This window comes from Bombina bombina, chromosome 1 (assembly GCF_027579735.1).
Source record: "Bombina bombina isolate aBomBom1 chromosome 1, aBomBom1.pri, whole genome shotgun sequence".
NCBI classification, from domain to species: domain Eukaryota; kingdom Metazoa; phylum Chordata; class Amphibia; order Anura; family Bombinatoridae; genus Bombina; species Bombina bombina.
In genome coordinates, this window is record NC_069499.1 from 163,378,982 (window position 1) to 163,451,070 (window position 72,089).

The window sequence follows — 72,089 nt, forward strand, 5'->3', positions numbered from 1 at the left end:
ATAAAAATATATATGCCTGTCTTAAAAAACAGGGCGGGCCGTGGACTCGATACATCACAAGAGAAATAAATTTATCAGGTAAGCATAAATTATGTTTTCTCTTGTAAGATGTATCGAGTCCACGGATTCATCCTTACTTTTGGGATACCAATACCAAAGCTTTAGGACATGGATGAAGGGAGGGTCAAGACAGGGACCTTAAACGGAAGGCACCACTGCTTGTAGAAACTTTCTCCCAAAAATAGCCTCCGAAGAAGCAAAAGTATCGAATTTGTAAAGTTTGGAAAAAGTATGAAGCGAAGACCAAATCGCCGCCTTACAAATCTGTTCAACAGAAGCCTCATTTTTAAAAGCCCATGTGGAAGCCACAGTTCTAGTAGAATGAGCAGTAATCCTTTCAGGAAACTGCCGTCCAGCAGTCTCATAGGCCAAACGGATGATGCTTTTCAGCCAAAAGGAAAGAGAGGTAGCCGTAGCCCTTTGACCTCTCCGTTTACCAGAATAAACAGCAAACAAAGAAGATGTTTGACGGAAATCTTTAGTTGCTTGTAAGTAGAATTTTAAAGCACGAACCACATCAAGATTGTGTAACAGACGTTCCTTCTTAGATGAAGGATTAGGACACAAAGAAGGAACCACAATCTCTTGATTGATATTCTTATTAGAAACAACCTTAGGAAGAAACCCAGGTTTGGTACGTAAAACCACCTTATCTGCATGGAAAACAAAGTAAGGGGAATCACATTGTAAAGCAGATAGCTCAGAAACTCTTCGAGCCGAAGAGATAGCTACTAAAAACAAAACTTTCCAAGATAGAAGCTTAATATCTATGGAATGCATAGGTTCAAATGGAACCCCTTGAAGAACTTTAAGAACTAAGTTTAGGCTCCATGGCGGAGCAACAGGTTTAAATACAGGCTTGATTCTGACCAAAGCCTGACTAAATGCTTTAACGTCTGGGACATCTGCCAGACGTTTGTGAAGTAGAATAGACAAAGCAGATATTTGTCCTTTTAGGGAACTAGCAGATAATCCCTTCCCCAAACCTTCTTGGAGAAAAGAAAATATTCTAGGAATCCTAATCTTACTCCACGAGTAACCTTTGGATTCACACCAATAAAGATATTTGGGCCAAATCTTATGATAAATCTTCCTGGTGACAGGCTTTCTAGCCTGAATCAGGGTATCAATGACCGATTCAGAGGAACCACGCTTTGATAAAATCATGCGTTCAATCTCCAAGCAGTCAGACGCAGAGAAATTAGATTTGGATGCGTGAACGGGCCTTGGATTAGAAGGTCCCGCCTCATTGGCAGAGTCCACGGTGGAACCTAGGACATGTCCACTAGGTCTGCATACCAAGTCCTGCGTGACCACGCAGGAGCTATCAGAATTACCGAAGCTCTCTCCTGCTTGATTCTGGCAACCAGACGTGGGAGGAGAGGAAACGGTGGAAATACATAGGCCAGATTGAAGGACCAAGGCACTGCTAGAGCATCTATCAGTACCACCTTGGGATCCCGGGACCTGGACCCATAACGAGAAAGTTTGACATTCTGACGAGATGCCATCAGATCCAATTCTGGTGTGCCCCATAGCTGAATCAGCTGGGTGAATACCTCCGGATGGAGTTCCCACTCCCCGGGATGAAGAGTCTGACGACTTAGAAAATCCGCCTCCCAGTTCTCTACTCCTGGGATGTGGATTGCTGAGAGATGGCAAGAGTGATCCTCTGCCCACCGGATTATTTTGGTTACCTCCATCATCGCTAGAGAACTTCTTGTTCCTCCCTGATGATTGATATAAGCTACAGTCGTGATGTGGTCAGACTGAAACCTGATGAATTTGGCCGCAGCAAGCTGAGGCCACGCCTGAAGTGCATTAAAAATCACTCTCAGTTCTCAGTTCAGAAGGGACCCTAGCACTTTTGTGAAAATTCTGGGAGCCGTGGCCAACCCGAAGGGAAGGGCCACAAACTGGTAATGCCTGTTTAGAAAGGCGAATCTGAGGAATTGATGATGATCTCTGTGAATAGGGATGTGTAGATACGCATCCTTTAAGTCCACTGTAGTCATATATTGACCCTCCTGGATCGGAGGTAGAATAGTCAGAATAGTCTCCATCTTGAATGATGGAACTTGTTTAGAATTTTGAGATCCAAGATTGGTCTGAAAGTTCCCTCTTTCTTGGGAACCACAAACAGGTTTGAATAAAACCCTAGCCCCTGTTCCTCCTTTGGGACTGGGCGAATCACCCCCATGGCATGTAGGTCTTCTACACAGGGTAAGAACGCCTCTCTCTTTGTCTAGTTTACAGACAATCGAGAAATGTGAAATCTCCCCCTTGGAAGGGAGCCCTTGAATTCCAGAAGATATCCGTGGGACACAATTTCTAAAGCCCAGGGATCCTGAACATCTCTTGCCCAAGCCTGAGCGAAGAGAGAGAGTCTGCCCCCTACTAGATCCGGTCCCGGATCGAGGGCTACCCCTTCATGCTGTCTTAGAGGCAGCTGCAGGCTTCTTGGCCTTTTTACCCTTGTTCCAAGCCTGGTTAGGTCTCCAGACTGACTTGGATTGGGCAAAATTCCCCTCTTGCTTTGTAGCAGAGGAAGCTGAAGCGGGACCACTCTTAAAGTTCCGAAAGGAACGAAAATTATTTTGTTTAGCCCTCATCTTATTTGATCTATCCTGAGAGAGGGCATGACCTTTCCCTCCAGTGATGTCTGAAATAATCTCCTTCAGTTTAGGCCCGAATAGGGTCTTACCTTTGAAAGGAATGTTCAAAAGTTTAGATTTAGATGACACATCAGCAGACCAGGACTTAAGCCATAACGCCCTGCGTGCTAAAATGGCAAAACCTGAATTCTTTGCCGCTAATTTAGCCAGTTGAAAAGCGGCATCTGTAATAAAAGAATTAGCCAACTTAAGTGCCTTAATTCTGTCCATAATTTCCTCTAATGGAGTCTCCATTTGAAGAACCTCTTCTAGAGCCTCAAACCAGAAAGCAGCTACAGGAACAATGCACGCAATAGGTTGGAGAGAAAAACCTTGATGAACAAAAATTTTCTTCAGGAGACCCTCTAATTTTTTATCCATAGGATCTTTGAAAGCACAACTGTCCTCGATAGGTATAGTTGTACGCTTAGACAGAGTAGAAATAGCTCCCTCCACCTTAGGAACTGTCTGCCACAAGTCCCTTATGGTATCAGATATGGGAAACATTTTCTTAAAAACAGGAGGGGGAGTGAACGGAATACCTGGTCTATCCCACTCCTTAGCAATAATATTCACAATCCTCTTAGGGACTGGAAAAACATCAGTGTAAACAGGAACCTCTAAGTATCTATCCATTTTACACAATTTCTCTGGGACCACTATAGGGTCACAAACATCTAGAGTTGCTAATACCTCCCTAAGCAATAAGCGGAGGTGTTCTAGCTTAAATCAGAAATTTCTCCCTCAGATAACAAATCCCTTGCCCCTTCAGAGCATTGTGAGGGCATATCAGATACGGCTACTAAAGCGTTAGATGGCTCAGCATTTTTCCTTTACCCAGAGCTGTCCCGCTTTCCTTGTAAACCAGGCAGTTTGGATAAAACCTCAGTGAGGGTTGTATTCATAACTGTGGCCATGTCTTGTAAAGTAAATGAATGTGACGCACTAGAGTTACTTGGCGTCACTTGTGCGGGCGTTACTGGTTGTTACCCTTGGGGAGATCTAGATGGCGAACCCTCATTTACTTCTGACTGAGAATCATCTATTGCTCTATTTTTAAGTGCTAATATATGTTCTTTATAATTTATAGACATATCAGTACATTTGGGACACATTCTAAGAGGGGGTTCCACAATGGCTTCCAAACATATTGAACAAGGATTTTCCTTGGTATCAGACATGTTAAACAGGCTAGTAATGTAACAAGCAAGCTTGGAAAACACTGTAATCAAAGTAAATAACACTTAGAAATAAAACGGTGCTGTGCCTTTAAGAGAAAAAAAGCTGCACAAGTTCTGCAAAACAGTGTAAAAAAGCAGTAAACTTAACGAAATTTTTACAGTAGTATCTTACAGCCTTAGTAACTTTGCACAACTATGCAAATAAACAATTAACCCCTTAATGGCAAAACTGGATTGAAAAAACGTCAAAACCGGTAAAAAGACTTTCAGCACCTTGCCACAGCTCTGCTGTGGCGCCTACCTGCCCTTCAGAACGATTTGTGGGGGAAAAAAACCTCCTTTACAGCCCTCAAACACAGCAGGAACCTCTAGAGAAGCAGTTGGATGACTCTAAGGAAAAGAAACTGCGCAACTGAGGCGCGAAAATAGACCCCTCCCACCTCACTCGATGTTTTGAGGCCTATTAGAAAAACACCTGAGTGTCTCTTAATTAACCATGTGGGTTAAAAAACCCTAACACAAGCCACAATGACCCCATTAGTCCCTTCAAAAAAAGTTATAATTGCATCATTTACTGAACAAACAAAAACGTTTTTTCCTAACAGTGTCACCAGTAACAAATGAGCCCTTCAAGCAAGCTGAAATTCCTATCCAAGTGTCTGAATACAGCTTACCCGTTCCCCATGGGGATATTGCCAGCCTTTTCTAGAATAAACACAGTCTGTCTAGAAAAAATATAGACTGAACATACCTCATATGCAGCTTAGCATGCAAACCGTTCCCCTAACTGAAGTTTTCCTGTACTCTTCAGCCCTTGTGAGAACAGCAGTGGATCTTAGTTACAAAGTGCTAAGATCATAATCCTCCTTGCAGAAATCTTCATCTCTTTTCTGCCAAAGAGTAAATAGTACACACCGGCATCATTTAAAATAACAAACTTTTGGTTGAGAAATAAAAAACTAAAATTTTTGTCACCACACTCGCTCTGCACTTCCTAGTTACTTAGAGTAGGCAAAGAGAATGACTGGGGGGCTAAGGGGGGAGCTATATAGGCAGCTCTGCTATGGGTGCTGCCACAAGTCCCTTATGGTATCAGATATGGGAAACATTTTCTTAAAAACAGGAGGGGGAGTGAACGGAATACCTGGTCTATCCCACTCCTTAGCAATAATATTCACAATCCTCTTAGGAACTGGAAAAACATCAGTGTAAACAGGAACCTCTAAGTATCTATCCATTTTACACAATTTCTCTGGGACCACTATAGGGTCACAAACATCTAGAGTTGCTAATACCACCCTAAGCAATAAGCGGAGGTGTTCTAGCTTAAATTTAAAGGCCGTCATATCAGAATCTGTCTGAGGAAGCGTCTTTCCTGAATCAGAAATTTCTCCCTCAGATAACAAATCCCTTGCCCCTTCAGAGCATTGTGAGGGCATATCAGATACGGCTACTAAAGCGTGAGATGGCTCAGCATTTTTCCTTTACCCAGAGCTGTCCCGCTTTCCTTGTAAACCAGGCAGTTTGGATAAAACCTCAGTGAGGGTTGTATTCATAACTGTGGCCATGTCTTGTAAAGTAAATGAATGTGACGCACTAGAGGTACTTGGCGTCACTTGTGCGGGCGTTACTGGTTGTTACCCTTGGGGAGATCTAGATGGCGAACCCTAATATATGTTCTTTATAATTTATAGACATATCAGTACATTTGGGACACATTCTAAGAGGGGGTTCCACAATGGCTTCCAAACATATTGAACAAGGATTTTCCTTGGTATCAGACATGTTAAACAGGCTAGTAATGTAACAAGCAAGCTTGGAAAACACTGTAATCAAAGTAAATAACACTTAGAAATAAAACGGTACTGTGCCTTTAAGAGAAAAAAAGCTGCACAAGTTCTGCAAAACAGTGTAAAAAAGCAGTAAACTTAACAAAATTTTTACAGTAGTATCTTACAGCCTTAGTAACTTTGCACAACTATGCAAATAAACAATTAACCCCTTAATGGCAAAACTGGATTGAAAAAAACGTCAAAACCGGTAAAAAGACTTTCAGCACCTTGCCACAGCTCTGCTGTGGTGCCTACCTGCCCTTCAGAACGATTTGTGGGGGAAAAAAACCTCCTTTACAGCCCTCAAACACAGCAGGAACCTCTAGAGAAGCAGTTGGATGACTCTAAGGAAAAGAAACTGCGCAACTGAGGCGCGAAAATAGGCCCCTGCCACCTCACTCGATGTTTTGAGGCCTATTAGAAAAAAACCTGAGTGTCTCCTAATTAACCATGTGGGTTAAAAAACCCTAACACAAGCCACAATGACCCCTTTAGTCCCTTCAAAAAAAGTTATAATTGCATCATTTACTGTTATAATTGCATCAAATGAGCCCTTCAAGCAAGCTGAAATTCCTATCCAAGTGTCTGAATACAGCTTACCCGTTCCCCATGGGGATATTGCCAGCCTTTTCTAGAATAAACACAGTCTGTCTAGAAAAAATATAGACTGAACATACCTCATATGCAGCTTAGCATGCAAACCGTTCCCCTAACTGAAGTTTTCCTGTACTCTTCAGCCCTTGTGAGAACAGCAGTGGATCTTAGTTACAAAGTGCTAAGATCATAATCCTCCTTGCAGAAATCTTCATCTCTTTTCTGCCAAAGAGTAAATAGTACACACCGGCACCATTTAAAATAACAAACTTTTGGTTGAGAAATAAAAAACTAAAATTTTTGTCACCACACTCGCTCTGCACTTCCTAGTTACTTAGAGTAGGCAAAGAGAATGACTGGGGGACTAAGGGGGGAGCTATATAGGCAGCTCTGCTATGGGTGCTCTCTTTGCCACTTCCTGTAGGGGAGGAGAATATCCCACAAGTAAGGATGAATCCGTGGACTCGATACATCTTACAAGAGAAAAATACGTAAAAGTTAAAAACCATCCATACAGCAATAGAAAAATGGTGCACAGTCTGTCCATTCTGACAACATAAAAGATGCATTTGAATGGTTTAGCAGTGGTGCAGATGGAAACAGATTACAAAAGGTAACTATGAAAGTTGTGATTAAGCAATCTCCTTTAAAAACCTGATTTTAATAATGTCAGTACTGTTAGTGCTAATCATGACGATTGCGAGTAAGATTTTAAATTAAATATTAAAAATAAAAACACGCCATTTGTAGATGTTGGTGTCCTGAAGTGACTGTAGAAGTATGTCTATCATGCCAAGATAAATATGGCATTCATATGTTTAATGAGTCTTGAGGATGAATTCTGTAATTAGCTGTTCAGGATATCATGTAGTTAACACTATACATATGTATATATAATCTATACATATGTAAAGGTGTGCGCTGTTCACTGTATACAGTTCTCCAATAGGGATGAATAAAGCTTTAATGGATCATGTATTGCATGTCTTCAAGAGCAAGATAATAGGTTGTTTCCAAATAGCCATAAAATAGCATAAAAGAGGTTCAAAATGCCCTTTTGAGGACTTATCATATGTGTTGCAGTTGAAAACTCAAAACTAGGCTTGAAAAAGTTTTGAAAAGTTACTTGAAAATTGATTGTGATCGATGAGAACTTTTCGCCCCACAGTAGAAATAGAGCTTTTTTTTTTTTTTTAATTGTAATTTTTATTGAAGGGAAAAAGAAATAACATATACATATAATGAACAGAATGTATAATCTGCCTCAAGCAGTACAGAAAAAGAAATAAGACAGGCATAGCAAAATCCATATAAAAGAAACAACACCAAAATCAAATTTATTCTAATAACTAATATATTACCACCCTAATTTTATCTGGGATAAATTCGGTTTTTATCAGACATAAATATGTTACCTGTCCAAGCATTTATCTATGGGGATTCAACCCCAGACCATACCTCCTTTTGATAAAATATACTTTAGACATTCTTCTACCGGATAACATTTTAATAGTACATTTATTATCCTGTCTCTATCTGATTTAAGTAATGAACTACCTACAGGGGGGGGGGGGAGGGAGAGAAAAAAAATAATAGAAATAGAGCTTTTATCAAGAATCCGAAAACCCATTTGCGAGTGCAGGAATCACTCACAGTCAAAAAGTAGCCTTTTCGGCCTGAAAAAGCCGAAGCTAAAAAAAAAGGCGCTTCTGATAGATTGTAATTGACCCCTATATTAGTTGTTTAAAGTGATGGTAAATCCGAGCGTTTAAAAAATTCTAGGATTTACCATCACTTAAAATAAAGTGGACTTTCAGTGATGAGTTTCTAAAAAAAGGTTGCTAAACTCAATATTTCTTTAAAATAACAACTTTACCACTTTATCATTTCATAAAATCTGCATATCGGTTAAAAGAAATATGATATTAGACCACAAGGATATATAAAATTATTTAGAATTAGAATACCTGTTGCCTCTAAACTTCTTTCACTTACATCCTCCTTCGATCTCTCACAATCCACCCTATTCCCTACTCACCGTGATGGATACTCCATCGACCTGGTATTTTCCTACCTCATCTCTATATCTGACCTCACCTGTCGCCCGTTTCCTATTTCAGACCATCACCTGGTCACCTATAATATTAATGCAACTGCTAAACCCACTTCTCTATCCTGCCCCCACACCTGTAGAAATCTACACGCCGTGGATCCGCTCCAATTTTCAAAAATCAGTAAAGATCTCCTCCCTCACACTTCCACTATAACCTGCCCTGATCTCGCTACAGCCCCCTATAACAAAACTCTCTCCTCTGCACTAGACACACTTGCCCCTCCCCGAATGCGCAAAACATCACGCCATCAGTTACAGCCCTGGCACTCTCAGCAAACACGCTATTTGCGAAAATGCTCCCGTACTGCTGAGAGTATCACTCACTCTGAACCTGATTTAATACACTATAAGTTTATTCTTCGTTCATACACTTCTGCCCTTCACTTAGCCAAGCAAACTTAATTCTCTTCTCTCATATCTACTCTTTCCTCACACCCTAAACAACTCTTCTCCACCTTTAACCCTCTCCTTTAGCCACCTGCTCCACCACCCCCATCTGTCTTTAGTGCTCAAGACCTGGCAGACTACTTTTTAAACAAAACACGTACTATCCAAAGCAACATCCCATCACCAACCTGCAATATTCCAACAACAGGCCCAGTTACTCCCTCTGCATCTTCCAGACAGTCACTGAGAATTAAGTTTCTTCCACCCTCACTCCTGCTCTTACTCACATCTTCAACCTCTCTCTCTCTACTGGTTCATTCCCATCTTCTTTCAAACACGCAAACGTCACTCCCATTCTCAAAAAACCCTCTCTCAACCCTAATTCTCCTGAAAGCTACTGCCCCATATCACTGCTTCCACAAACATCAAAACTCCTTGAAAAAATAGTTTACAATTGCCTAACCCACTTCCGGTCCATCAACTCCTTGCTTGACCCCCTGCAATCTGGATTCCGCCCCAAACACTCAACTGAGACTGCCCTTACCAAGGTTACTAACGATCTTCTCTCTGCTAAAAGTATTGACCACTACTCTATACTTATCTTACTTGTCCTCTCAGCTGCCTTCAACACAGTTGACCACCCCCTCCTCCTACAGACCCTTAGCTCTTTTAGCCTCTTTGACCCTGCTCTTTCTTGGATTCACTCCTATCTTTCTCACGGGTCTTTCTCTGTGTCATTTGGCGGCGACTCCTCCTCTCCAATGCCTCTGTCTGTTGGGAGTACCTCAAGCATCTGTTCTGGGTCCTCTACTCTTCTTTATTTATACTTCTTCACTGGGTAAACTTATCAACAGTTATGGCTTCAAATATCACCTCTATGCAGATGACACCCAGATCTACTTCTCCACCCCTGCTCTCTCTCCCTTTGTCCTTTCTCATGTCAGTGACTGCTTATCTGGTATCTCTTCCTGGATGGCCTCTCACCACCTAAAGATTAACATGTCCAAGACTGATCTCCCTTTAATCACCCCTCAAGCTCTACGCTGACTCCTGACTTCTCTATCCCTGTCGACAGCATCACCTTTTCCCCATTGTCCCAAGTCCGCTGCCTCGGAGTTACACTTGACTCAAATCTATCCTTTGTCCCCCACATCCAATCACTTGCTACATCCTGCCGCAACCACCTACGCAATATTTCCAAGATTAGCCCTTTTCTGAGCGCTAACACCAAGCAAATAATCTACTCCCTTGTTATTTCCCGACTTGACTACTGCAATAACCTACTTACTGATCTTCCTTTTTTCCGCCTCTCCCCCCTTCAATCCATCCTAAATGCCTCTTCCAGGCTAATCCACCTTTCCTGTCGCTCTGTTCTGATCTGTTGCACCTCTCTGCGAGTCCCTTCATTGGCTCCCCATTTAAAGCAGAATTAAATTCAAAATTCTCACCCTTACATACAAAGCTCTCACCAACATCGCTCCCCACTACCTTTCCTCTCTAATAAACAAGTATACTCCAGTCTACCCACTAAGATCCAACAATGACCTGTTCTTCAACTATCACCTCTTCCCATGCTAGACTGTAGGACTTTTGACCCTCCTGAACTCTCTTCCTCGTGCTGTCAGGCTTTGTCCTAATCTTTCTTCCTTTAAATGCTCCCTGAAGACTTTTTTGTTCACAGAAGCCTACCACCAAACTCAATAATAAATTAATTTAACTTTCCTCATTTAACTCTGCATTAACATCTTTCTCAATCTTCCAGTCCTCATCTCCTGTTTCTCAACCTTCTAGATTGTAAGTTCCCACAGGAATGGGGCCCTTAATTCCTGATGTATGTGTTTGTAAATTTTGTCCTGTCTCTTATATAATAATAAATAATAATAATAATACTTGGAAATGAGTAGCAAATGTAGATTTTACAACCTTGAAACAAAAAGTTTTAATACATGTTTTTCAACTTAAAGAAAATATTGTGAGTATTTGAAGCAGTGCAGAAAGTTTTACTGTGTTTTTGGAAAATATATAAAACTTTTTAATGTGGGAAACAGCCTTTTTAAATAGATAATGTAATTAAATGCATTGGTGTCAAGTGTTTTCAAAAAAGTAGCAAATTTAAAAAAGAAACCACTATTGCATAAAACATTAATAACACAAGTGTAACAGAGCTCCGACACCAGAGGCCCTGCAACAGCTCCTATCATCAATTTAGCAGCCGCGAAACAGCTCCTAGGACTGGATTCTATGAGGTGAACTCATCCTTCATCGACAGATCAATCTCCTAGCTCAAAGTCGATAGCAGACACAGTTGCATAAGACCGCAACACACAGGCCACAACAAATCAAAGATGGCGACCACAAAGGAGACATACACGCAGCAGAAAATATAAATGGATTTCACACAGCATGAACCTCTGTTACAGCCTCACCCTCTGATAGCTGATATAACACATCTTCTAATGCACATATAATGGCACCACGCTGCTGGATTATGTCCACAGACAAACAAAATACCACTGCATTATGAAACAACTCTATTTCTTCACTGCTGAGAACAAGATGTATTAAACATCAGGCTCTATATTACCTTAGCACAGGCTTACACAGAGCTTACTCATAATGAAGATGCACTAACAGCTAGAACCTTGCAATATCGCCTAGCCAAGAGTTAGATGTAATAAATTAAAACAAGATATTCTGTCCTAAATTCAAGAACAAATCTCAAATCCTTAATACGTAATATTCCTTTCATTAGAAAGAGCGACAAAAATACCTCAGATACTCTACTCTCTCTGAACCTGCATCTGCACAAATACATAACATTCCCTACTATACACAGGGTAACTCATGTCTTTCCGAAAAAACAACAAAAGGGATAAACTTACAAGACCTGTGATGAACACGCCAATACCTGTTAATAACTTTTTCAAGCCTCTCGAACAAACAGCTCATAACGACATGCCAGATTCTATGACCTTAACAGAACAAACAGCTCACACAGCAGAAGCACCAGTTATGGAACAACCTACATAACTCCAAAAAGCAGACCTGGCAGGTCTTCCTACCAAGTCCTACATGGATGAGATGGTACAAACCATAACTAAATGTGTCAAAGACGAAGTGGCTTCTCTTAGATTTGACTTAAACGAAATCGGCTTCAGAGTGGAAGCTCTGGAAGACAAAAAACAAATCTTCCCAACTGATCTTGAAAAAGTGTCCCATGACGCAGCAATAGAGGAATTATATGACAAAATCGAGGATCTAGAAAATGGTAGTCTGAGGAATAACCTCCACATCAGAGGTATTCCGGAAGACATCATGGCTGACAACCTAGAGATATATTTAATGGACCTCTTCAAAACGTTAAGTGATGAAGATTCATCATACCTCGATAATATGTACATAGAAAAGGCTCACAGAACATTATGGCCTAAACCTAATAACTGTTACACAAGTATTTGGAAAGGAGGGTGGCTTGAGTGCGGGGTAGATGTGTAAACCCTATATGAAAATGCAGGAAGTGTGCTGCAATGTTTTAAAGTGCAGGAAGTGTGCTGCAATGTTTTAAAGTGCAGGAAGTGTGCTGCAATGTTTTAAAGTGCAGGAAGTGTACTGCAATGTTTTAAAAAGTGCAATTAGTGTGCTGCAAAGTTTTAAAGTGCAAGAAGTGTGCTGCAATGTTTTAAAAAAGTGCAATTTAAAAAAAATATAGTGTGCTAGTTGTGTATATCAACATAAGCTGTATCATAAAAATGAGATACAGTGGATCAGAAATGCGATCAAAAATGTGATAAAAAAAAAAAACTGTAACATTTTAAATTGCAGTTTAAAGGGACACTGAACCCAAATTTTTTCATTCGTGATTCAGATAGAGCATGCAATTTTAAGCAACTTTCTAATTTACTCCTATTATCAAATTTTCTTCATTCTCTTGGTATCTTTATTTGAAATGCAAAAATGTAAGTTTAGATGCCGGCTCATTTTTGGTGAACAAACTGGGTTGTTCTTGCTGATTGGTGGATAAATTCATCCACCAATAAAAAAGTGCTGTCCAAAGTTCTAAACCAAAAAAAGCTTAGATGCCTTCTTTTTCAAATAAAGATAGCAAGAGAATGAATAAAAAATTATAATAGGAGTAAATTAGAAAGTTTCTTAAAATTGCATGCTCTATCTGAATCACAAAAGAAAAATTTTGGGTTCAGTGTCCCTTTAAGTAACAAATCTCTCTGTGTGAAAAAAAATCACATAAAGTTACATAAAGAAAGGGGTTACAAAGTTTCAATCAAGGATACTATTACAAATCAGTAAAAGTAAATGAGAACATTAAATTAGGAGATAGGAATAATAACTAAGTTGTATAAAGTGCTTAAAGTGTGTGGAATGTTGTTTCACATAGGAATTGAAGTGTAACTTTAAATCATATCTAATACCGGATACACATGGTTTATGCGTCCCAGGTGATATTCAATAAGTTCAGGTAGCAAGGCTTACTGTTGAGTATTATCTGGTAATACTATTTTAATTTACAAATACAGAGCAACAAAACATTACAAATATAAAAATGAGTATATGTATCTCATAAATACATATTAAAACATATTGAAACACAGTGTTACATTTGCATATGTTGGAGTTGGTAATTGCTGCAGCAATAGGAACGTATTAACAGCTAAAAAAAAAAATTTATCAAAATACATATAATGATATTTTAAAAAATTTATTAAAAATAGTCCAAATACGGAAAAAATTAAAAAAAATAAGGGGAAAGAAAAAAAAAGAAAAAAAAGGGAAGAAAGTCCAAGATGTATGAATCTGGCTGAAGTGGTTGCAGGTTATCCGGGAGCAAAGTAAGTTCAGAAGCTAATATGTGGCTTGTTTTTGTTACAAATTTCATTGCTATTATATGTATTAGAATAAATATTAGAATAATTTCTTATTTGTATAGAATTTGATGTTCCATTTAACTCTGATTGTGCTGCGCCCTCTGTGGGGGAGTCGTCTTTCAGATCTCTATTTAACTTCCTGGTTTTCTTGGAGATCACTCCATCCTTAAAGGTGTTTACCTTAGCATATAGGGCTCTATTTATCATCGTAATTCTCCTACTTTTGCGCCTATATTTACTCCTTCGGATTTATTCTCCTATTTATCAACATAATTTAAAGCTGAAATACGACCTAAAAATGCGACCACTTTATTCGCTCTCGCCAAGGCGCACAGGTGCGCCAAATACAGCCTAAAAATTATGTATTTCGGTCGTATTTTTAGAAATACTCCTAACTAATCGCCGAAAATCATATTTATCATTATTTTGCGCCAAAGGAGAACCTAAAATTCTCCTATAAATACGACAGTGAAAATACTCCATAAGCATATAGGAGAACATTGAATTTACTCAGTGATTTTCTTCAGAGAAGATGGAGTTCTTTTTGATTTTGGACGCTATTTCGATTGCACAGTCCCATAACAATTGGGAAAATGATGGAAATATGTTACGCAGACGCCAAAGAGTTCCAAGATTGTTTTTGCCCCGTTGTGGACTTGAGGCATTATCTGATAAAGAAATTAAGCGCAAATTTAGGATTAACTGAGAAAGCATATTGAATCTGTATGACTGGTAGGTGGCAGTTAGGGGAGGAGCTATATAGACAGCTCTGCTGTGGGTGATCCTCTTGTAGCTTCCTATTGGGAAGGAGAATATCCCACAAGTAATGGATGATCCGTGGACTGGATACACCTTACAAGAGAAAATGACATTGATCCCAGAACGAGAAGAACAAGGGCACTACCTGGACTTTTGAAATTACTTGCAGTTTTGCATTTTTTGGCAACCGGATCTTTTCAGGCAGTATCTAGTGATGTTGTGGGCATGAGTCAGCCTTCATTTTGCCGCCATTTAAGTATTGTTTTAAAGGCAATTCTCAAGCATCTCTCAAAGTTTATATATGTTCCCAGGAATGTGCATGAATGGCATACAGTTAAATCATCATTTTACCAAGTAGCTGGTATGCCCAATGTTCTTGGTGCTATAGATTGCACCCATATTGCTCTTAGACCACCATCCCTAAGGGAGGAGCAATATAGGAACAGAAAAAGCTTTCATTCTTTAAACATACATGCTGTGTGTGATGCTAACCTTAGAATTTGGGCTGTTCGTTCTGGATTTCCGGGATCATGTCATGATTTCCACATTCTGAAACAATCAGCTTTATTTTCTGCTTTTGAACAAGGCGACATGCCACACGGTTGGCTATTAGGTAAATATGAACATCTTTTTATTGCTATTTTTTTTTTTTTTTTTATTTTGTCCTCCATGTAATTTTGATATCACATGATATAAATTTATGTTTGAATAATGATTACATTGTTAATATTTTAATTAAATTTTGAAATTCTTTATAATCTCTAATATATTTTTAATTTTCATACATAGGTGATAGTGGTTATCCGTGCAGAACTTGGCTGTTGACCCCAGTACCAATGCCTCATACCAGAGGAGAAATTAAATTTAACGAAGCCCACCGTAGCACAAGAAGTGCAATAGAGAGAACTTTTGAGGTGTTAAAAATGGGTTTCAGAGTGTTGGATTGGTCTGGAGGAGCACTGCAATATTCTCCGGAAAAATGTAACAACATCATTCTAGTTACATGCATGTTGCACAACATAGCAATTTCACAAGGCAACTTAGAGGAGGAGTGTCTAAATGATCCTACAGACGATATTTATATCCCACAAGACATTATACGCAGACACACTACCAGGGCAGGTGTACAAAATCGTTTGGAAATAATTGAAAGATATTTTTCCTGTAAGTCTGCTTTCTAATTATTTTGCATTGTGTATCATGTAATAAAAATATATATATTTAAATGACTAATTTTTTTATTTATTTTTTCAGAAAACTTGTAATCACACCGGATTTGAATGCTTTTATAAGAAATGTACATTCACCTTAATTTTTTTTTCAGTTTAGTGATATCTATGTTACCTTCACCCATTGTCAATAATAAAAAGTTTTCTGATTTCTCAAATCTGTTTTTTTTTTATTAAAGTATAAATAACTTTATTGAAAATATAACAATACTGTATCTATTAACTATAAATAATTAAAAAAAATAGAACTTTCAAACAAACAAAGCTTAAAGGGACATTAAACACTTTGAGATGGTAATATAAAATGATAAATTGTATATAATAAAACAACTCTGCAATATACTTCCATTATTTACTTTGTCCTCTTTGCCTGTAATTCCATTCTGAAATTGTGAGCTGTTCAGTTCTTGTTAGAAATAGAAGTGCAGAACACTGTTAAATCCAGCACAACCATTGGCTGCACACTCTAGTGACCTATTTATAACTGACCCTAATTGGCCACAGCAGAGAAGGTGACACAAGTTACAACATGGCAGCTCCCAGTGTTTTATAGACACTAAAACTTTACACTTATTTTGTCACTTTTTAAACAACTAATGAAACTTTAAAAAATACATCTACATGTTAGTCATGGACTAATCTTTTCTTTGAATGCATCATTCTATCTAGCATGTATTTAGTGTTTAATGTCCCTTTAAATAAAGTCAAGGACAACAAATGCCAAAACATAAATATCAACATAATTATTTTTTTTTGGGTGGATCAATTCTGCGATCTACGATTCATTATTTCTAAAAAAAATTTTTAAAGTAATCACTCTTTATTTCAGAATCACGTTTCAGAATATTATTCCTTTCTTTCTGTAATTCTAGTAATTCCTTAAAAAAAAACACTTTGTTCATTTCTAAATGACGATGCCATATCTGTCCGTGTCTGGATGTCATTGGGTCTCTCTGTAACTTGAGGCTGTCTGACTTCTTCTGCAGTTTCCTCAATGTCAGATTCGTTGACCATTGGACTCGCAGCAGGTGTATTTAATTCGGGTGGTGATGGTCCCTCCTGTGTGTGTCCCTAAATATGGGTCTCATCATCATCCTCTTGATTGATGGTATCCTCGACTAGGGGTTCCAATGTCAATTCTACATGTTCTTCTTCATTAAAGAAATATAAAAAAATTAGTATCAACCAATATCTAACCGTTATTATTAAAATATTTCATACCTACCATCATATAACGATATCGAACTGTCTTGCATAGTTTGGAGCAATGCTCTAACACCTGTTGAGAACAAAAAGGATAACCAAAAATAGAATTTTTTTTTTATATTTCAAATAGTTTATATTTCTCTGTACATAATAAAAAAAAAATAGTATTTAAAAAAATTTTGGATTTATGATTCATGCTCCATGTAATTGGATATGAATTAAAGAATCCAAAAACGTTAAATCAATAACAATCATCAGCAAATTAAAAATAAATAGATTACACAACGTTGTGTAGTTTACTTTAAAATCCTATGGCACTTACAAAATGTTATTTATCTTCGAGGTAAAAACAAATGTCAAATGAATTTACTAATTGACAAATATAATCAAATTTATTTGTATCCAAACATTTATTTGTTTTAGACTCTCCAAAAAAACAACAAAAAAGTTGTTTGAAAAAATTAGCAAACATTGAACAACATTTCTTTTTGACCAATAGTTATTAACTATATTTTTAAAAACAATTGAGGAAATTGTTATTCACAAAAATTTAAATTTTCTTGGTCTATAATATTATCGATTTTAAAGTCAGCACATATTGACCACAAAATAAAAAATTGACTTCATTTCTCAAGGTACAATAATTGTTCACCAGTAACAATAATTTTTGCAATACATAAAAAAATGTTTCAATGATTACAAACAAAATACTGTTACAATCTATATTTGATTCTGCTGATCTTATTATTCCTTTTTTTTTATATAATTATGTTTATATTGCTTATTCGAATATATATAAACTAGTCATTATGCCCGTTTACACATGCAATTTTTGCTAGTAAAGTAGTCACACCCATTGTACTCTCCCTCCACCCCTCTTTTCCTCTCTCTGTCTCCAGCCTACATTTTGCTCTCTCTCTTTCTCCACCTCTCTTTTGCGATCTCTCTATCCACCATAATTTTTTGCCTCTCCCTCTACCCCTCTCTTTTGCTCTCTTTCTCTGTCAACCCTCTATAGCTATCCCTCTGTTTTGCACTCTCACTCTCCAACCTCTTTTTATCTCTTTCTCTCTTCAACCTCTTTTTCTCTCTATCTCCCCTTCTCTTTTGCTCTCTCTCTTCTCACCCCCCCCCCCCTTTCTTTCGGGCTCTCTCTCTCTCTTTATCTCTATCTCTCTCCCCCCCTCTATCTCTCTCCCCCATCCTCTCTATCTCTCTCCCCATCCTCTCTATCTCTATCCCCCTCCTCTCTATCTCTCTCCCCCTCCTCTCTATCTCTCTCCCCCTCCTCTCTATCTCTCTCACCTCCTCTCTATCTCTCTTCCCTCCTGTGTTTGTCATCTTGCTGCCTCTACTGCGCTTGACAGCTTGTGACAAAATCACTTAGCCTTATATATATATACAAAATTTATTTTTAATAATAATTGCTTACATGCGCTTTCTTCTCTCTCGGTATTTCCATGAGAAGTTGAAGGTTGTTGTTCCTGTGATGTGCTTTCATGAACAAAAGGTTGGTCCTCCTGTGCATTGACCTCCTCTTCCACACATACATCATCATGTTGCTCTAAACATAAATCGAATGTTTTCAATTTACAATACACAGAAAAATGTAAACAAAAAAAAAATATATAAAAATAATAAATTACCTCTAAAGTCCATTGTGTCCGAAGGAACATCGAGGCCCACCACAACTGCATCACCCATCCTGGCATAGAGTATTTGTTCAAAATCACTTAAAGGGGCAGTTTACTCAAAAATTTTCTCCCCTTTAATTTGTTCCCAATGATCCACTTTATCTGCTGGAGTGTATTAAATTGTTTACAGGTAGCTCATTTACCCTTATATTGGCATTTGAAATAGTTGATTTAGCATGTGGTATCCCCACCTATGCTGAAAGTTTGTGGCCGCAGGTCCAAGCTATAGATAAGCTGTGTAAACACAGCTAGCAGAAGAAATTATACTCCCAGTGGGATATAGCAGAGATAAGGTAATACAATGTTAATTTTCCATTGTTCTCTCCAATTATTGGTGATTGATTTATGGACAGATATAAGATAAAGAAGCAGGTATATGAACACAATGTGATAAAGTAATGAGATCTGATTATACCTACAAGCTCAACCCATTTTATTAGGTTGTGGCTTCAAAACACAAAATCAGAGCTTTAATATACACATATTATCCTTGAAAAGCTATTTTTCATACATTTTATACTCTGCAGTTGGTAAGAAAAGCAATTGAAAACACATTAAGGGAAAACAATTTTACAGTATACTGTCCCTTTAATTCTGCCCTGTATCCTGGGCCTCTACCAGTTGCTTTAGCAGATTGTTTGGCTTGGCATACCTTTTTCTTAATGTTCTTTCTGATATCGTTAACCCTCTTCCGACATGCCCTTACATCCTTAGGAAAGCTACCTTTGGAAGACACAGATGTGCTAATTTGGGACCATATTGCCTGCTTTCACTGTGGGTTAACATTTCTAGCCTGGTATCCAATGATCTCATTGTAATGTTCCACCACTTGTTCAACCAAAATAAAATTTTGTCGATGGGTGAACATGATACTTCTCCCACTTTTTGTCTTTCCGGATTGCACTGATGCCATCTTAAAATAGAGTTGTTAAAGTGCGCAAAATTGAGAGTACAATTCTACTGAAGTTAACTTTCCGTTACAAGCGCAGTTAAAGAATTGTATCTGTAATCTTGATAAAAAAGGGAGTAAACTTTTTTTTTCTGGAAAGATCCCTATGTCGCATTAGTATAATAAAGTGTTTTTTACATTATTTCCGGTCATGTGTTCACTTTGTTTGAAATATTTTTATTTTAATATATATTTTTACAAATTTATAATATTACATCTTATTTTAGTATCCAAAAGTAACAATTTTGAGATATGCTGTATACTACCATAAAAGAATACATTTGTGGCACAAGCGTATGTAAAAAGTTATTGTTTGCATAAACAATAGTAGACATAATTGATACAAGTAAGATTATAAAAACATAGTATTTAAATACAATTTTACAATTAGTTTATAATACATATTGGCACATGAATTACAACTTCTAAAACTAACAATATGACTTTATCAAATATTGAATTATTTTATTACGCGTAATTGCGCAATTTTAAATAGAAATTAGTTCCGTTACTTGTGTACACCATATTGAAAGAAGCAGAGCAAGATGGCTAGATCCAAAAAATTCTCTATTGGTGAATTGTTGATAATAGCATATACCATGGAAAAATAATTTCCAAAAAAAAAAGGGGGATTTACACTCTGGACCAAGATAGGAGAAATAATATCCTGTGCGAAATGGTGAGAAGAGTGAGGCGTATTTCAGGCCACAGGAGGACTAGAAAGCAATGTCTCAAACATTACAATGATTTGTATCGGAGGCAATCGAAATTGAGGACACTTATCCGGTGTTACCTGTGCAAATGTAAGACTGTTACATATTTATTTTTTATTTCAATACTATAATGTAATGTGAAATTCAAATCAATTTCTAAATTTTGTGGTACTACAAATTTCATTACATGGCCATGGAAAGCAAAAGTTATATTTATTGATTTTGAAATAACTTTTCAACAACTATCTACATTAGTTGTGTTATATAATTTTATTTAATCACTTTAAATCAGTTCCTGAAAAGCATATCCAGATATGCTTAGAATATGTTGATTGCTTGCTGCACATATAGGTCTATTGTGAATGGCTAAAACATGTGCTTTATATATAACTAAATTTGAAAGATTTTTAGAATTGATTGGCCTCTATGAATAGTGAAAGTTTAGTTTTGAATAGACTGTTCCTTAATACTTATGTATGTAAGAGTTTTTTCAAAAGGTAATTAACTTACTTTGTTTTGTTTAACAACTTAACAAGTTTAACAAGAGATAGTGATGTAATTGATAAGATTCAACAGTAGACACTGTCTCCCTTGAAGAATGATAAGATTTTTAAATATGTCTGTTTCTTTCTTTTAACTATTTAAACTGTATTATAAGCGTCAACAAAGACAACTCTGTTCAGATGTTTGTAAAAACAAAGATTTCTTGGTGTGAACATATGTTGTGAACATAATATAATCTAAATATTTGAAAGAGATTATAAATTAAAAAAAAACACTTCTATAAATGATTATCTTTTTCAAGGATTGCAAATATGGTCTGTTCAAAAAACATATGTTAACAGTAATAAATCATTATATTTAAAAAAATTGGATTTCATCTGATTTTACACAATCAAATATACATCCCTAATTGCAAATTATTGTTTTAAATTTTTATATAGTTAAAAACCGTAGAGCGCATAGATATCTGTGTCCAATTGATGAAAACTCATCGAGTTCTGGTGGAGAGTCTGAACCCTTGCCAAGAGTTTTTATGGACAACGAGGGGAATGATAACACAGGTATTTATTGTATGAATTATATGTTAGATAGATACAATCTTTTAAATAAAATAACCTTTTTTTTTCAGTCAGAAGAAGGCAACAACGTAGGGCTAGGCTTATTGTATATAATGATTCAAATGAGGAAGAAGATCCCCACATTCAAAATTTAGAAGGTTAACATAAATGTATTACTTAATATTGCATTGGTAATGTAAATTATTTTTAAATTAACAATAAACATTTTTTGGGATACATTTCAGATGAAGCAGAAATTGAGGGGGAGGATTACAATCAAGATGGAGATGAAAATAATAATAACGAGGAGAGACAAGAAGAGGCTCAAGAGTATGACATAGAACAAGTGCTTGGGCAGGAAGAAGAATTAGAACATAGTAAGTAAGAAGATAGAAAAGGAATAGTCTAAATTTAGGGTACTAGCATCCAAAAGAAACACCAATTTTTCAACTTTATAATAGATTAAAAATAGCTCATGATTTTACTTAGTAATGTTATATACATATATATATATATATAAATATATCTTGATTTTATATATATATATATTTGAGAACTTTACAGAGGGGACGCAATGGCAAAATGTGCTATAATAAGTTATATCATATATGGGCTTAATAGCCTTTATAAGTGTCTAAATGACAACGTGGTGCAGACCCTTAAATAAAATGTTACATGAAGTGGCTCAGAGAGTGAGCCTCAGGATTGTAATCCTGATATAAAGACAGGGGATTCAGCACTCTTTTAAGAAAAAGCACACTCAATACATTCTTAGTTTCAAAAGCAAGTTTTAATGGTGGGACGGCATAACTCCCCACATCTTGGAAATACAAACACAAACCAGTAAATAATAATCGCAAATGCAACAATGATTGCAAGTAAATATAGATAGTAAACCCTGCAATCACAATAGTGGGCCTGACCGGTCAGGTGTGCATGCTACTGCAAAATTGAATGTAAATAAGCAGTTTAATATAGTACAACTATCACAGGATGGACAATTTCCGTAACTTATTAAGAGGATAAACATGCAAACTATTATGGCTTAGAAGTTAGCGGATCCTCGCCAGTCCCCTCCGTCTAACTACACCCGGCTGCTCACAGCACCTCTTTTCAGGGGTACAGATGCTGGGCAGGTTTAATAAAGGGATCTAAGTAGACTGAAGAGGGAAGCCAGCGGATCTATAATAATTCTCAGAGAATGTAATCCTAACAAGATGCAAGCATAGGACTTAGTATATACTGGCAGCAATGTTCCACAATTCCCATAAATTAAAGACAAAATGTAATGTCAAGCATGTTAGTATCAAGCATAGTCCAAGATAAGCGTTAGAGCAAAATCATCAGGCAGGCAAGGTTGTCAGTAAGCCAAAATACTGAATGAAATGCAGAATGTAATCCAGCTTGTAGTAGTGTGCTTATGCCCGAATGTAAGATGTAACATGTTCATGGGAAGTTGTTAGTAAGCAGCAAGCATATTCTAGAAAAAGTCCAGTAATACTGTCATTCATCAATCCCAGTCCAGCATGCAAGTATATATTAGTTAGGAAGAAATAAACATCCCTGGAACATCCTTAAAGCTAACCAGTTCAATGGTGGTTACGGAGCAGGTCGGTCAGTTGCCAATACATCAACATACTTCGGCAGACATAAACAATTTCACTTTTAGCACCCAGTATGATAGCTGGCCATGCTATTAATGCCGGTGTTTATAATAACAACTTTTTCATACGACCTGATACTCCTTCCGTCTTATCTAGCCACGATTTGCCGTAGCTTAGAGCCTCCAAGGCGGATTCTTTCAAGCCGGAGAAGTACTTCAGCAGTGTATTGCTCCTTTAGCGTGTACCGGGTTCATGATACCAAACACATGCATCACGTGATCAGTCGGCTCAGCCAATGCCGACGCGCGTTTCACCCGCTCGGAATCCGCCCTGACGAAGCCCAGTCTCAAGTGAGGACACGAGCGGGTGAAACACGCGTCGGCATTGGCTGAGCCGACTGATCACTGATCATAGTAGACATTCAAAGCTGTTTTAATGATAAATAAGGCGCATTATAGAAAATTACGGCGAAATTTATCATTAATCCGCCGCATCTCGACAATGGAAATCAGCGTTAAAATACTACCGGTTTAATGATAAATATTGGCGCACGTGCGCCTTTCCAACGGCGAGATGAGGAGAACTAATAGGAGAATTGAAAGTCGTATTTCTAAAAAGAATGATAAATAGAGCCCATAGTATCTAGCTTTTCTTTGAAGGTCTTGGATGTTTTAAAGGTCTCTAATCTAAACTCTTCAAGTGTAATCTCCTTGTCTAGTTCTTTCACTAGACATTCTCTGTATTCAATAATGATTCTCATAAGTTTTATAGATGCTTCAAAAGTAACATTGTTCCATTTATCAGTGAATTCGGAGGTGGTAAAGGGGAAAGCACAATCTTTGTGAATGATTAAACCTTTAGGTACTAATTTAAGATCTATATATTTTTTTAAGTTTAATTTCTTTGATGAGAAGTTTCTCTAAGTTAAAAAAGACAGAGTTAATGTCTAAAATATGTGAATCTATGCTAGTGCTGTCTTGTCTAAAAGCCAAGGAAATATCTGAATTAATGTCCTTTTTAAAGTCCCTCAGACATGAAATACTTTCTGCTATTCTAAAGAATGAAGTTAACGTTCAAAATGTAAGATTAATGTACAAGATAGGTAACCAAAGGGATAATGGAATAGTGAAATTAATAGTGATTATGTACTCTAAATGTTGAGGTGCCTTTAATACTTTGGGTGCCTTGAGTGCTTAAATACGTAAGTTCCAGAATAAAAAACATATAAATATAAAATCCAATGCAAAATAGAATTCAAAAATATTTCACAGAATTACAGATCTACAATCAGCGTGGCTGCTGAGACAACTACTATTAGGCGTATGGGGACGTATGAGAAAAAAAGTATAGTGTTCTGCGCCATGTGATAAAACCGCACACACTCACTTGGATTTAAACGACAGCCTAACACAATCGTTCTTAATAAAGGTTACACAAGTATTTGGAAAGGAGCGCCTCCTTCAAAATAGGGTCTTCCTGATTCACATAAAGATACGACACACAGTTATTCTAAAATGCTACTGCCCATAATAACATCTATTTGCCCACTTTATAGATGGTTGCCAAATATTCGGAACATTGATTTTAAATTGCCCATAATTTTACCTGTTTTTACCTGATGACCGCCACTAACTTTGTTGTCATAAATGGTGCCATAATTTGCCACCCCCCTCTTCCCTGATAGGCTGAACTAGCCTTTAAATATCTTATTCATTCTGAGTACTGGTATTGTCTTGATAAAGGCCCCCCCAAGCCGAAACGCGTTGACAGACCCCCATTTGACATACCAGCCTGAGATACACGGTGAGCACACTTCCTATATGAGCCCTGTTTTAGCAGCAGTGTTTCGGTGCACCTGTTTTTTTTTTTATTTTTCCTTTAGGCATCCGGACTCTGCAGCCTCTGACCTCCCTTTGCTCCCGGATAACCTGCAACCACTTCAGCCGGATTCATACATCTTGGACTCTCTTCCCTATTTTTCTTTCCACTTCATTTTTTTTCATTTTTTCATATTTGGACTATTTTTAATTGATTTTTTAAAATATCATTATATGTATTTTATTTATTTTTTTGAGCTGTTAATATGTTCCTTTTGCTGCAGCAATTACCAGCTCCAACATATGCAAATGTAACACTGTGTTTCAATATGTTTTAATATGTATTTATATACTCATTTTTATATTTGTAATGTTTTGTTGCTCTGTATTTGTAAATTAAAATAGTATTACCAGATAATACTCAACAGTAAGCCTTGCTACCTGAACTTATTGAATATCACCTGTGACACATAAACCATGTGTATCCGGTATTAGATATGATTTAAAGTTACACTTCAATTCCTATGTGAAACAACATTCCACACACTTTAAGCACTTTATACAACTTAGTTATTATTCCTATCTCCTAATTTCATGTTTTCATTCACTTGTACTGATTTGTAATAGTATCCTTGATTGCAACTTTTTAACCCCTTTCTTTATGTAACTTTATGTGATTTTTTTCACACACAGAGATTTGTTACTTAAACTGCAACTCAAAATGTTACAGTTTTTTATCACTTTTTGATCGCATTTCTGATCCACTGTATCTCATTTTTATGATACAACTTATGTTGATATACACAACTAGCACACTATATGTTTTTTTAAATTGCACATCTTTAAAAGATTGCAGCACACTTCTTGCACTTTAAATCATTGCAGCACACAAATTGCACATTTTTTAAAACATTGCAGCACACTTCCTGCACTTTAAAACATTATAGAACACTTCCTGCACTTTCATATAGGGTTTACGCATCTACGCCGCACTCAAGCCACCCTATTTTGAAGGAGGCGCTCCTTTCCAAATACTTGTGTAACCTTTATTAAGAACGATTGTGTTAGGCTGTCGTTTAAATCCAAATAAGCCTGTGCGGTTTTATCACGTGGCGCGGAACACTATACATTTTTTCTCCAAAACCTAATAACTCACAACCTCCGAGAGATGTAGTAATAAAAATTCTACAATATCCAATTAAGGAGCAGATACTTCAACAAGCCAGAAGGAAACCAAAAATATCCTTCCAGGGGCACCAGATACAGATCTTTACTGATCTATCACCTCACACACTACAGAAAAGAAAAGAATACCATCCTTTAATAAGGATACTTAGGGATGAAAGCATTACCTATGGTTGGGGCTTCTGTATACATCTAATAGTGCTAAAAGCAGGCATAATATACATATGCAGGCACTCTAGGGACATCCCCAAGATCTGTGAATGTCTCAATCTTCAACCTCCACCTTCATCTACTCAGGACAGCATTCTTTAACATATCTCTGGCACGCAGTCATCTAAGGACTCTCTACCACCTAGACCTCAACGGCCCCCCTGGCAAGATGCGAAATTTAAGAGATCTAAAAAAGACTTTCAAGATCCAAAACAACAAGAGATACATTAGAGAATGCACCTGGACAGAGTTTTCCAAAAGATCTAACAGCTAAAGTATTGAGACATGGTAGTCTTTACTCATCTTAACCATGTGGAACATTCTTTACTCAGAAGGTGGTCACAGATAATGTCTCCCTTTGGACACACCTCTTACCCCCTTCCCCATGATTATGCCCTCCCCTTGTTTTTATTTTTGTTTGGTACAAAAATACTGTTCATTATAGTTCAAGAAACACAATATTAGTCCAATGTTTATGAGAGATGTAATGTTTTAGCACTTAACTTTTTAAGAATATGCTCTGAACTACTGTATTTAATTTGTTCCCATGCTAGCTATTTCAAGCCAAGTACAAATATACCTCTTCCCTTGATATATATAACACCAGAAACATTAAGCATGATCAACGGATTCCCCACCACCTTAAACACCACCCATGGCTGCCAAAAATGGTAAAGTAAACACTCAAACACATCAGCGCATCACTCTCCTCTCACAAAATGTAAAGGGCTTCCTATCCCCCAAAAAATGCTCTATGGCATTACATAATTTTTACAGGCGGAAAGCAACCATTGTTCTGCTCCAAGAAACACATTGTAAAGCTTCCAAAGAGCCAAAAATACAACTATACCATTATTCTTTACAATGCATCAATTCAAACAAAACAAAACATAATGGTTAGTCCATACTCATTAAAAAGAATATTCCCTTTACCCTTTATCCCAATATAAGTATGAGGAGGGAAGAATGCTCATAATAGTAGGCATCCTGTATAGAAGTCCAGTAACTATGGCCAATCTTTATGCTCCCAACACTAAACTGTCTACATTTTTCTAAAACTATACTAACAAACTACTGGATGTTGCCAAAGGCCCCACCATATACATGGGAGGAGATTTTAATCTAACAATAGAACCAAATTTAGACAGCTCCACTGGTAGGCCAAATGCCACCAAGACTACAATAGGCTCTGTAGGGAAACCATGTCACACTTTGAACTTGTTAGATATCTGGAGGATACAACACCCCTCAATTAGAGACTACACTTTTTTTCTCACACCCTTTTGCCAAATACTCTAGTTTAGATTACATCTTCACTAACCATAAAGGATTTAATCCTGTTTCATCCTCACAGATCACACAAATTACATGGTCAGACCATGCAGCATTGACATGCAAATTAAATTGGCCAACACACCTAGATCCAATTTTAACTGGAGAATAGACGACTCCATATTTGCATACCCCCTAGCTCTAAACTCTTTACAAACAAAGGCAAAATAATATTTTCACTTTAACAGAGGTGGAGACACTAACCCATTCACCACATGGCTAGCCCATAAATGTTTCATGAGGGGGGAATGTATCAAATTAAGAGCCAAAATCAGAAAACAACAGAGACAAACCTACTATTCCCTACTCTCAGACCTAACCAAACTATCTCAGACCAAATCACATCGGATAAATTATTAAAAGCCAGAGAACAACTTAATGATTATCTACAAACCCAAACATACCACAGATATATATACACAAATGCCAAGTTTTATTCAGAACATAATAAAACAGGGCAACTCTTTGCGAGAACTCTAAAAAAGCAAAAATTGAGACATATGCTAATTCACTGAGAGATGAATCGGGTAAAAAAGTTATCTCCAGTCAAGCCATAGCTGAGTCCTTTAGAAAATATTATGCATCCCTTTATAACATCTCCCAAGATAACCACACCCAAATCTCAGGAACACAAGTCACATTACCAACATACCTTCAAGAGACAATAGTTCTGAACATCACGGAAGATGACAAAACATATCTCCTGGCTGAGTAGGGTAGCAACAGTAAAAATGAACGTTTTATCAAAAATCTTATACTTATTTCAAACTATCCCCCTAGCACTTCCTAATTCATTCTTCAACACTGCACCATCCTTCTTAAACAACTTTATCTAGTTAGACCAAAAACTTAGAATGGCTAAACATCTATCATATAGACCCAAGGAGAAAGGCGGACTGGGAATCCCTAACCTTCTCCTATACTATCAAGCATCACATCTAGTCCGACTCTAGAACTGGCACAGAGGGGGGAAGCAGAAAAAATGGTCACTTTAGAAGAGGATATAGCAAAGGTGGGCAATTTGGGCAGTATGTGTGATCTTAGTGATAAATATAGACTTCCCTTATTCCTAAAAACAACTTGATCCTAGACACCTTAAAAATATGGGATAATATGATACGCAGATGCAAAACACTGTCCTCAATACCATCACCTCTCACACTAATCTTAAGAAATTCAGGCCTTTCATTCACCAAGCCCTCTACACAACTGACCACCAACAACCCTATGCCCAACATTCCAATCTTCAGAGTTTTACAATCAGGAATACTAAAACCCATGATAGAGGTTAAAACTGACCCAGGCTTTCCCTTCACACACTGGCTATCATACTTCCAAATACGAGACTACATCTACACACATAAGTTAAAAAACAATCTAACATGCCCACTGACTACGTTCGAACATGTATGTTACACAGGAACACCATCCACACATCTACTGTCATTATTTCATAAGCTAATAGCAAATGCAGATACTAAACCAGATACGACGTATATAACTAAAAGGGAAACAGAACAGATCTCTCTCACATCAAAAGAAAAACAACAAATAGTTTTAACAACTGCAAAAAGCTCTCTATCAGTCAGCACATAAAAAAACATAAAACTCCTCTCTCGCTGGTACCTAACGTGCCAAAGGCTACACCAAATATACCCCAAGGTCTCAAACAGAAGCTGGAGAAATTGCGGTCATAAAGACACTCTTCTACATATATGGTGGGACTGTCAGACTATACATCCATATTGGAGCACTATACATCGAATACTAGAAAAACATCTAAATTGCTCCATCCCCAAAACCCCTTTGACCATCCAACTTAACGTCAATATCACACTACCTTGTCAATTCCATAGAACATTATTTAGAATTTTAGTCAATACAGAAAAATATCCCCAGATACTGGAAAAAAAACACATTCACCTCATCCAAAAGAGTGGATTAACTTAGTAACACATACTTTGCAACTAGAGCGAATGGCATATACATATAAAGGGAAAAAGGACTTTGTTGAATTTTATTGGGATGAGAAACAAGCACATTCCCTATGCACCTAAAACCGACATCACATACTCTAAAGTACATCTACACCCACTCATAACACCTCTGAATGACCACAATCTATGGGATCCGTCCATCATAAGTTACATATCTCAGGTACTAATATGCAAGAACATGTTATAAAGTATTATTTAAATAAGACATATTGGTATACATGATGAACATCTTGTTAAATGTTTAGCTAATGTATAACATTAATTGGTAAGACACAACTCTGTACACAGATTTTGTATCAAACTTTATTTTCTTTATTATTTTTCATATCTCTCAACATTGTTCTGATATTGCAATATTTTTACTTTTTTCTTTTTGAAAAAAAAAAGTAATAAAAAATTAATAAACTTAAAAAAAACCCCATTAATAACACATATCTCTGTAGTAGCAACATATGAATCTGATGTATGGAGAAAATATTCAACAATACCATCATTGAATTCACATTTATAATAAGTTACCTTGGTAGAGCGATGGAGGAAAACAGGATAAAAATTATTAAAAACTAAGGAGGAAACTGATGTATTTATTGTGTGGTTTAATATTGTTTTGAGTCTGTCTGCGTTTATTCAAATACACTGACTAAAAAACTTAATTAAAAAAAATGAATTCTGTTTCAGTTTTGAAGCCAGTGAGTTATACAAATGTATACATGTTTTCTATGCATATGTTTAAATATTATCAGCCAATAAATTATTATTATGGATTAGTATTTTTAAAAGAAATATTGAAATGGAAAAATATCTACGGAGAGATAAACAGTGAGGCTAACCAAGGTTTTTATCTGTAATGTTAATTATTGCTTTGTTTGCTACTAGCAGCCAGGTGATAAAATTACTACTCAGTTGTGAAAACTATACCTGGTAGGATACAGAGTGAGGTCTAAGGTAGAGCTTTGTTGGGGAGGCTTGTATGTGATTATCTAGTATTTTTGTAGAGGACAGATACCAACCATAGTCATGCTACTCACCAGTGTAACATATGGTCCTGAAAGAGTTAATCTGCCAGTGTTTTCAACATACGATTGCTTCAATAGGACCTCTAATGATGCTTTGGTGCTCTGTTTAAAGTGCCAGTGTATACTTCAGTTCAGTCTTCTGTTTTTGTATCCTGGATTTGCTGCACATCTGTTATTTTCCTTTTTGTTGTCTTCATTCCGTTCCTTGTTTTCTTTATTCTTCATTTTCCTGCTGTTCTCAGGTGTTGTTTAACAACATTGTGTGCCTTGCCAGTAAAGTATCTTGGTACTTGTCTGTTGAAGTGTTTCCAGTATATACCTGTTTCATCTGGGCCTCTATCCGGCAAAGTTTATATAGAGACATTTTACATTTATTTATTCAGTTTGCTACATATTCCTGCAATTATTAATCTGACAGTTCAGGTGTATCCAGTATATACCTGTTTCATCTGGGCCCCTAGCTTGCAAAAATATTATACAGACACTGTGTTTTGTACCTGTCAGTTCCAAACTTCAGTTGATTCATCTGTGCTACTAACTTTGAAAGTGAAATTTATTCAGACTGCTTGTTCTCTGTATGTTTCAGTAGTGTTGTTTAGTGCATCAAAGCCAAAATGTCTCCAATCTTTATCACTATTTTTAATTTGACAAAGTGTGGGCCATGACTGCGTATTCCCTGTAAGCCGCTGCCGAAGTGTTGTGTTTATGTTTATGTATATGTGCTCAAATCAGTTCATCTGCAAAGAGTTTTTATATTGATAAAATAGTTTTTGCATAACTGACATATTCCATTATTTGTATTTATGTATCGGACGTTCTCTGTTTTCAGTATGTTTATGTACTCACTGACAAAAGTACTTTACAGAGCTGTACCAGTCATTCTGGGCATAATTTCCATTGATGTTGAGGAGGAGGCTGATAAAAGATCTATCATTTCAAAACGGCTGGTTCTTAAATGGTTATACCATTAAAACTCTTGTGATCCCATCATTTGAGTGTTTTTTTCTAGTTATTTTTTCATGTCATCTGGGTAATCAGAACAAACATAGTGATTTTTTGTACTATAGTTTATTTTATTTTATTTAATTTTAGGTAATTGTAGTTATTTTATTTAATTAATTTAATGATAGTGTAGTGTTAGGTTTAATTGTAACTTAGGTTAGGATTTATTTTACTGGTAATTTTGTAAGTATTTTTACTAGGTAGCTATTAAATAGTTAATAACTATTTAAGAACTATTGTACCTAGTTAAAATAAATACAAAGTTGCCTGTAAAATAAAAATAAATCCTAAAATAGCTACAATATAATTATTAGTTATATTGTAGCTATATTAGGGTTTATTTTATAGGTAAGTATTTATTTTTAAATAGGAATAATTTAGTTAATAATAGTAAGTTTTATTTAGATTTATTAAAATAATATTAAAGTTAGGGGGGTGTTAGTGTTAGACTTAGGTTTAGGGGTTAATAAGTTTAATATAGGTGGCGGCGGGGTCCGGGAACGGCGGTTTAGGGGTTAATGAGTTTAATGTAGGTTGCGGCGGTGTAGTGGGGGGCAGGATAGGGGTTAATAACTTTAATGTAGGTAGCGGTGGGCTCTGGGTGCGGCGGTTTAGGGGTTAAACAATTTATTTAGTTGCGGCGGGGTCCGGGATCCGCAGGATAGGGGTTAATAACTTGAATATAGGTGGCGGCGGTGTAGTGGGGGGCAGGATAGGGGTTAATAGGTATAATGTAGGTGGCGGCGGGTGCGGGAGTGGCGGTTTAGGGGTTAATACATTTATTATAGTTGCGGCGGGGTCCAGGAGCGGCGGTTTAGGGGGTAATAACTTTATGTGTGGGGGGGCTCCGGGAGCGGCGGTTTAGGGGGTAAAACAGTGTAGTTTAGTGTGGGTGCTTAGTGACAGGCTATCAGAAAAGCTGTGAAGAAGCCGATGAGCAGCGAGATCGATGACTGTTAGTTAACAACAGTCTGCTGCTCATCGCCCCCATACTTGGTTACAGCTTTTTGGATAACTTTGGCGAACGTATTCAGGTCTGCGGCGGCGATGGTAGGCGATATTAGGCGAGCGTATTGGGCCGGCGAATGCAGGAAAGTAGACGGCTTCATACATAGAGGCCAATGAATGATAACTATGAAGATGATTTACCAAATTATTTATTTTTCTTAAAGTGTATTTCTATATTTAGAAGTTTCTTCATTATAACTCCTGGAACTTTATTTTTTCATTGAGAGGTACATGACCTACTATATGGAACCAGAAGAAAGGTCTTCACGAAAAAAATGTTATTTCATGCAAATTCAATTAACTGAATCATTATATATTTATACTAATATTTATTGTGTTCTATAAGTTAAACAAAAGAGAAAAATTGCAAATATAGGTCTCCATTCCAATCTATTAGAATCTAGTAGGTGGAAACGTTTTTATTGCATTTGTATCCAAGATACTTGCTAACATTTTAATTAGTTAAAGGGATAGCGTACTGTAAAATTGGTTTCACCTTAACGTGTTTAAAATTAATTTTTATATCTACATTTAAATGTATGGGAAATTGTTCCTTTATGTGTATTTTTATTAATGAAATAGCAGTTTCTGGTAATTGAAACCACAACCAAAGAGCTTGGAGCGAAAGCAAACCTCATTAGCTTATTTCTCCATATTTACAGAAAATCCTCCTTATTCAATTTCTCTCTGCACATTGAGACCAATACTTAGGCCCCAATGACAAAAAATAATCATTATAATAGTGATCTTTTAAAAAGGGATCTGTCTTGCCATTTTTATAAATTTTATAAAGGGCTGAAATCAATGTTTGAAGGCAGTCTCACCGAGAGGCGTTTTTACTATACTTCTCTGTGGGAGGCAATGCTTTGGTAACTTGCGCTCAGTTTGCATCAATTACAAATTAAACTGAAATCTTTTCACGACAATTTAACTAGCTTTTGCCTATAGTTTAGTAAATATAAATTTTCTGTCAGTTGTAAGTGTATTGTAAATTTTAGGCAAACTTCACCTGCATACAGCTGGCAAGAAAACTTAGTGAGACCAGCTTGTTTAAAATGCTTACAGCAAAAAAAAATCCCTATCCTAAAAAAAGATTGCCCTGATAAGTGCATTATGTTAAGCATTGCCTTTAGAAGGACATTTTGTAGGGTATTGCCCTAAAGTCTAACAGCTCTTTTGACCAATAAAAAAATCCCTATTTTAAAAAAACTTAATAAAAAAACCCTACCCTAAAAAAAAGATTAAGTGATGCCAAATGGTTTCCATCCATTTTCCATCCTATGCTTCTTCGATTCTTCTCATCTCCTGAACAACGTCCTCTTCAGGCAGTCACTGCTGCACACTGAAGTTTGAATGCAAGGTACCCCCTTATATAGGGGTGCCTTGCATTTCTATTGCCTTATTTTTAAATTATTAGTCTAATCAGCCAATAGAATTAAATCTTTATATATTGGTTAGATAAAGAAGAGGATGTTGGATGGAAGATCAGAAGAAAAGAAGAATCAGATGGAACATAGAAGATGGATGAAGACGCATTGGATGGAAGAGGACATCCCTTAAGAAAGCCGTCATAGATGAAGATAGAAGAGAGCACCTCTGTAGCTGCCCCCCTAAAGAGCTGGATTCAAGTTTGGTGAGTACCAAATTTAGGGTTTAGTGTAAGTGTTTTTCAGGAGGGATTAATTTTTTTTAGCATATTTTTTGTTTTTTTTAACTGGCAAAAGAGCTATAATCACTTATGACCTTTTCAGATAGGGTTTTTTAGTGTAGGTTTTTTTTTAGTGTAGGGTTTTTTGATAGTATAGTTTTTTTATTCTGGTAAGAGAGCTATAACAACTTGGGGGTAGCTGTTAGGGGGTTAAGTAGTGTAGGGGTATTTTGCGGTGAGGGGTTGTGGTGGTTAGGGCCAGATTAATACTGTATACACAAGGCAATTTATTGCTGTGGGGGATTGTGGTGGTAAGGGAGTTAATATTTTAGGCAGTTTATTGCGGTGGGGTTTGTGGTGGTTAGTGTCAGGGTGCCAGGAATCAGACTGAGACGAGAAGTGAAAAAAGAATCACACCTTTATTAATAGCAAAAAATAATAAAAAGTCCACAAGTCAAATAACAAGCCAGGAATTAAAACCAGAGCTGGTAGTCAGACGAGCCGAGTCAGGAGCCAAAGCGAGTAGTCAGACAAGCTGGAATAAGGAACAAGGAGAACAGCAGAGTCAGGAACAAGCCAAGGATCAGGAACCAGGAGGGACATCAGACAGCCAGGTAATACACAGGAGCTCTCACAAACAGGTCTTTGACAATGCAATGGCAAAGCATACTGAACAGAGGCCCTTTAAATAGTAAGTGATGACATCACAATTCTGAGACTGCATCCTGTCCCACACTGATGATGTACACCAGTCTGGCCATAAAAGGAAGTGCAGGAATTGAGCAGCATCAAACAGTATTCACCAGAGTCAGCAAGAGAAGTTAGTAAAATGGCTGCCAGCAGCACATGGCAAACAAAACAGGAAAAAACCCTGACAGGTTAGGGGTTAATAGTGTAGGCAGTTTATTAAGGTGGGGGTTGTGGCAGCTAGGAAGTTATTAGTGTAAGCAGTTTATTGCAGTGGGGGGTTGTGGCAGTTAGGAATTAAGCAGAGTAGGGAGTTTATTGGTGGTTTAGGGATTAAGCAGAGTAGAAAAGTGAAAAATAATAGTACATTAACTACTTGCTCACCTTTGCCGCCAGTTCCATTACTGCCACCTCAGCCACCTGTAGTAGTCCAGCCCTGAAAACGATAGCTGTCAGATGCAGCTGCTGCACACTGATTGTCTGAGTGTTGACAGGAGACATACACCTCAAAGCTCGAAATGGCCACAACGCATCATCATTCTGACAACAGAGCACTGCCCTTAGCATCTAGGCCTGATTGGAGGAGGCTGCGCTGCTTAAAGAGCCCTCCTCCGCACTCAGCCCCAGTGTCACTACAGCACTGATAGATCCTCCCCTGATACTCAGGTTGATGGGACAGCTAAATACAATTTTTGTCTTTGTTTGCATTTTAACACTGCAATTTTAAAATGTTTGTGCTTAGAAAAGATTATGTTTTATGATTATGGTTTGTGTCATTGCTCTTCAATGGTGTTATATGAGTTGCTATCAGCCAGTGAGCAATCTGGTAATGAATTGTGTGCAATTGCAAACATATGGCTAGATTACGAGTCTTGCGTTAGGCTTAAAAAGCAGCGTTGGCCATTCCCAACGTTGCTTTTTAACGCCCGCTGGTATTACGAGTCTTGCAGGTACACCGCTCACTTTTTTGTCCAGACTTGGAAATACCGCAAATCCACTTACGTAAATTGCGTATCCTCTTTTTTCAATGGGACTTGCATAGCGCCGGTATTACGAGTCTGACAAAAAGTGAGCGGTACACCCTCTTCTGTCAAACCTGGTACCGCATTTTAAAGTCAGTAGTTAAGAGTTTCACACTACAACGCCGTAGCATAAAACTCTTAACTAAAGTGCTAAAAAGTACACTAACACCCATAATTTACCTGTTAACCCTTAAACCGAGGCCCCCCCCCCACACTGCGCAAACACTAAAATTAAATTTTTAACCCCTAATCTGCCGAACCGGACATCACTGCCACTATAATAAATATATTAACCCCTAAACTGCCTCACTCCCGCCTCACAAACATTAGTTAAATATTATTAACCCCTAATCTGCCGCTCCCAACGTCGCCGCCACTATACTAAAGTTATTAACCCCTAAATGTAAGTCTAACCCTAACCCCCTAATTTAAATATAATTTAAATAAATCTAAATAAAATTCCTATAATTAACTAAATTATTCCTATTTAAAACTAAATACTTACCTATAAAATAAACCCTAAGCTAGCTACAATATAACTAATAGTTACATTGTATCTAGCTTAGGGTTTATTTTTATTTTACAGGCAAGTTGTATTTATTTTAACTAGGTAGAATAGTTACTAAATAGGTATTAACTATTTAATAACTACCTAGCTAAAATAATAAACAAAGTTACCTGTAAAATCAAACCTAACCTAAGTTACAATTACACCTAACACTACACTATAATTAAATTAATTCCCTAAATTAAATACAATTAATTAAAATGATCTAAAGTATAAAAAAAACACACTAAATTACAGAAAATAATAAACAAATTACAAGATTTTTAAACTAATTACACCTAATCTAATTCCCCTAACAAAATAAAAAAGCCCCCCCAAAATAAAAAAGCCCTACCCTACACTAAATTACAAATAGCCCTTAAAAGGGCCTTTTGCGGGGCATTGCCTCAAAGTAATTAGCTCTCTTACCTGTAAAATAAATTACAAATCCCCCCCCCAACATTAAAACCCACCACCCACACAACCAACCCTACTCTAAAACCCACCCAATACCCCCATAAAAAAACACTAACCCCTTGAAGATCACCTTACCGGGAGAAGTCTTCACCCAACTGGGCCAAAGTCCTCAACGAAGCCGGGAGAAGTCTTCATCCAAGCCAGGCGAAGCGGTCCTCCAGACGGGCAGAAGTCTTCATCCAGACGGCATCTTCTATCTTCATCCATCTGGCGCGGAGCGGGTCCATCTTCAAGACATCCGACGCGGAGCATCCTCTTCAATCGACGGCTAACACAGAATGAAGGTACCTTTAAGTGATGTCATCTAAGATGGCGTCCCTTCAATCCCGATTGGCTGATATAATTCTATCAGCAATCGGAATTAAGGTAGAAAAAATCCTATTGGCTGAAATTTTTTTTACATGTAATAGAGCCAAAGGGCTATTTGTAATTTAGTGTAGGGTAGGGCTTTTTTTATTTTTTTTTGGGGGGGGGGGCTTTTTTTATTTTGTTAGGGGGATTAGATTAGGTGTAATTAGTTTAATAATCTTGTAATTTGTTTATTATTTTCTGTTATTTAGTGTTTGTTTGATTTTTCTACTTTAGATAATTTTATTTAATTGTATTTAATTTAGTTAATTTATTTAATTATAGTGTAGGGTTAGGTGTAATTGTAACTTTTTATTTTACAGGTCAATTTGTATTTATTTTAACTAGGTAGCTATTAAATAGTTAATAACTATTTAGTAACTATTCTACCTAGTTAAAATAAATACAAACTTGCCTGTAAAATAAAAATAAACCCTAAGATAGCTACAATGTAACTATTAGTTATATTGTAGCTATCTTAGGGTTTATTTTACAGGTATTTAGTTTTAAATAGAAATAATTTAGTTAATCATAGTAATTTTATTTAGATTTCTTTTAATTATATTTAAGTTAGGGGGTGTTAGGTTAAAGGTTAGACTTAGGTTTAGGGGTTAATAACTTTAATATAGTGGTGGAGACGTTGGGGGCGGCAGATTAGGGGTTAATAAATGTAGGTAGGTGGCGTTGATGTTAGGGCCGGCAGATTAGGGGTTAATAATATTTAACCGTTTGCGAGGCGGGAGTGCGGCGGTTTAGAGGTTAATATGTTTATTATAGTGGCGGCGACGTTTGGGGCAGCAGATTAGGGGATAATAAATGTAGGTAGGTGGCGGTGACATAGGGGGCGGCAGATTAGGGGTTAATAAATATAATGTAGGTGTCGGCGATGTTGGGGGCAGCAGATTAGGGGTTCATAAGTATAATGTAAGTGGCGGCGGTGTCCGGAGCGGCAGATTAGGGGTTAATAAGTGTAAGATTAGGGGTGTTTAGACTCGGGGTTCATGTTAGGGTGTTAGGTGTAGACATAACTTTTATTTCCCCATAGGAATCAATGGGGCTGTGTTAATGAGCTTTACGCTGCTTTTTGGCAGGTGTTAGACTTTTTTTCAGCCGGCTCTCCCCGTTGATTCCTATGGGGAAATCATGCACGAGCACGTTACACCAGCTCACCGCTAACGTAAGCAGCGCTGGTATTGGAGTGCGGTAATGAGCAAAATTTTGCTCAACGCTCACTTCTTGTCTGGGTTGTAAAAACCTGTAATACCAGCGCTGTCTGTAAGTGAGCTGTGAGCATAAACTGCTCGTTAGCACCGCATAGCCTCTAACGCAAAACTCGTAATCTAGGTGGCTGTCTTCCTGGTTTTAGTTAAACTCTAATCAAGACATTAAAACTATATAATGTCCCTGGTTTATAATTAATCCTACAATTTTGAATCACCAGACTCAATCCTCAAAGGGCCACAAATTGCTACCAAATCACTTAGCCAGAAACACGTACACCGTATTCTTGTAAAAATGGAGTAAACTCTACATTATACCCCAATGAAATGAGACAGTAAAGTTTTTAAGCAAGTCCTAATTACTAATTGGATGGATAGGACTCTTAGTATTGTATTTACAGATACCATATAAAAGAGAATAAAGACACGTTTGGTTTTTTTGGGCATCATTTGCTCATTGCAGGATGAAGGGCACCCGGTGTGATACCTCAGAAATGTCATAGGGGATGCAGGAACTATTAGGATTTCAAATAGGCAGTTTATTTTTAAGATTGAAGTATAATTATAGGGTGAGGCCTGGGAACCTTGGGGTAAATAACTCCACCAATGGGTAATTTATTTGAAGGCTACTCCCCTTTTTATCACAAGAGTTTTTGGTGTTATTATTTGATGTTTAATCCTTTTTATCATTAACAATTTTAAGGATCAGTTTGTTTTCTGTTCATTTGTTTAATGTATTTGTTAACTGTAATCCACTTTTTCATTTCCTGAATTTACATATAAAGATACAAACCAGTTTCTTCTTGCCAGTCAATGTTATTTTTACTGCAGATCCACACCACCATCAACATGGCAATTGCAGGTTGACAGGAGGAGTTCTATGGTACAAGTTTATGCATGCAGTAAATGTTATGCCATGGATATTTCATAATTATAAATGTTTCTTCAAGAAATCTCTCTAGTGCTTGGGTGTGGTTGATTTGAATTTTTAATTTGTAAGTATGAAGAGATGCAGGAGCACAGCTGATTAGAATAATAAGGCTGTTTTTTACTTTAAGCTTCTGTTATTTTTGTAACCCTTAAAGGGACATGAAACCCAAAAATCGTCTTTCATGATTCAGATAGAGAATCCAATTTTAAACAACTTTCTAATTTACTTCTATTATCTAATTTGTTTCATTCTCTTGGTAGCATTTGTTGAAGGAGCAGCAATGTACTAATGGTTTCTAACTGAACTCATGGGTGAGCCAATCACAATCAAGATATATATGCAGCCACCAATCAACAGCTAGAACCTAGATCCTCTGCTGCTCATGAGCTTGCTTAGATAAACCTTTCAGAAAAGGATAACAAGGGAAGGAAGCAAAATAAATAATATAAGTAAATTGGAAAGTTGTTTAAAATTGTATTCTCTATCTGAATCATAAAAGAAAATATTTGGGTTTCATGTCCCTTTAATTCATAATTTTACTATCAATTTGTAGATTTATTTCTCACTATGGCTGTCTAACATGATGCATATTTATACCACAGCTCATATGGAACCAGATTTAAAATCATACTTGAAGCATACTATATGAAGCACATTTTTTCACACTAAGAAAAACCTCTTAGTTTAAAATATACGTACCAGTCAATACCCACTCACTCACAACATCCATACAGAGAAGGCAATGAGACTGCATAAAATCTGACCCCTACATCTAATCTATGCCATCCATATTCCCATTTGACCTCAGGCCATTCCCTGTCATTCCCTTTGTGCTATGTCACAACCCAAGGTAGACTTTTTGTCATGCAACTAATCTCTACATCAGATCCCAGACCAGAACCTATTCCATAAAGTTCCATACCATTTCTTATCTTGCATCTCCAGTCTGACCTACATATATATAGACGGATACGAAAATTGGAAGGAAGCAAAGAGAGCGATGGATCTAACTGGCGCCATGCACAACTGGCAGTGCAGTGCAGACAGAGAATTGTGTTTAAAGGGACATTAAACATAGATGATAATATAAAATGATAAATCTTATATATTAAAAAAATCTCTGCAATATACTTTCATTAATTATTTTGTCCCCTTTTCCTGTAATTCCATTCTGAAATTGTGACTGTTAGAAATGAAAGTGCAGAGCACTGTTATATTCTACACAGCCATTGGCTCCACACTCTAGTGACCTATTTATAACTGTCTCTTATTGGCCACAGCAGAGAAGGTAACCTAAGTTACAACATGGCAGCTCCCATTGATTTATAGACACTAAGGGCCCATTTATCAAGCTCCGAACGAAGCTTGTGGGCCAGTGTTTCACAAAATAACGGTTCTAACATGGACTTTACAACGCTAAAATTAATAATCTCCTAAATTAAAGTATATATATAACCCGATACGCACATTAATGTTAGGAGCTTTTGTGTAATATATTGATACATTTTATGTCTGTTTAGGAATTATTATTAGTGCTGCAACAATTAGTTTTTATCCATTTTATGTTTTTATTTTTTATGAAGAAGTATATTGCATTGTGCATTTTCATTGTGGATCTTGTGCATATTAAATTGTTAAAAAACAATTTCCTCTTTTTGAATATTTAGCTGCTAGTATCATTGAACGCTATCTGTGATTAGGAACAGCTAAGAAGACATTTGTTACCACATTTAATATCCATCCCCCCCTAGGAGAACTTAAGAAGACCCTTGTTATCACATAAAATATCCATTTCTCCTTGGATCATTAACCCCTAGTGCTATATTTCTTAGCGCCTCTTCTTCTTCTTCTCTTTCTCTTTTCTTATCATTAATTGGAACATATCCTAAAATGAACACCAGCTACTTGTCACTTTGCGCTTTAAGAAGGGTATCAAAGAGTCCACATCTAAATTAACTAAATTAAACCAATCAGGACAATTGACAGAATTCTGCAAAATAATCTTCTACAGGACTGCTAAAGACTTCTTTAGGTAAATTATGGATTAATTCAAAGAAGAAAGACTAACCGCTAGATTTAGAGTTTTGTCAGTAAAAACCCGCGTAGCTAACACTGCTTTTTTTCCCAACACACCCTTCCAACAACGCTGGTATTTAGAGTTGTCTGAGGGGCTGCGTTAGGCTCAAAAAAGGGTGCGTTGAGCCTAACTTAGCTCCACTTCAACCCTCAATACCAGCGTTGCTTACGGTAGCGGTAAGCTGGGAAAACATGCTCGAGCACGATATCCCCATAGGAAACAATGGGGCATTTTGGGCTGAAAAAAAAAATCGTATTGAACTCGCATTCTATTGGCTTTTCCGATCAGCCAATGGAATGCGAGTTCAATGCGATTGGCTGATTGGATCAGCCAATCGGATTGAACTTCAATCTGATTGGCTGATTGTATCAGCCAATCAGATTTTTTCTACCTTAATTCCGATTGGCTGATAGAATTCTATCAGCCAATCGGAATTGAAGGGACGCCATCTTGGATGACGTCCCTTAAAGGAACCTTCATTCGTCATTAGTCCGTCGGTTGAAGAGGATGGCTCCGTTGAAGATGGCTCCGCTCCGGATGGATGAAGATTGAAGATGCCGCCTGGATGAACACTTCTACCGGATGGAGGACCTCTTCTTGCCCCGCTTGGATGAAGACCTCTACCGGATGAAGGACCTCCTCTGCGCACCTTGGATGAAGAATTCGGCTCGGCTGAGTGAAGACGACTCAAGGTAGGGAGATCTTCAGGGGGTTAGCGATAGGTTTATTTAAGGGGGGTTTGGGTGGGTTAGAGTAGGGGTATGTGGGTGGTGGGTTTTAATGTTGGGGGGGTATTGTATTTTTATTTTCAGGTAAAAGTGCTGATTACTTTGGGACAATGCCCTGCAAAAAGCCCTTTTAAGGGCTGGTAAAAGAGCTGATTACTTTTGTATTTTAGAATAGGGTAGGGATTTTTTTATTTTGGGGGGCTTTTTTTATTTTATTAGGGGGCTTAGATTAGGTGTAATTAGTTTAAACTGCTTGTAATTCTTTTTTTTGTTGTAATTTAGTGTTTGTTTTTTGTATTATAGTATAGTTTATTTTATTGTATCTTATTTTAGGTAATTGTAGGTAATGTATTTAATTAATTTATTGATAGTGTAGTGTTAGGTGTATTTGTAACTTAGGTTAGGATTTATTTTACAGGTAATTTTGTAGTTATTTTAACTAGGTAGCTATTAAATAGTTATTAACTATTTAATAGCTATTGTACCTAGTTAAAATAAATACAAAGTTGCCTGTAAAATAAATATAAATCCTAAAATAGCTACAATGTAACTATTAGTTATATTGTAGCTATATTAGGGTTTATTTTCTAGGTAAGTATTTAGATTTAAATAGGATTAATTTAGTTAATTTTAGGAATATTATTTAGTTTAATTTAAATTATATTTATGTTAGGGGGGTGTTAAGGTTAGAGTTAGGTTTAGGGGTTAATAACTTTATTATAGTAGTGGCGACGGTGCGGGTGGGAGATTAGGGGTTAATAATTGTAGGTAGGTGGCGGCGATGTTAGAGAGGGCAGATTAGGGGTTAATAAAATTTATTATAGTGTTTGCGAGGTGGGAGTGCGGCGGTTTAGGGGTTAATACATGTATTATAGTGGCGGCGAGGTCCGGTCTGCAGATATAAGTGTAGTTAGGTAGCGGCGACGTTGGGGGGGGGGGCAGATTAGGGGTTAATAAATATAATATAGGGGTCGGCGATGTTAGGGCAGCAGATTAGGGGTTGATAGGTATAATGTAGGCGGCGGCGGTGTCCGGTCGGCAGATTAGGGGCTAAAATTTTTTATTATAGTGGCGGCGATGTGGGGGGGGCTCGGTTTAGGGGTACATAGGTAGTTTATGGGTGTTAGTGTACTTTAGAGCACAGTAGTTAAGAGCTTTATTTTCACACGTTAGCCCATAAAGCTCTTAACTACTGACTTTTTTTGTCGTTAGGAGTCTTGTCAGTAGAGGGTCTACCGCTCACTTCTCCCAAGACTCCAAATACTGGCGTTAGGCAGATCCCATTGAAAAGATAGGATACGTAATTGACGTAAGGGGATCTGCGGTAGCCTGGAATCGCGGTAGGGAAGTGAGCGGTAGACCCTTTCCTGCCTGACTCTAAATACCAGTGGGCTGTAAAAAGCAGCGTTAGGACCCCTTAACGCTGCTTTGGACGGCTAACGCAGAACTCTAAATCTAGGTGTATGGTTGCTGTCCAAAAAGATCCTATGCCCATACCAGCTGAAATCATTTAATCTAAGTAATGGCTGTATCTGAGTGGAATACACATAACTTTAGTGAAACAATGGTTTTCAGGCACACTTTAAACTGAGAACTGTTGCTGGATTTAAAAAAATAAAAAAATATTTGGTAGCAGAACTGATGGTTCTGGGGTATAATTCTGAATTCTAACTATCAAACCTTTGTATGTGCTTAAAAAAGAACACAGAGGCCCACATCTGAACTTGATCTTCAGAGAGGTCTATTCCTACTATTTGCAACAGCAACATGCATGGAGGTTGCTTTCCTTGGTTTTCTATGAATGGCTTTGTTCATGATTAATGTTCCTGGAAATCATTGACAGAAAAGCCAAGGGTAAGCCAATAGGTCAAGGACAGTTCTTTTATGTTTAATTAAGGTAACTAAAGTTAAATACAGTAAGTCCCTTTAATCGAAAAAATTAACGCCTAGATTTAGAGTTTTGCGTTAGCCGACAAAACCAGCGAAAAGGGCTTCTAACGCTGGTTTTTACCGCCCGCTGGTATTTAGAGTTTACTTACCGACACTCCAAAATCTCCGAACGCAGAAATCTCTACCGACAGCTCAGACCCAGGAGTTAACATCTACCGACAAAATAAACATCCACGAATCACAAAACAAATATTACACAAAGTACACTTACACTCATACAAACACTACACTATATTTATTTTTCATATGTTTTTTTTTTCTCATCAAAATAGGATCAAAGTTGCGAGATCTCGGGTGTTAGAAAAAAAAACAACACAAATCCATTTTGCCATTGACTTACATTGACAGACGGGAAAAGACACTCATATAGCTACATCTATTATTATTATTATTATACTTTATTTATTAAGCGCCAACATATTCCGCAGCGCTGTCCATGGATACAATTCATTTAAATAAAACAATACAAGACTTGTAAGATACAGGACAAAATTTACAAACACATACAGGAGGGATTGAGGGCCCTATTCCCGTGGGAACTTACAATCTAACTAATGATATTATCACATACATACACTCATCGATGCATACAAACAATATACACCACATTACATACACAAAGAAGTTATTTATTATGAAATGAGCACGATTTAGCTACTTTTTCACACAAGACCATGACGTTACTCACTTAACGCTCAAAACCAGTCTTGGATATTATTTACACACACATTTTGAGCCTCCATTGACTTCTATAGGGAAGACGTGCTCGTGCACGCGACAGACAGATTTCCCTAACGCACGCAAAAATCGTAGATAAAAAAACTCTAAATACCAGTGCTAGAACTCGGAAAATAACTCCTGTTTTCCTGCGTTAGACCCAGCTATGACAAATAGATCAAGAAATGGCTATTTCCCTATGGTGGACTTATGGAGTTTACTTATGGGAAATTCACAACAACAAATTGTTTGATACTTTTACATTACATCAACTACAAATCAATATCACTAGTAACAAACATATTCAACAATTACATCACATTTAAACGGACACAAAAATAATTGGAACATTTCAGAATTCACAAACAGTAGACAATGGGAAACACCTCTTATTTACCTTTATTATTGCATTTCATTTATTCAACTCATATGCTTGCAGCAACAGCATATCTACATAGGCTTAACACATGATCAGTCATGGATGCACATACATTACTTTTATCATTCATACTCACTCATACATGTGCATTCAAATGATGGGGGAAAAACACATTACATTCTCTCTAGGAATCAGGAAACAGAAAATAGGGATTTTACTGTACTTTTAACATCATGATTCGATCACAATAAACCATTAGGAATTACGTACAATAAGAACATCATTAGAACAGATTACAGCTGTCACTTTATGGGAAGGAACAACAATGCGAGACCGCTTTAGAGAAGTCAGCATATGTGGGACACAATCACAATATATACGTATATGTACATAACACGCATCACGCAACAACAAAGCACACATTTATATTTTAATCAGCGCACAATAACAATGTAGGAAAATACAACAACACAATGAGGATTTCATAACTACACAGGCAGGTTAATAATATGATGATGTCATTAGAAGATTCAACCATACACATGACAGCTTTACGACTGTACCGCCCCTTTCAGAAATTTAGCACCCAATACAACATATACGTAAACAACAGTTTGGAACATCATTATTATGGCGATTTTAAAGGGATGCATACTAAATATTGTCAGCTCGCAAATCACTTATATATACAATACTACAGATGACAGACGGAAGTTCTGAATTATTATGCCGATTTTAATGGGACGCATACAATATTGACATCTCGCCAATCACTTATATATACAATACTACAGATGACAGCCGGAAGTTCTTCAGTATTAGTGCGATTTTAATGGGACGCATACAATATTGACATCTCGCCAATCACTTATATATACAATACTACAGATGACAGCCGGAAGTTCTTCAGTATTAGTGCGATTTTAATGGGACGCATACAATATTGACATCTCGCCAATCACTTATATATACAATACTACAGATGACAGCTGGAAGTTCAGAATTATTATGCCGATTTTAATGGGACGCATACAATATTGACATCTCGCCAATCACTTATATATACAATACTACAGATGACAGACGGAAGTTCAGAATCATTAGTGCGATTTTAATGGGACGCATACAATATTGACATCTCGCCAATCACTTATATATACACTACTACAGATGACAGCCGGAAGTTCTGAATTATTATGACGATTTTAAAGGGACGCGTACAATATTGACATCTCGCTAATCACTTATATATACAATACTACAGATGGCAGCTGTTACTTTATCGTTTACAAACAATATTGCAACAACATTGATCAATCACATTCTATGCACATTATACACAACTATCATAACTTTCATTCATGTTAGCCTGGACGTGTGCTTTTTACTATAAGATCGCGTTTGAGGAAAGACAAATGCCCCCTGGGTATCTCGTTGGTGAGTATTTGTGCACAAAATGGTTAATTAGTTAGACAATTGCCACTGTAGTCTTAAACTGTTAGTGTAATGTGCAGCTATAGGATGCAATTTAACCATTTCTTTATATTTCCGCAAATGTCTAGTTTTAGTTCAAAACAGATATGTAGCATGTCTTACCTTAAATGCTTAGATAGAGAATGCAATGTAACAATGCCATTGTCTCATTCCAAAAATATCTAGTTTTAGCTCAAAACAGATATGTAGCATTTCTTACCTTAAATGCTCAGATAGCGAATGCAATTTAACCATGTCATTGTCTATTTCCGAAAATGTCTAGTTTTAGCTCAAAACAGATATGTAGCATGTCTTATCTTAAATGCTCAGATAGCGAATGCAATTTAACCATGTCATTGTCTATTTCCGAAAATGTCTAGTTTTAGCTCAAAGCAGATATGTAGCATGTCTTACCTTAAATGGGCAGATTGAAAATGCAATTTAACCATTTAGTTTGTATTTTAGCAAAGGTCTGGTTTATGCGAAATACACATATGTAGCATGTCTTAGCTGAAATGCTCAGATAGCGAATGCAATTTAACCATGTCATTGTCTATTTCCGAAAATGTCTAGTTTTAGCTCAAAGCAGATATGTAGCATGTTTTAGCTTAAATGGGCAGATTGAAAATGCAATTTAACCATTTAGTTAGTTCATAATTTATAGGTGATTCTGGTTACATGAGCCGGCCTTGGCTCATTACGCCGTTACATAACCCTACTGATGAGGCTCAGGAGCGCTACAATAGGGCGCACAAGAGAACTAGGGCTGTGGTCGAGAGAATGTTTGGGCTCCTCAAAATGAGATTCCGGTGCCTTGACAAGTCGGGAGGAGCCCTCCAGTACAGCCCTCAGAAGGTGGCTAAGATCGTTATAGCCTGTAGCGTCCTGCATAATATTGCACAGTGGGCTGGGATGCTGCAGGCCATCCAGACGCCCCGAAACCTCCTCAGAGATGAGGAGGACGATCCTATTCTAGAGGGGCATTCCGGGACGAGGGGCTCAATGTCAGAGCAGACATCATCAACCGCCACTTCAGACGGTAAATAATAGAAGTTAGAGTTAGGAGTATTGTCAATAGATGTGAACTCTAGGGAAATGACAAGTAGAGAATTGTGCAAACAGGTTAGGATTGTTCATCAAATGATAACAATTTTTTTCATTTATTAATATAGGTGATGCTCTGGTCATTGGGTCCTGTAGCGAGTCTTTGCCACCTGGTTTTTAAAGACAACATCAGCTGGTAAGTATAAATGTATGGACTGTGGCTGGCAGGAATTTTTCACAAAAATACATCATATGGCATACATTTTAAAAAACTAGTATTTAGTTTACACAGTACTTAAAATTTAAATACTCAGAAAGGGATCCTCTAGCATGACTATCCTCTAGCATGACTATGGTTCAAAGTTAGATTCAAAGTCACACATTAGAGGTTCATTATGCTCAATATGACTCATCTTCACACTTGATTGATAGAACATAACACAAGATGCTACACATGCTTAGTAAGCTAGTGACAGAAATTGTTTCAGAAATGGGGGTTGGGAGAGGGGTACAGAACTGATTCACACACTTGTAATAATATTTTTAATAACACTTTTTCTGCCATTAGGGAGATGACTTCATCTAAAGACTGAAAGTGAAGAATTCGAAGACTGAAAGTGAAGAATTCCCAGACTGAAAGTGAAGAATCCAAGATTGAAAGTGAAGAATACCAATGGGATCATGTCTGGCATTGTCTTTCAAATGTGCTGACCTTGAAAACCATACAAAGACACGTTCACATGGTAAGTGGCAACTATTTGATGGATTAAGGCTGTGGAGGCATCCTATTGGAGACACTTAGATTTTTTTTTTTTTTTTAGATGGTATTTCACAGTCCTCTATTTTGGAAATGATGAATAAGACACCTATTGAAGATAAACTGTTTTCTAGAGAATTGACTTTCAAAGACCATGCATAATCCAGGTTGGTTTGCCCAATGCATGCTAGTTAAGAATCACAGGAAGAAGAATGTAAAATATTTTGAAAAGATACATGTCCTATATTAGAATATTTGTAGCTTACATACATTACCCCTACTTTGTGATACAGAAGAATCCAATTATGAACAATCAGACAAAGGAATACATATTATAGTTGATATAAAGGTATTTGAATGGACATGAAATATTACATTTATGTTCATCATACATATATGTATTTTTAATATTTTAAATGTTATATGCATTATTTGGTATAATTTGAAATGCTGATATTTAAATGTAATATTGATTACACAATATAATGGTATTTTAACTGATGGATAGGTATAGATTTTTTTTTTTAATATTCCAAAATATATTTATAAAATTTCTTAAAAAGTTAGAGCATAGACACAAGATGATTTTAAATTTATTTTACTTAATGAATATTTTACGACATGTGTGTATTAAATAACTAATTTTTTTTTATCTTTTTTTCAGATTTTCATCTGTGATGAATTACACTTGTTCTATTTTTTTATTTAAAAAAAAGCAAAAAAAAAAAAGAAAAAGAATTTCTTTCAAATAATAAACCTTTTATTATTTTTATAAAAGACCATATTTTTAACAGATTAATAATAAATATCCATATAATCTGTCAATTAAAAAATTTGTTGACTCCCATGACTGGTAGTTGTCTATTTGACAAGCACATACATAATATCAAATTAGGCATGTATTGAATTAATTATGGAAAATCCACTTATTCAGAGAATGTTAAAGTCAAGTAGCTTTTATACATTAATTTTGGAGTGAAATCCATCAATGTTTTTATTGTGTAATTTATAGATGTTACAATTTAAACATATTTTTGGATATGTAGTCAGAATTCGACATAACAACTTTGTTATTTTCACTTTTAAGAAGGGAAAGTGGTTCACTTACATTAAAGTGACAGTGTGGTTGAATTTTAAATTGGTTTTATAAGATCTTGTATCTTCCTTAGGTATACAAAAACATTATTTACATGAATCTAGCTTTAAAAATCATGAAAATGGTAAGTCAGTTAACTTCATATTTCGCACAAGCTAGTTATTGGATGCCATATTGATTGATTTTCTGTTCTAGTGGAGTCATTTGAAGGGTCATTTAACTATAGCTAGTTTGTAATATAATTTCACATAATCATTTATCTTAGCTCTTGGTTAGATATCACATATCTATATGTATTTTCATTCCCCTTTAGTTTATTTCTACAATGTTAAATCAACATATTCCTAATGGTTTGGTCCTTAAAGGGACATTCCAAAAATATATTGTGTATTGAATTTTAAACAATACAAATTAATTTATAAAATATTTTGAATGTACTATTTAATTACATTCAGTCTTTAAATATACTTTGAAAAAGATATATCAATGCACATGTCTTAGACAATGACATAAGGCATCTATGTGCAACCAACAATCAGCATCAAAATAGCCTATGTAGCTATGTTTTTAATCCAAGAATATATATATTTAAAAGCTAATGAGAGAATAAAACTAAATATGAAGTTAATTTAATATTCTATTAGCCATCAAAATACGTAAAGAACATATAGCTTAATGTCCCTTTAAGCTGAAGACGGCGAAATCCAGCCATTATAATATATTTCATTCACAGTGGGGAAAACAATCCAGAAGGTAATCTAAATATGCTTTAGTCACATGTTATACTAAGTTTGAGAAAGGAAGGTACATAGGTTTATGATCTTTCAAGCATTATTGGGAAATGTCTCATTAAAGGGACATGAACTCAAAATATCCTTAAAGGGAGACTGAACAAAATTTTTCTCTTTTTTAATTCAGAAAGAGCATGCAATTTTAAGCAACTTTCTAATTGACTCCTATTGTCAATTTTTCTTCGTTCTCTTGCTATCATTATTTGAAAAAGAAGGCATCTAATGGTTTTTGCTTCAGTACTCTGGACAGCACTTTTTTATTGTTGGATTAATTTATCCAACAATCAGCAAGGACAACCCAGGTTGGTCACCAAAAATGGGCCGGCATCTAAACTTACATTCTTGCATTTCAAATAAAGATTCCAAGAGAATGAAGAAAATTTGATAATAGGATTAAATTAGAAAGTTGCTTAAAATGTAATGCTCAATATGAATCACCAAAGAAACATTTTGGGTACAGTGTCCCTTTAAGAGATTTAAAGCATGTCTTACTTCTCTTATCTCATTATCTTGACATACTTTGCTTGAAAAGCATATCGAGATAGGCTCAGTAGATGAAGATTGGTGGATGCACAGAGATGCTTTATGTGATTGGCTCAACCATGTGCATTGAAATTTCTTCTGTTAAGGATATCTAAATAAAAAGATAAATTGAGTTACATTTTAAAGTCTAAACATTTTTGATCTCTACAGATCATTTGATACAATTGTTTGGTTGTAATGTCTCTTTAAAAATAAAGACGCCATTGCACAATAACATATATGAGCAGTTCAGACAAATACAAGCTCGAGGTTTATTTACTAATAACAAACAAACCTGTAGTTTAACATTTATAAACAGATTATCCAAGTTACGGACATTATAACCAGAAATTGCGCATTCTGAAATGTTGCGTGGGAAACGTATCTTGAAACACGAGATTTGCATCTTTAAACATTCTAGTCTAATGTCACGTAATAGCACACAATCGATGTGCATTATAAATACATTTAATAGAGCAATGTCAATACTTCACAATAAGTCACGAAATTGATTTTATGAACAATAAATACATACAATGTTAAATGTGTATTAATCCAACGTATTTGTATTAAAGAAACAGAACGATATTAAACTGAGAAATGTCTACAACATTTAATAATATGACAGTATTAGATTTTAACGAGAATTTAAACATTAATATTTAATGGATCACGTATATTAAATCTGCGTCACACATATCCGCATGACAGGCACATGAGTTACAAATAAGTCTACATGAAAAATGTAGTAACAGCACCACCAGGAGGTATGTGTATGGAAGTTACTAAGATATGAAACATTAAGGAACGGCCAATCAGAGTTCATCACACAAACACAACTTGAGTCAGGATGGTCTCACAGACATGATAACAATATTTAAAACTTTTATCCAATCAGATGTACAGATAACATGTCCCATGGTGCATCTCATGTTTACTTCACAATATAAAAGTCCATTACACGTTGCCATCTTTGTCAGTTCTCTAATGCCTGCTGGCAGTAACATATATTCTGTATATATATATATCTCTACAACGCGGCAGGCATGACAACTCCCAGGTTTGACAAGCAGGAGAGCGCTGCACTGGTCCACGCCGTCCAGATGTTTTATCCGCAGCTGTTTGGGAACCAGAAGAAGTCGACAGATGCGCATGTTAAGAAGGCCCTCTGGGAGTCCATCACCAATAAGGTTCAATTGGTGTTGGGCGTCCAGAGAAGCCAGGATCAGATCATGTGGAGGTTCGAAGATATGAGGTTGCGCCTGCACAAGAAAGTCGACCTCATAAGGGAGTGGGTACAAGCCCATCGGAGGGATGGCCGCAAAATTAAACCCACACGGAAACTCTACCTACTCCCTTATGAGGTGACTTTATGCGAGCTCCTCAATCTCTGGATCCCCAAAAGATTTAGATCCTCTCCATCTTTGGCCTCTTCTTCTTCCCTCACAGCTGCTGGATCCAAAACTCAGGACCTGGGGTCCAGTGCAGCTGCTTCTCCGTCCGTTGGCCTGGGAGGAGTAGAAAGAGAGGCTGAACAAGGTAAATATCCTACTTTATATAATATATTAATATTTTAAAATAATTTTAATAAATGTGTATATAGTCATATATTTAACCTATATAGATCTCACAACATACGCTAGATATGATGTTTAGATATCTGATTTTAGATTCGTCACACATGAAATAGGAATGATGTTTCTTGCGTTATCCAGAATATGCGTCACAGAGTGAAAATGGAATTGCGCATCGTTGATATCCCGAGCATCCGCAATTTCATACATTGACTCTCTAATCATAAGCCAGTTATAAATATTATTTGTTATTGTTCAATATTAACAAATATACGATTTCCATCTCGTAATACACCCAATTGAAAATATATCATAATTTGTTATGAAATGATACTCATCACACTACTATATCCAAATTAATTCTGATTCATGGATGCTCAATTCCGCATAGAATCATTGCGTAATGATCACGAAAGATAGAATTGCGCACACACGTGAACATGGGTTTGCTGTTACTGTCATTGCTTTACACATGTTGGTCAAATCACGGATGCGCAACCCCGCATAGAATCATTGCGTAATGATCACGAAAGATAGAATTGCGCACACACGTGAACATGGGTTTGCTGTTACTGTCATTGCTTTACACATGTTGGTCAAATGTATACGTTAATTAGTATATAAGGGATGAATACAGTATCCTTATTTATAATCTTCTACATTATACAAAATATACTAGCAAGATCAAAAGAATAAACAAGGAAATATAGATATCAATTGATGAGAATGTAAAAATTAAAGAAATGAATTAAAGCTACTGTCAACAACATAAAGTTGGGAAAATAAGAATACAGGATCTATTTAATGATACATTAATTGATTAAACAATTAACTCATGTGAATAAAAATATATTCTTATTTATTAAATGTAAATGTATTTTTATCTTTTTTATATACATGTCCTGATTATTATTAATGATATCCAATCCTCATTGAATATTTTACAGATATGGATGTTGGTGCTGGACCCTTGGGCCAGGGTTCTCTAGACTATGGTATGTCTCATTTTAATAGCAATTTGTCTTTGAAACATGTACACAACATTACATAACATAATACATTCACATTTGTCGAAATTTATATGGATACTCTAATTATCTTTTGTGTTTATTTCAAATTAAAATTAAAAAATTTTTTTTGATTACATTGTAGTACAAATTATAAATTATGTTAATTTGAATATATCGCTTCTATTTTTGATATGTTCATTTTAGTGTTAGATTATTTTCCTGTCCAATTTATATTCTGCCCCTGTGTATTGCTTGTCATTGTTTTTATATATTTTGACAACAATCACACATTTTTGCATATGTTAATATTTTAACAATATACATTACGTAGGTTTTTGGGTTGTTATCATTTAAGGGACATGAAAACAAAATTACGGCTTTAGACACGTGATTTTCACTAATATTTTTAAACACATGCTGGATTTAATTGAACAATTAATCCAATAACACATTTTGCGCCTCATGTCCCTTTAAGAGAGGCTAATTAAAGAATATTGTTGATATTCTTAAATTACAGTTTTTCTTGTTATTGCATGCTCAATACCATTCATTACATCAACATATGTTTATGAAAATTCATTAACATCAACATTGAAACATAAATATATTTAAATCTTAAAGGGACACTGACCACATATTATTTCTGTTGTCATTCACATAGAGCATGCAATATCAACGGAGGAGGAAGAGGCGGCCATGGAGTCTGATGGCATGTGAAAGCTATCTAACATGTATCCAACATGTCTTATTGTTTGTAAACATTCTCATGATGAAATTCAAAGTCTACAGCTTTGACACTTTAAAAAGGATTATTCCTTTTCTTTTAGAATCCACTACTGCCCCCTTCTCCATATCATGCAGCATGAACATATGCTTGTATTATGTTTTAATTTATGTCTTATTTTTAATTAATGACATCATGATGTCACTTGCATATTCAAAGACAAACCACAATAATCATCTTCTTATTGGACAGACACTCCTTGATATTCATTTGAGTGCCTATATGCATACCATATCCTTATATCATCATTGTTAATAAATTGTAAACCACGTCTAAGTATATATAAAACATAATCATGTTGAAATGCCTTTCTTTGAGATCATGATGTATGAGATGTTAATATATATTTTATTATATATTTCAGATGGACACTCCACTTCTGGGCATCATTCTCCCACCCCTGCCCAGGCCCCCCCTGTAGAAGCCCCTCCCCCTGTAGAAGACCTTCCCCCTGTAGAAGACCTTCCCGGCCCTTCCCATTCCTCCAGGCCTGTCCCTCTAATAACTGTCCCCGTTTGCCGCTCTCCCCGTATTTTGGCCCGTACAGTTCCCCAACCTGCCCAGTCCCCAACTCAACATTCCCAAGAATCCCCAGCTGTACAGGCTCCCCCAGAGCGGCACCCAGCCCTCGCCAGCCCCATCCAAGCCCTCGCCACCAATATCCCATCCCTCCCCCCATCCCAACTTTCATTGTTCGAGGTGTCAGATTGTCCTTCCCAGGCACAGCTGTAAGTATCATTCTAAATCAACATTAGAACATATTTAAAGTGACAGTGAACCAAAAAAACAAAAACATTAATTCAAATAGAGCATGCAATGTTAATCCACCAATCAGCAGGGACAACCAAGGTTGATCACAAAAAATGCTACGAAATATAAAATGACATTGTTGCATTTAAATTAAAAATACAAGGAGAATGTATTAGATTTGATAATAGGAGTGAATTAAATGTTTAAAATATTTTAATGGTCTATCTGAATCACAAATTAAAATATTTGTGGTCAGTGTCCCTTTAATTTCATCTCACTCCATATACCAATCACTACTACTTGTATTGAAAAATAGAAATATAATTTTTTCTTACAATCTCTCTTCTGTAAACCACTGGGAGTGTAATTTCTTCTGCTTGCTGTGTTTACATATGTTGGCCTCAAGGCTAAAAGCTTTAAGGATAGGTGTGGATACCACAGGATAAATAAACTATTGAAAATTACAATGTATGGACAATGGAAATAATGTTCAAAATATTCATAGAGTCAAGCTGGAAAAGTGGATCAGGGTCAACAAATTACAGGGGATAACATTTTGGAGTAAACTGTACCTTTAATGGTTTATGTATTAAGAACATATTTCATGTGAAGAGAAGAAATATTGAATATTTGATTGTAAGAATGATTTGGCTTTAAAATTCAAATGTATATTTTCTCAATTTATATTACAGGGAGTGCAGAATTATTAGGCAAATTAGTATTTTGACCACATCATCCTCTTTATGCATGTTGTCTTACTCCAAGCTGTATAGGCTCGAAAGCCTACTACCAATTAAGCATATTAGGTGATGTGCATCTCTGTAATGAGAAGGGGTGTGGTCTAATGACATCAACACCCTATATCAGGTGTGCATAATTATTAGGCAACTTCCTTTCCTTTGGCAAAATGGGTCAAAAGAAGGACTTGACAGGCTCAGAAAAGTCAAAAATAGTGAGATATCTTGCAGAGGGATGCCGCACTCTTAAAATTGCAAAGCTTCTGAAGCGTGATCATCGAACAATCAAGCGTTTCATTCAAAATAGTCAACAGGGTGTGGAAAAACCAAGGCGCAAAATAACTGCCCATGAACTGAGAAAAGTCAAGCGTGCAGCTGCCAAGATGCCACTTGCCACCAGTTTGGCCATATTTCAGAGCTGCAGCATCACTGGAGTGCCCAAAAGCACAAGGTGTGCAATACTCAGAGACATGGCCAAGGTAAGAAAGGCTGAAAGACGACCACCACTGAACAAGACACACAAGCTGAAACGTCAAGACTGGGCCAAGAAATATCTCAAGACTGATTTTTCTAAGGTTTTATGGACTGATGAAATGAGAGGGAGTCTTGATGAGCCAGATGGATGGGCCCGTGGCTGGATTGGTAAAGGGCAGAGAGCTCCAGTCCGACTCAGACGCCAGCAAGGTGGAGGTGGAGTACTGGTTTGGGCTGGTATCATCAAAGATGAGCTTGTGGGGCCTTTTCGGGTTGAGGATGGAGTCAAGCTCAACTCCCAGTCCTACTGTCAGTTTCTGGAAGACACCTTCTTCAAGCAGTGGTACAGGAAGAAGTCTGCATCCTTCAAGAAAAACATGATTTTCATGCAGGACCATGCTCCATCACACGCGTCCAAGTACTCCACAGCGTGGCTGGCAAGAAAGGGTATAAAAGAAGAAAATCTAATGACATGGCCTCCTTGTTCACCTGATCTGAACCCCATTGAGAACCTGTGGTCCATCATCAAATGTGAGATTTACAAGGAGGGAAAACAGTATACCTCTCTGAACAGTGTCTGGGAGGCTGTGGTTGCTTCTGCACGCAATGTTGATGGTGAACAGATCAAAACACTGACAGAATCCATGGATGGCAGGCTTTTGAGTGTCCTTGCAAAGAAAGGTGGCAATATTGGTCACTGATTTGGTTTTGTTTTGTTTTTGAATGTCAGAAATGTATATTTGTGAATGTTGAGATGTTATATTGGTTTCACTGGTAAAAATAAATAATTGAAATGGGTATATATTTGTTTTTTGTTAAGTTGCCTAATAATTATGCACAGTAATAGTCACCTGCACACACAGATATCCCCCTAAAATAGCTATAACTAAAAACAAACTAAAAACTACTTCCAAAACTATTCAGCTTTGATATTAATGAGTTTTTTGGGTTCATTGAGAACATGGTTGTTGTTCAATAATAAAATTAATCCTCAAAAATACAACTTGCCTAATAATTCTGCCCTCCCTGTATGCTGTGTAATTAACATTAATATTATTCTATTTTTTTATTGTAGGTTGTGACTCAGCATGGCTCATGCTCGAAACTCTTTCGCGTATAGAGCAGGCCGTGCTGAGGAACTCGATGTTCCTGGGAAGGATGAATGACACCATTCATACTCTGCTCCAGGTTCAGCATTCGACTCTCTGCCATATTAGGCGTTTACAGTCAATGCCTGAATCTGGAGCAGAGCATGAAGCGGACAATGAAGGTGATACCCAGTAAGTGGAGTATCTGGAGATGCTCTAAGGTCGCCTTAAGATTCTTCCGTCCACATGTTACATATTTGTTTGTTATTGTTGCCATTTGGCCTTTTTTGTTTATTGTTGTGCCTGTTGCACTCTTTTACCTTGTCAAATGGCTCCAATGGGGCTGTGCTGGCCCTTGCCAACTCTCTTCATGGACTGTGATGCACTCTTTTACCTTGTCAAATGGCTCCAATGGGGCTGTTCTGGCCCTTGCCCACTCTCTCCAAGGACTGTGATGCACTCTTTTACCTTGTCAAATGGCTCCAATGGGGCTGTGCTGGCCCTTGCCCACTCTCTCCAAGGACTGTGATGCACTCTTTTACCTTGTCAAATGGCTCCAATGGGGCTCTGCTGGCCCTTGCCCACTCTCTCCAAGGACTGTGATGCACTCTTTTACCTTGTCAAAAGGCTCCAATGGGGCTGTGCTGGCCCTTGCCCACTCTCTCCAAGGACTGTGATGCACTCTTTTACCTTGTCAAATGGCTCCAATGGGGCTGTGCTGGCCCTTGCCCACTCTCCCCAAGGACTCTGATGCACTCTTTTACCTTGTCAAATGGCTCCAATGGGGCTGTGCTGGCCCTTGCCCACTCTCTCCAAGGACTGTGATGCACTCTTTTACCTTGTCAAATGGCTCCAATGGGGCTGTGCTGGCCCTTGCCCACTCTCTCCAAGGACTGTGATGCACTCTTTTACCTTGTCAAATGGCTCCAATTTTACTGATCTTTCAAAAATTATTTTGAAATGTGGTTTATGTTTTCTGACATACTAATAAAAGACATGTCATTCCACGATTCTTTGTCCTCTTTCTTCATGTCATTGATTGAAATCTCTAGTTTATTTGGTTAATCCTTAAAGGGACCTTAAACCAAATAATGGTCTTTCCGGAATCATATATGTAATACAATTGTAAATGACTTTAATATTTACATCTCCAATTTAATTCAATTTATTTTCTTGATATAGTTTTTGTAAAGCTTTATCTTTGCAGGATTATGATTAGCATAGTAATTATTTTATATATGTATATATATATCTTGATGTTTGTATATATATATGTATATTTTAAATTTCACATCCATGTGTTCATTTGTAAACTCTGCGTGAATTGATGCACCTTTAACAAATGATCCCAGGAGTGATACAATGAGATAATCTCTGTAAAGTGTTATTTTTATGGAAATAGTATTCTCTCTGTGGATCCTATTTTTTTATTTTGTATTTCATGTCCCTTTAAGTGATGCTGACCACAATTGTTAAGGAATGGATTTCCATTTCTAAAGCGTTTTTGTCCTTTTTAAATGAACAAGGACATATAATCTTATTAAAAAAAAATCTTATTGTAATGTTGACAGCACATGTATTTCAATTTTAAATATATCTTATTGTAGTAGTGTAACCAAATCAATCACTGTGTGTAATGCACATATTTTAGACGAGGAATATCTTTATATTAATATTTTTTTAAAATAATTATCCTCCCATATATGGCTATAGGTAGGCTGACCATATTTCAACTTGAATAAGTGACACGTTTGATCAATACATGTGTCATTATTGTTATTCCAAAACAATCTAAACATATCTGAAAACATCAATGCCATATGTATTTCTCATGTGTATCTTTTAAATGTTAAAGATGTACACCATAGCTATAGTTAAAGGGACAGTCAAGTCCAAAAAGATGATTCATGATTTAAATAGGGCATGCGAGTTTAACCAACTTCCTAATTTCATTTTATTCACAATTTAGCTTTGTTCTCTTGTTATTCTTATTTGAAAGGTAAACCTAGGAGGTTCATATGCTAAGTTCTTCGACCTTGAAGACTGCCTCTAATGTTAAAAAATATTGACTACTATAAGGCATTAGTTCACATGTTTCATATAGATAACATTGAGCTCATGCACGTAAAGTGACCTAGGAGTGAGCATTGATTGGCTAAACTGCATGTCTGTCAAAAGAGATAATGGGGCAGTCAGCAGAAGCTTAGATACAAGATAATAACAGAAGTAAAAAGTATATAAATATATAACTGTGTTTGTTGTTCAAAAATGAGTAATGTGTAATAAAGGGATTAGCTATATTTTCCCAAACAAATTTTCTGGGGTTGACTGTCCCTTTAACATATAATATCTAACACATCCCTATTTTCCGAATGCATCTCCTAGCATTAATTTTCAGTTAAAGGGACAGGAAACACAATAATCCAAAGATTTTCATTTATTGTTACAATGTATTTCAAATTGCAATGTCGTACATAATCGTGTAACCTTAAAATATTGTTTTCATGTCTACTTAAAACATGCTGCTTGCTAAATAGTTTAGTTATAAATCCTTTGCTTCTAATGAAATATCTCCTTATTTTCTATAATGTATTCTATTTCATATATCACAGTATTTCGTTATCTAGCGTGACATTCCTAGATAGCAATATAGACACATACGCTCCCACTAACTCACGCTCCCACTAACTCACGCTCCCACTAACTCACACTACCACTAACTCCCACTAACTCACTCACGATAACATTAACTGACTCTCTCACACTAACACTAACTCGCACTAACTCTCACAATAACTCAGTAAATCTCCAATCTCCAAAAACCCACCAGCAACACAGTCAAAGAAGCCATGCTTGTGTGGTGCTTATATACCCTGTGTAAATGTTTAATGATGTACCGGTTTGCCTTGTAAATTGTGTTCAGGTGTGCTTTGTTAGTAATTAGTATGCGTGCAACGTGTATTAGTTGTGTGAATTTGCGCATGCTCATTTCGAGTTAGTATTTGTGGAATGTGTAGAATGCGATGATGTCATAGTGCTGCTCATTTCGAGTTAGTATTTGTGGAATGTGTAGAATGCGATGATGTCATAGTGCTCGTTTTCTATAATTTGCGACGGTGTCGTATTTGTGAAGTGTTGTATATGTATGTTTGTCCTAATATTTCGTAATGTTGAATGCGAGTATTTTGCTTGTGTATGAGTGTGCATTTATTTTTCCTTTTTGTTATTTTCCGTATCGTAAAGTATATGCGTATTCCCTTTATTTTTTTTATTTTTTTTTCCCCCGCTTATGAATGTGTAATGCTTATGTGCTTTGTTTTGTGATTGTTGTTCTGACATTTGCGGTGTGTTATTGTTGTGCATTATGTGGTATACGTCATATGACCGAGCAGTGCGTATTTCTCGCGAGATCGAGTGTTAGGTGAAAAAAGCGTGTTTAATTTTCCATTGATCTCTATGGGAGACTGTCTAACGCGGGCGTGATTCCGCGTCTGAGATATACGCGTTAGGAGTAGCGTTAGAAGGTTGTTTATAAACTCTAAATACCAGCGTTAAAAAACTCAGTGCGTTAGAAATAAACCACGCGTAGCTAACGCACCCCCTCTAAAGCAAAACTCTATATCTAGGCGTAAGATTGCAAACATATTGGAGAAAGTCAAGGCAGGGCTGAGGAAGTTTCAAGAGATGAATGAAGCGAGATTATAACAGTAAGAAGATTGGGAAATTAATGCATAGTCCAACGTATAGTTAACACATAGTTAAAGTTAGCTGAAGAGCAGCAATGTACTACTAAGACCTAGCTATAGACATCTGTTGGGCCAATCACAAGACGTACATGTGTGTGGCCACCAGCCACCAGCTACCTTCCAGTAATGCATTGCTGCCCCCGAGCCTACATAGGTATGCTTGTCAACAAAGTATAAGAAAGAGAACAAAGTCAGTTTGATAAATGCTTCCACAGGAATATAACTATTATAAGGGTCACTCACATGCAAAAGATTCTTTATATGATATTCGCACCACCTATTTTAAACCAAGTCTTTACTCTTTGCTTGAGAGTTAGTGAAAGTGAGAGTTAGTGACACATATCACTTGAAATAAAAATGAATGAATGAATTTACATATCTTAACTAAGTGGTTATGGTAAATGGCATTATACTATACTTGCATTTGGAGATATAAATTAGTTTGCAAACATTAAATTGAACCCTGAACTCGTAACGCAGGGCTAGATTATGAGTGCTATTTGCTCTTCACTCAATAATACCAGCGCAAGCAAATGCAGGGCCGACCCTAGCCATTGCGGGGCCCAAGGCAGGATGACAAAATGGGGCCCCCTTTGTCCCTGCCCCCAACCCCGCCCAGTCTCCGCCCAACCCCACCCAGTCTCCACCCACAACCCCGTCCAGTCTCCGCCCACAACCCGCCCCCAGTTTTTAAAATAAATTTAAAAAAATGGGAGAAAAATAATTTAAATGTAATGCACAACATTTTAAAAAAACTAAACAAAACAAATCCACTAATGTGGAGCACTATAGCATTGTATATACTGCAATAAACCATTTGTACTATTGGAACAACTGTTTATGTATATAATGAAGAATTATGCTGACAATTAGGGACAGTTGAGTTGAACTGGGCCTTATTTTGTGTTTTCTTATGATAACAGGAACATTACAGAGACGCCAGGGCCAGCCCTAGCAAGTGCAGGTCCATAGGCAGAATGACAGCGCAGTGGCCTCTACCCAGAACAATAAATACTTAAAGAAATTGGGCAACCACACACACCCCTACCAACCACACACACCAACCAACCCCCCCCCCACACACACAAACACACACACCAACCAACCACACACACACACACACACACACAATAAAGGGTAATAGAAATACTTGTAAACATTTTTTTTTTTTTTTTTTTAAGATGTTACTGCTTTATTTAGAATACCAAGGTATGGCAGCTACCTGTTGTAATAAGGTTTGATTCATAGCCCCAACCATTATAGAAAGCAGTTAGGTAGTGTACATTGTGCATTTTATATGCAACTGTAAACAAATCTGGAATTACATTTAAACAAAAAGTACCTTAGTTACACCAAGTTACAATGAAAGTAAAGTTTAACTTTGCCGTTACATTCTTTGATGTAGACATTAGACATTGATGTCCAATATCCACATAATCTTACAGATGTTAATACCATGAAAACCCAAAGCAAAAATGTATAGAAATGGGAAGCAACTGAAATGGTGTAAATTGCTTAAGCTTAGTTGCAGACAGGTACTTACTGTAACTAAGTCAAGCTGGTTAGCTGCAAATTACAGTTGTGTATTTACTTTATACAATTTTAAATCCATATATTGAGGTATTGTGACACATGATGGTATGCCAAGCTCCTGCAATAAAATGATACTCCCAGCAATAAAATGATGCCCCAGCACCCTGCAATAAAATGATGCTCCCAGCAAAAAAAATTATGCCCCCAGCACCCTGCAATAAAATTTTGCTCCCAGCAATAAACTGATGCCCCCAGCACACCTGCAATAATATTATGCTCCCAGTCCCCCTCTGTAATAAATTATGCCCCAGCAATAAAATGATGCTCCCAGCCACCCTGCAATAAAATGATGCTCCCAGCAATAAAATGATGCCCCCAGCACCCTGCAATAAAATGATGCCCCCAGCACCCTGCAATAAAATGATGCTCCCAGCAATAAAATGATGCCCCCAGCACCCTGCAATAAAATGATGCTCCCAGCCACCCTGCAATAAAATGATGCTCCCAGCAATAAAATGATGCCCACAGCACTCTGCAATAAAATGATGCTCCCAGCAATAAAATGATGCCCCCAGCACCCTGCAATAAAATGATGCTCCCAGTAATAAACTGATGCCCCCAGCACACCTGCAATAAAATTATGCTCACAGCACCCTCTGTAATAAATTATGCCCCAGCAATAAAATGATGCTCCCAGCCTCCCTGCAATAAAATGATGCCCCCAGCAATAAATGATTCCCCCAACACCCCTGCAATAAAATGATGCTCCCAGCCCCCCTCTGTAATAAATTATGCCCCAGCAATAAAATGATGCTCCCAGCCCCCCTGCAATAAATGATTCCCCCAGCCCCACTGCAATGATGTCCCCAGCAATAAAATGATGCCCCATCCCCACTGCAATAAAATGATGCCCCCAGCCCCACTGCAATAAATGATGCCCCCAGCAATAAAATGAAGACCCTGCAATAAAATGATGCCCCCTGCAATAAATGATACCCCCATCCCCCCTGCAATGATGCTCCCAGCAATAAAATGATGCCCCCAGCCCCACTGCAATGATGCCCCCAGCAATAAAATGATAACCCATCCCCACTGCAATAAAATTATGCCTCTAGCCCCACTGCAATAAATGATGCCCCCAGCAATAAAATGAAGCCCCTGCAATAAAATGATGCCCCCTGCAATAAATGATACCCCCAGCCCCACTGCAATGATGCCCCCAGCAATAAAATGATGCCCAGTCCCCGTGCAATAATGCTGAATATTAAGCAACATGTCATGAAATTATTAAGATGTAAATGATCAGGCTCTTATTACTGTATGTATATTTGCGGATTAAATAGATTTTCATTCAGATGCTACCCTAATTGCAAGTCAGAATGCAACCTTTTTTTCCATTCCACTTTATTTTGCTGATATACGCTCCTTGGCGGCGGCGCTCAGCTGTGTACATGCCTTGCAGAGACTCTTAGCCATATGAATCTTATTTATATAAGAACAAGAATAAATTAACAGTTTCACAATCTCAATGAATAATCATGGCCATGTTCCAGCATAATCAATCAAATTCATCTCTCAACATTTTATCTATCGATCTATCCATATATTATTTCATTCTCTAGTATTTAATTATACAAATACCTCCAACTTTACTCATTTAAAACATTTCTATATTTGTTTTAATATAAAGTCACATTTTGATTCATGACCTATAGTTTTGTTAAACTGTAAATTCTTCAGTATGCCAGCAATACAAATTAGTACTGTGGAAGAATGATATTAATGTTTCTCTGACATATTGCATAAAACAGGTACACATCTCTCTCTGACAGCAAACTAAGTGTAAATAGTATATATTTTATCATCCCTTGGAGTCCAAAACTGATCTAAATAGTAAACAGAAAAAAGTTTGTGTTATGCATTTTTTTATTATACATAAGCCCAAGACTTGCCATGAAGTGAAGTGCTTAGTGAAGATTGGCAGGAGGAGCACTGGAGGCAACAAGTAAAGGATTCACATAATAAACACTCTAATTATATTGTAGAATAAGCATGATCCATGAAATGGCTTCCTTTATGCCTGAGACCATATAAAAATAATGGTTTAATTATAAAAGACTAGTAACATACATGTGTCATATTAGAGTCAGGCAACACTTGCTAATAATTATGTGGACATACAAATCTCTTACCTCCTCCATTCTTATAGCATAGATATGGAAACCGCCAAACATTGGCCAAATCAACAGAAAATTCAACAACGGAGAGGAGGAAGTCTATCTTTTTGCCCCAGGTTTCCCGCTCTCTACATCTTCGCCCGCCCGGTATCTCTCGACCTGTTCCCGCCCAGGCGCCCAGTGCCTGTCACTCCTCCTCCTGTGCTTCCGCTCTGACTGCTCAGCCACACACATAGACCAAATTGCGCCCAAAAAATAAAAAAATGGCGCCGAAAAAAAAAGAATGTCAGCACAAAAAAAAAAAATGTCAGCACAAAAAAAAAATGTCAGCACAAAAAAAAAAATGTCAGCACAAATTTTTTTTTATAAAAAAATAAAATAAAAAAAATGTTAGTTTGTGTGAACCCGCGGGGCTCCCCTAAGCGCGGGGCCCAAGGCGGCTGCCCTTGCCGCACCACCCAAAGGCCAGCCCTGAGCAAATGTGCGCTGGTATTACAAGTAAAGCGCAATTGCATGGAAGCTTTGCGCTCATTAGAGCACACTTCCATAGTCTCTAAAGGGAGCATCGTTCTGATGCCATCATACACGGCACAGAACCTAGTTCAGCGAAGGGGGTAAGTCACACAGCAATGGCCAGCAGATTTTAAATATATACAGAATGTATATGAATATATACATATATTTTTATGTGTTAATATGTGTATATACACATAATAACACATAAATATATATGTATATAAGCATATACATATATATTAACAGGGAACAAACACACAGTCCCCATAGACCACAATGTGAAGGCACCCCACACCCACTCGATTTAATCCCTAAAAACTGCTTCATGCAGTTTTTTTTTTTTATTAAATGTTTTTATTGAAGTTTCTGTTTCACATTACAAAATACTGAAGTGTATCCATTTCAGGAAGACAGAGACTTACATATTTTTGTTTTGAACAAACATTAAACAAGAAAAATAATTGAACAAAGTAACTTAACTTAGTGTAACCATGTTCCGCATGCCATCTCTACCAAGCTCTTGTGTTAACAGATGTTTTACCTAGTTTATAAGTCCAATTTTGCTCTTGATACAACCACATCCCACTCTCCCCAATTGGCCAACCAACTATATATTGCTAATGAATGATTCCCACATGACCTTCATCTGCACAAAAATATCTCTCCTGTTAGTCCTCATATAAGCATATTCTTCAAGAGACATTATAAATTGAAACTGGGAGTACCCGGTGGCCATGTTAGGGATATATTGAGATTTCCAATTTTTTGCAATCAGTTTTTTTAAACTATTGCCGGCAATAAAAATCAGCTTTCTTTTATATGTTGGGAGTTTGCCAGGTAGGATGTTGAGTATCCAAATGCGGGGGTCAGTGGGTAGTGTCAGCTCAGCTATTGTGTTTGCCGCTTTAACCACAGAAGCCCATATCAGTGCTATTCCTGGGCACTGCCACCATATATGCATCATGGTCCCCTGGTCCCCTCCGCACCTCCAACACTTGAGAGAGGCCGACGGGAACAGTTTGTTAATTCTCGTTGGGGTAAGATACCATCTCTGTATTAGTTTAAAGTTTAGTTCTATAAGGCTGCTAGACACCGAAACCTTAGAAACATATGTAAAAATTTTGGATATATCGATTATAGTCAATTCAGTATCCAGCTCCTCATTCCACCTATCTAGATAGTATGGAGTGTACCCTACTGGAGGTTTTTGAAGCATTGCATATACTAAAGATAAGTTCTTTCCAGCGGGGGAGTCAGAGTGACACAGAGATTCAAAGGGTGTGAGGGTTCTTAGCAGGTTAAGTTTATCAGGGTGTTTGAATATATAAGAATGACATTGGCGGAGAGTAAACCAACACCTAAAGAAGGTCAAGCCCCTCTCCACCAACTCGTTTAGAGTGAACAGTCTTGTCTCATCTCCTAAATGTAATAACAGTAAGGCCCTTAGGGATCGGTCTATGTGTTTAATTTTTTGTAAGAGGCCGATGGGTATTTCGGGATTTTCTGTAAGGGGAGTGAGTGGGGAAAATTGTGAGGTAATGTTTGGGTATTCCCTCAATGTTTCCTTCCATACTGATAAAGTTTCCATTAATATGTCATTCTGTTTGAAGGCTGGAGCCAGGTGTGGCGTTGATTGCCAGCATATCATTCCTAAATGTGATTTTCCTGCTATGTCGTGTTCTAATGCTACCCACTTCTTAGTCTCATAGTTCCTAAACCAGTCTACAACTCTCTGCAGAAAAACTGCCTGTCTGTATTTCTTTAAATTAGGGACTCCCAGTCCTCCTTCATCTACAGGTAAACACATAAGTGTCTTGTTGATTCTCGCTTTCTTTTTATCCCATATAAAGTCAAATATTTTATTCTGTAATAAAGGATATAAAGTCTTTAGGAAGGGGAATAGGGAGTGTTTGCAACAAGTATAATACCCTAGGAAGTATGTTCATTTTGATCGAGTGCATCCGGCCCAACCATGAAATACTTTTAGATCTCCAGGAAGAGAGATCGGCCATGATGATCCTCTGTAGAGCATCATAGTTAGCCCTAAACATTTCCTGGTTGGTTGTTGCTATAAAGATGCCTAGATACTTTAAGTTTTTTGTATGTACCCGAAAGGGGCATGTTTGTGTAAGACGGCTTAGATAATCAGGATCACAGTGAACCGTGAGCATCTCCGATTTAGTGTTATTAATAAGGAAATTTGAAGCGTGAAAGAATGTGTCAAACTCTGTCATCAAGCGGGGAACTGAGATGACAGGATCTGGTAGGAAAAACAAGACATCATCCGCGTATAGTAGTAATTTATGTGTGGTGTTATGTATTTGGATTCCGGGGATTGTATCATTCTTTCTAATAGTGCAGGCCAGTGTCTCTATAACGCATGCGAAAAGGAGTGGGGATAAGGGGCACCCTTGTCAAGTACCATTGGATATCTGGAACGGGGCAGACAATATTCCGTTAACGCTAATTTTGGCTACTGGGAAGCTGTACAGGGCCATAATTTTAGATATGAAATATGATCCCAGACCAAACCTCACCAGGGTGGCTCTCATGAAGTGCCAACAGATGCGGTTAAATGCTTTTTCCGAGTCCGTTGACACTATCGCTGATGGTTGATTAGTGTGATTAATATAGTTCAAGATATGTAAAGCCCTCACAGTGTTGTCGCGTGCTTCTCTGTGTTGTATGAAACCCACCTGGTCTCCGTCTATGATACTTGGTAACACATGGGATAGCCTGTTTGCCATGAGTTTCGCATATATCTTAATATCCGAATTAAGTAGAGAAATAGGTCTAAAGTTTTCTACATGGTCTGGGGTTTTCCCGGGTTTGGGCAGGACTACTATATGTGCTTCTAACGCAGAGGGTGAGAAAGGGTCAGTTTCGGATATCTTATTAAAGAGTTTCTGTAAGTGTGGTACCAGCAATATTTTATAGGTTTCATAATAGCCATTCGTGGTCAAGACCTCTTTGTGTTTCTAGGTTACTAAGCTCATTAAGTGTGTCTTCCAGTAATTTTCTGGCTAGTTTATCTTGGTGAGATCTAATACTAATCATCTCACCTCTAACTACCGCCTTATGTGCTTCCCATGTTAGTCTGCTGTCAAAGTCATCGTCATTGTTAAAAAGGAAATATTCTTCTATCACCCCACCAATTCTTTCAGTAGCAATTGGGTCTGTCAGCATTGTGTCATCCATTCTCCAGATATACTGGAGATACTGGTGCATGGGGGTATGTGACCACTCTAAGGTACATTCAACCATTGCATGGTCAGACCATGCGTTAGGTGAAATTTCAATTTTAGTTACTCTTGAAAGGTTGGTAACATCTAACATAAAATAGTCAAGCCGAGAGTGCCTACGGTGTGGGTTGGAGTAAAAAGTGTATTCTCTAATTTCTTGGTGCGTAATTCTCCATGCATCGTGTACAGTAAGGTCTTTCAGGTTTTGTTTCACTGAGTTAATAACTTTGTGGGGCACAGAGGACAGACTATTTGAATTATCCCAGTTTGGGTTCAGTGTGAGGTTAAAATCCCTGCCCATGATGATAACTCCTTTCGCTACTTCAAGAATCATGTTAGTAAGGTGTTTAAAAAAAACATCCTGTTTCAAATTGGGAGAATATACATTTATCAGGGTGACAATAGTGTTCACCAATTTGCCTATTATGATAAGAAACCTTCCCGATTTGTCTTTAAATTTTTTGATAAGGGTGAAGGGAACCCCCCTCTTAATTAGAATGGCTACCCCATTAGTTTTTATGGAGTTCGAGGCATAATGGGCGTCCCCGAATTTATACAAAAATGTCTTTGGCTCTCTACCTGACAAAAAATGCGTCTCTTGCATAAAAATGACATCTCCTTTGCGGCGTATTATGTCTCGGATAGCTATGTTGCGTTTATGTGGGCAATTTAACCCTTTGGTGTTAGCTGTTATAAATTTTAAACAGTTATTTGACTGAGTCATGGGGATGATGTCTAGCTAGACTCTTTTGTAACGTAATAGGACTGTAATGGCTAATCTTAGTGTACACCAAAAGCTGCCATAAATGTGTTGGTAAACCTATGGGCACGTAAACATATATCAAGGCCAAGAGCACATATACAAAAATCTCGTAGTAACAATGTGAGACAGCTGCGGAACAAAACAAAAATTTCAACTGATAATATAACAAAATTATATAACAGTAACAATAAACAATACAATAAACCATAAGTATGTCATAGGACATGACAAGTGGATTGAGGAGTGCTCAGCTTAGACTCTATTATTTGTAGACATATGTAATAAGATAAGAGATAGATAAACATTACCAGCGTATCATTAATGAGGCCCCTTATAGTCATATGCTGGTTTAAAACACAAGGAGCAGAGGATTCTATATAAGGAAAAAGGGTTAGGCACCCTTGGGTTATCTGAAAAGTCAAGTTCCGCTTCTTCCAAGACAGAAACCATGTCCAAAGTCATTGAAATAGTTTATATAGTGTAACCCAATCACTTAGGAACTGTCTTTATGAAAGCTAAGTTTAACAAATTTTAATATAACCTGTAAATGCAAAAATTAGCTATAACTGTAAAGATCTCACCCATTTTGGATGAAGAGGGAATATTCAGGTCACAGAGTCCATCCGTTGATCTGCTTGTGATGTGGTAGCTTTAACACTGCTTTTCTTATAAGAAACTTTTGTCCAACTTAGGTTATTGGCTTTGCTTGTGGCTTGACTCTCGGTGTTGAGGCCCTTTATTGATACATCCGTGATCCTAGGCATTTGAAACTTGACGTTTAAAGCCTTAGAAAGCATGTCTAAATCCTCAGGTGACTTGTAAGTGTAGGAGTGACCTTCATGTGAGATATATATGCTAAATGGGAAACTCCATCTATATTTTATAGATCTTTCTTGTAGGGCTTTAGTGATGAAGCGCACATCTTTGCGTTTTTGAACTGTGGTTGGGCTCAAATCCAGATACACTTGGAGTGAGTGATCCAGATACGTAATACTTTGGGATTTTCTAGATTGTAGCCATATCTTCTCCTTTTCATTAAAGCGCAGAAATTTTAAGATAACATCTCTGGGTGGGGACCCTGGGGGAGGCGGAGGTCTGAGGGCTCTATGAGCTCTTTCCAGTTCTAAGTCTGGGGCTTGCGGGTTTTGAAGAATAAACTTGAAAAAACCTTGTAAATATTGATGAAGATCGTTGAAAGTAATAGCTTCTGGAATGCCTCTTATGCGTATATTATTCTGCCTCCCCCTATTGTCCAAATCTTCTACTTTGTCTTGCAGAGCTTCAATTTGTGAATTAGATACATTGGCATATGTAGATAGGTTATCGTACATTGTACTTAGAGAATCTTGTGAATCTTCGACATATTCCATGCGGTGCCCCAGGTCCTTTATGTCCTTTTTCATATTAACCAGCTCAGAAGTGATCAATCCTTTAAGTGCGTCAAAGTCTGCTTTTGTGGGCATATTAGCTATGCTATCTCGGAGTTCTTTTATACAGTCATCAGACATGGTTGTTGTTAAAGATGGCTCTTCAGAGCTGATCTTTGTAGATAGGGGTTGATCCGTGTTTGATAGATTAGGAGATAGTGCTCCTTGGAAAAAACTGCTGACGGATTTAATGGTAGAAGTTTGCCCTTTCTGTACCTTATCAGGCCTAACAGACCTTCTAGACATGATATTTATGATACAGAGAGGGAACTATATTCAGTCTTTGCAGGTCGCTTTATTTGATACTGAAGGGTATAGTGCCAAGTATGACCATTATTAACATGAAATATTCAGTTAACCAACATTGCCATCCAGCAAGGATCCTTGAGATAGGAGCTGTTATTAGGTGCTAGTGACGTGGTCTGTGTCCGTTATGGCGGCAGAAATTGAAAACGGAGTTAATAGCTTATCTGGTATATCGTAATTCCTTGCTCTGCCTGTCATCTATTCCACAGCCTGACTCCTCCTCCTAATATCTTAATGTTTCCAAAAAGTGGGGTTATGTGTATACGGCATAGTGGCAATATGCCACTGTACTTGGCTAATATGTTATGCTCTGAGTAGGGCAAGCGGCATTAGGGTTGTGAGTTCTGCTTTTCTCTTTAGCGGTCATGTGTTTGAGTGCTTGCGGCCATCATACCTCTTTTTCCTGAAGCAGTGGACACCAAGTATGCGCAGGCGATAGCGGCTCTATTTTAGCTTGAAGTCGGCCAAGATGGCGGCCGTGGCTCTCCGTGAGGGTAAACAGCTTCAATTTTAACCCCCAGCTTCAATTTTAACCCCAATGGTCTCCAGCGTGGAATGTAAGCATTCCCGGTATCAGTGGGACTTCTTGTCTGGTAAGGTAGACCAAAAAAGTGTCTCTTATCTGGCTATCATTCTGAATGAGTCTAGTGCTGGCTCAGAGCTTCAAGGTTTAGCGGCCATTCAGCAGCATGGCCAGACTCCGCCCCTGCTTCATGCAGTTTTTTAATAAAAAAAAAAAAAAGAAGCTTTTTTTTAAATTTAATTTTCAAAACCCACATTAGACTTGCATTTGGGGCACTTTTGGAAAATTAACCAGAGATCTGATCTCTGGTTAATTTTCTGAGCGATAATTGATACCGCAAGCTCTCTGTAGCAATAACCAGCCACTTGTAATAGCTGGTTATTTATTGTGCACCCATAAATGGGCGAATTTGACAGTTTACGTCCGCATGATAAATTAGTGCTCCACTTGTAATCTAGCCCATACACTATTATATTAAACACAAGTACAATAATAAAAAAAATGCCCTGTGTGACCAAGTATATGATTATTAGTTTTGTTAT